This window comes from Rutidosis leptorrhynchoides, chromosome 4 (genome assembly GCF_046630445.1).
Source record: "Rutidosis leptorrhynchoides isolate AG116_Rl617_1_P2 chromosome 4, CSIRO_AGI_Rlap_v1, whole genome shotgun sequence".
NCBI classification, from domain to species: domain Eukaryota; kingdom Viridiplantae; phylum Streptophyta; class Magnoliopsida; order Asterales; family Asteraceae; genus Rutidosis; species Rutidosis leptorrhynchoides.
The window spans coordinates 582,832,354-582,904,442 of NC_092336.1; the positions used below are offsets into that span (position 1 = coordinate 582,832,354).

At 36.0% G+C, this 72,089-nt stretch overlaps 1 protein-coding gene and 1 long non-coding RNA gene across 4 annotated transcripts; one reads left to right on the plus strand and one right to left on the minus strand.

Annotated features, from left to right (window-relative positions):
• Window positions 1–15,487: 15,487 nt before the first annotated feature.
• LOC139845505 (uncharacterized) lies at window positions 15,488–22,080 on the minus strand. 3 transcript variants are annotated; one of them, XR_011758365.1, is made up of 7 exons: window positions 21,467–22,080; window positions 17,709–17,868; window positions 17,438–17,509; window positions 17,017–17,145; window positions 16,581–16,639; window positions 15,972–16,023; window positions 15,488–15,886 (listed from the first exon to the last, which is right to left on the minus strand). It is a non-coding gene; the product is annotated as an uncharacterized lncRNA (long non-coding RNA). The 3 variants fall into 3 exon arrangements; XR_011758364.1 differs by lacking the exon at window positions 21,467–22,080 and adding an exon at window positions 18,011–18,133; XR_011758363.1 differs by lacking the exon at window positions 21,467–22,080 and having other exon boundaries at window positions 17,709–18,127.
• A 7,189-nt stretch (window positions 22,081–29,269) lies between these two features.
• On the plus strand, window positions 29,270–32,782 carry LOC139845508 (uncharacterized). The gene is made up of 2 exons (XM_071835758.1): window positions 29,270–30,992; window positions 32,531–32,782. Exon 1 carries the CDS (start codon window positions 29,270–29,272, stop codon window positions 30,956–30,958), a length of 1,689 nt encoding a protein of 562 aa, XP_071691859.1. The 3' UTR covers window positions 30,959–30,992; window positions 32,531–32,782.
• Window positions 32,783–72,089: the final 39,307 nt, after the last annotated feature.

Here is a 72,089-nt window from a genome sequence, read left to right on the forward strand (position 1 = left end):
AGTATCAGTAATCAGAGAAAGAATGGACGGAGTTAGAAAAGGATCCAGATGCGAAGATAATAAGTTACAATTTGGTAAAGGAAAATCAAAATCCGCAGCGAAAAGAAGAGCACGACACCTAGAACGATGTCACAAATGCGGAAAATGGTCACATGGAGGTAAATGTTCAAATAATCAAACCTATTCAAATACCGAATTTGTTACTTTATGCAGAGACGGACCGTTCATATGTTTAGAAGAAAAGACAATGAATGCTCGAGGTTACGCCTATGCAGCCATGGAAAACCAATTAAACCGACTATCTTATGAATATAATAGATCATATAACTAAGAAATCTATTTCACAGGTAAGTCTGTACAGTTTTTATTTTTATTTTTAACCTTTTGATAATAAACGCTAATTTGTTCGCTAAAAAGTATTAAATTGGTATTAAATAAAATTAGGTTTGGCGACCGAAATTATTGATATCATTCAAAAATTTATTACATCACTGCGAAATTTAACGTTTATTCTTAAGATATAAATATCTTTAATCAATCAACCCAAAATATTTCAAAAATTCGTCATGAGTTAAATTAGGTCTTGGAACCGAAATTACTTTACCGAAAAGAGGGGCGCATATTTTTGATAATATTTGATTGATTAAAGTGGGATAAAAAGACAAAAAGATTTTTAATTTATTTTTTTACCATGTTTTTAAAATTAATATTTAAATCTTAAATTAATATTGTAAACTTTGTAAAAACAATATTTTTAAAATTGTAAATATTTGAAAAATTAAATTAAGTTTGGTGTGAATTTTTAATTTTTTAAAATATGAAATTTTAATTTTATGCATTTCAAATTTTAAGTTTGGTGTGAATTTTTAATTTTTAATTTTTAATTTTGAATTTTATATTTAAGTTGTGTGAATTTAAAAACAAAAATTTACTTTATCTCATTAAGTTAAGAATATGATTTTTAAAATTCGTCGTAAGTTGAAGACTAGGTCTTTGAACCGAAATTGCTTTACCCGAGGGAGGGACGAGAACTTTTATTATCATTATTTTTAATCTTATTAATTTAAAGTATGCCAAAAACATTGAAAAAAAAAACCCAAAAATCTTAGCTTTTAAAACAATCGCTACAAAAAGACAAATTTTAAAATTTTGTCGAAGGACGGACTAGGACATCGATCCGAAACGACCTCGTCCTAAATAACAAGGGAAACAAAATTTTAAAATTAATTTCTTAATTGTTTTATAAGTTAAAGATTATAAAAAAAAAAAAAAAAAAAAAAAAAAAAAAAAAGAGTAAACTCCGCGACTCGCGGAGTTTGCAGTGAAAAACCTCCGCGACTCGCGGAGGGACCAAAACCCAGAAAAAAAATAAAAATAGCTGAACGATCAGTATACTCCACAACACAAAAATACCCGAATTCTGCTGCGAAAACCCCCGAAAACCACCGAAAATCACCCCCAAAAATCTCAATTTTTAACCGTTAATCACCAAATTTTTTGCTAAAATCATGTTGAGAAGGATGATATCTAAGAATTACTCAAGAAAAACGGTAAATTTCTACACCTAAACACCATTTAATTCGAATTTTAGTGTTCTTGAGCTATTTTTTCCCCAATTTGATTTTGATGCTTTTTAGTGTAATTAGACTTAAATTGTTTATGTATTATGCTTGTATAACCTAGATTGATGCTGTTTAACATGATTAGAAGCCTTAAACTTCAAATTTTGAATAATCTAGGGTTTGTGTTCTTGAGCAATTTGGGGCTTTTTGATATAAACAGGTTATGGCCGATTTTTGTCATGAATTGTTGCTAAATTGAGTAGTGTAACATGTCTAGGTAGTTAAATGATCCAAACTTTGAGCCTAAACATGATTTTGAGAATTAAAGTGGACTTTTTCAAGTCCAAAATTCATGAACTTGATTTTTGAAAGATAATGCCATTTGAGACTTGTTTATTTGCTAGTAATGATTATTTTGACATGTTATTTGAGTTGAATGCTTATGAACTTGGCGAAAATTTTCGTATATGCTTATTTGAAAAAGTGTAGATTTGATAAAAATGTGAAAATAAGCTTAAGTTTGATATAAATTGATAATGTCATTGTAATTATTTTGATTGATGATTTTGCTGACACTAATGCATATTTGGATGCACAAAATTTGTGTTTGATGTGTTTTGCAGAATGAAAGGGGTGAATCTTCATCCCAAGCCCGCCATGCTCCTGCTGAGAACTTGGAACAACAGGAGGTAGATAACTACTACAAGCAGGATGTACCTCATCCAGTCATGACCTTTTCAGATATGCACTTGGAACAGTTGCACCCGAACCTGCGATTTGACAGACTTTGGATAGATTATCCAAAATATCAACGGGGTTTGCATACTCTTCATTCCAAGGTTGTTGAGGTACCGAGGGTCATAGAATGGGGACCCTTAGAAGCTGTAGAATTGGCCGGGCCAATTAGGGAATTACTTGTACAGAGGTATGGTAATTCTTCTTTTAATGACTGGATATGTTTATTCACCATACGCAGACCTGTATATAAAGTATGGTGTGAAGAGTTATTATGTAGTATAGAGTTGAATGATCGGGTAGCTAGTTTAACCGATCGTTCTTTTATTAGATTTTTGTTAGGCGGTTCGATGCGCCACATGTCTTTACTAGACATGGCTCAGGCTTTACGTATATATACGCCTGAGGAATTAGCGTCTGCCGATTGTAGAGGATTGATACTAAACGGTAGAAAGATAGATGAAAATTTTGATACACACGGTGTGTGGAGTCAAATGACAAGCCATCACCGTTTCAAAGGGGGAAACTACTCTTATTTGGATATAGATAGAGCCGAATTAAGAGTAATACATAGGTTTTTAGCTAATTCGATTACACAAAGGGGTAAAAACAAAGAAAAGGTAAATGAACAAGATTTGTTTTACCATATGTGTATTCGAGACCCACAGAGCGCTGTAAGTATACCATATTGTGTGGGTTATTATTTATCAGCTATGGTTCGGGGGATGCGTCCACATAGCATAATAGGAGGTGGTATTTTTATTACTTTGATTGGTGAATATCTCGGTGTGGATATAAGTCGGGGGGATTATTACTAGAAGAGCCGGAACCCCGCGACACTATAGGTTTAAATGTATACCATGGTGCGAAAGTTTTGAAGCGGCGAAATAACGCCGCAGTACGATACAATGGTAGACATCCACAGGTAGAGAGAAACCAGGAACAAGGTAATGTAGGAGGGGGGAATGAGATGCAAGAAATGCATAGGTTTATAGCTTCTCAGGAATACGAAAATGCTAGACAGAGAGCATTTGAAGATTGGCAAGTTCATCAGAACCAGATCATAGCGCATTGCCAACATATAGGTAGAAACTATATTCCTACACCGAAACCCGTCTTCCCTCCTTGGTCGATAGAGATGCAGCCACCATATCCTACGTATGACCCTGCCGAAGCATTCTATAGCACTTATGGTTATGCCTGGAACCCCTATTGGTACCAATATCATCCTTAGTATACTTACTTTTTATTTTTTTTTATTTTGTAATTTGTAATTATTGATATGTTTAATACTTTTGTAAATATTGTAATTATTTTTATAATTATCTAACTTTTATTCTTAGATTTTAATAATTTTTGAATGTGGGGTAATAAACCAAACTTCAAAAATATGTATATATGTTTGCAGTTTATCTTATGTACACAACAGGGTAAAACAACGCATTTTCAAAGACTGGCATTAAGTTCAGCAAAAGCAACTAATTTTGACGACAAGATGCAAAATATATGTGAAATAACAACAAGACGGAATGAACAAATGATGTGCACCATTTATCATTCAGCAAACAAACGCCAATATATTTGGAAACTTTGGTAAAAATTTAATCATTTTCACACAAATCACCCTCAATAATTTAAATTGTTACTGATTTCTTGCAAATGAGGGCATTGCAAGATCTTAAGTGTGGGAAGGGGTTAAATTCTTTCGGATTTTAAAATTTTTATATTAAACACTTGGTTACCATTAAAAATACTAGTAAAGCAGTAGTTGTATTAGAATCTAGTGCTCTCTGATAAAAAAGAACAGCCCTAGTCTTATATACTGACTACCCAATTCTAGTAAAATTTTTCAAAATTTTCAATTAAATGAATTAAAATCATGTTTATACATATTTATGAACGATAAAACTAGGTTTTAACACCGAAATTATTGTTACCTCGGAAAGGACATAAATTGAGAAACAAACTAAAATGTTAAAATTCATTTAAAATGGAATAGAGGACGATAAAAAGAAAAATAAAAAGCCAAGTGTGGGAAAATTTACCAAGTTATTTTAAACATATGTCACATATATCTGTAACAAATAACTGAAAATACTTTTGCTTTGGACTAAACTAAACTGTTTTACCCGATGAAAGAAAAGAAGAGATGGATCTACACGATGAATCAATTCCATCATTAAAAGGAAGTAAAGTCTTCCGAAAAAGAAACGCGCTTCTTGATTTAGGTCATGAAGTTGTCGTCCAGACCAGCTGTAGGTTGACGAAAAATCTAGAAAAGTCATCACTAAAATCAGCAGGAAATCCACGGACCTCAGCATTAAACAGGGTCGCCAAGTGGTCAGATTTATCCTAACCATGAGAAGGATTTATCTCGTACAATGGGGGGGCACCATGCAAATTAGCTGGATAAGACTAATGAATCAGATCCCCAGAAAGGATAATCTCCTTAAAGATTAAAAATCAGCTTTTAAGACTGATATTACTCAATCCTAGAGATTGACCTTAAAGATTGAGAATTACAAAACTCATGGAATTCAATGATATCTAAACTCGAGCTTGAACGAGAAAATATTTTGATCAAAATTACAAACCGATTTATTTTCTGAAAACCCTATTTTCAATGCGTTCATTACCATTGAACGTAAAATCCTAGGAATTCACCTGGAATTCATTAGGTCACCTGAACCAAATCGGGTGTCAACCGTAAGAACGGTGGTTGCATAGCATGGTCAAAGACAGGACCTTGTGCCAGACCGAAAAATTATAAGGGTGAACTCTACTATTGCTCCTACCAAGGATAGTAATTGCGTCCGACACGTTATAGACCATAATCAAAAGCATGTCACGGGACATTGCCTTAACAGTTGCTTGTTCAACGCTTTCCTTTACAACCGGACGGTAGTTTGCCGAAAGGTAATATACGGGACAAGTAAACTGGACGTGTTGCTTTCCAAATACAAGGTTAGCAAGTGGGTGACACAAAACCGCAAGTTTTGAGCTAAAATTTTCAAATCTGAAACCCACCAAACCCACAAAAATATTTTGCAAACACCGGTAAAGGGTTATCCAGGAAAACTTATCTAGGGTAAAAACTAGATTTTCAAAAGATCAAATGTTTTCATAAAGATCCAATTTCCTCAATGGATCTAAATTTTTATAGTCATGTGGGACTGTAAACCATATCGTTACTACCATTGTTTATACCGCCGTATAGAAATCACTGATGTACAAAGTGTGAAGAATAAAGAAGTGATTCTAGTATTCCAAGACAATATTGCTTGAGGACAAGCAACGCTCAAGTGTGGGAATATTTGATAATGCTAAAAACGAACATATATTTCATAGCATTATTTCTCAAGAAAGACAAGCTTTTAGTTGCAATTGTTCTATTTACAAGTGATATTCGTTTAAATAATAAAAGGTGAAGACAAAAGACAGATTCGACGAATTGAAGACGCAAACGACCAAAAAGCTCAAAAGAACAAAAGACAATCAAAAAGGTTCCAATTATTGATAAGAAACGTCTCGAAATTACAAAAGTACAAGATTCAAAACGCAAAGTACAAGATATTAAATTGTACGCGAGGACGTTCGAAAATCCGGAACCGGGACCAGAGTCAACTCTTAACGCTCGACGCAACGGACTAAAAATTACAAGTTAACTATGTATATAAATATAATATAATATATAATTAATTATATTAATTATATATATATTATATTTATATATATAAAACCGTCGGCAGAGAAACTCCAAGGGTGTGAGCTGTAATTTCTATCTCCGCGACTCGCGGATTTTTAAGGGCATTTTGCCGCGAGTCGCGGAGCCCCAAAAATCAACTCTGGCTATAAAGCCAACCGAATTCTGATCAAAATATCATCATCTTTTTTCTCTTCCTCTTCATACGTAAATATATTTATATTTATAATTTATATTTTAATTTTAATTATAATTCTAATAATAAGGGTATGTTAGCGAATGTTGTAAGGGTGTAAGTCGAAATTCTGTCCGTGTAACGCTACGCTATTTTTAATCATTGTAAGTTATGTTCAACCTTTTTACATTAATGTCTCGTAGCTAAGTTATTATTATGCTTATTTAAAACGAAGTAATCATGATGTTGGGTTAATTACTAAAATTGGGTAATTGGGCTTTGTACCATAATTGGGGTTTGGACAAAAGAACGACACTTGTGGAAATTAGACTATGGGCTATTAATGGGCTTTATATTTGTTTAACTAAATGAAAGTTTGTTAATGTTAATATAAAGATTTACAATTGGGTGTCCCTATAAATTACCATATACACTCGATCGGACACGATGGGCGGGGTATTTATATGTACGAATAATCGTTCATTTAACCGGACACGGGAATGGATTAATAGCCACTAGAATAATTAAAACAGGGGTGAAATTACATTCAAGGGTAATTGGTGTAATTGTTAACAAAGTAGTAAAACCTTGGTTTACACGCAGTCGATAACCTGGTGTATTCATTAAACAAAGTATTAAAACCTTGTTACAATTCGAATCCCCAATTAGTTGGAATATTTAACTTCGGGTATAATAATAATTTGATGAGGACACTCGCACTTTATATTTATGACTGATGGACTGTTATGGACAAAAACCAGACGGACATATTGAATAATCCAGGACAAAGGACAATTAACCCATGGGAATAAAACTAAAATCAACACGTCAAACATCATGATTACGGAAGTTTAAATAAGCATAATTCTTTTATTTCATATTTAATTTCCTTTATTTTATATTTAATTGCACTTCTAATTATCGCACTTTTATTTATTGTTATTTAATCGCACTTTTAATTATCGTACTTTTTAATTATCGCAATTTTATTATATCGCATTTTTATTATTCGCAATTTCATTATCGTTATTTACTTTACGCTTTAATTTAAGTCTTGTATTTATTTTATATTTTACATTAGGTTTTAACTGCGACTAAAGTCTTAAAATCGACAAACCGGTCATTAAACGGTAAAAACCCCCCTTTATAATAATAATATTACTTATATATATATTTGTATTTTTATAAAAGTAAACTAATATAGCGTTGAGCTTTGTTTAAAGATTTCCCTGTGGAACGAACCGGACTTACTAAAAACTACACTACTGTACGATTAGGTACACTGCCTATAAGTGTTGTAGCAAGGTTTAAGTATATCCATTCTATAAATAAATAAATATCTTGTGTAAAATTATATCGTATTTAATAGTATTTTTCTAGTAAAATATTAACTATTTTATATACACCTCGCTTTGACATCACATGTCGTGTTGTGTGATCTATCGGTTGTGTTATACACCGATGGTGGGGTCGTAAGGACCGTGTTGTGTGATCTATCGGTTGTTTTATACGCCGATGGTGGGGTCGTGAGGACCATGTTGTGAGATCAGTGATGCGATAGCTGTGTTTCGCTCACATGTTGTTACGGGTGCGACAATGGTCGATTTTGTATACCTTGGGTTTAGCGTTGCCTTAGTCGTTTCGGGCGCTATCAGTTTTAGTCGTTGTTATGATGTTACGGTAGTTGCATATTGGTCGTGTTGCGCACTACAAGGGATGTTTCGTGATTGGTGTTATCCTTAAGGATTCGTTTGGTTCGGTCTTCATCGTTTCGGGTTGTTGACCTTAGGTTGAGACTTGGTTGCTTTTAGCATTGTACTCGGTAAGGGTACGCTAAGGGATTGATATCTCGGTAAGAGATTGGTTGAGTTTTTCCCGATGTGAGGGAATGAGCAAGTTTTAGTGCTCGGATTTGCGGATTTGATAAATCGCGGGTGACGATTTTAGTTGATAAAGGCGATTTATTGGAAAGAATTGCTTAGGAAAGTCGGTTTGGGACTTAAGTTAAGGACCGTGGAGTGTAGCTCCATTTGGTTAGGTGACGAGGATCACGAGGACGTGATCGATTCTAAGTGGGGGAGAGTTGTAAGACCCGAATATTTATTGTACGGAAGTGTAATTATGCTACATAGAGTGCAGGAAGCATTGTGTAATTAAACAAAGGTCAGATTCTGCCCAGACATGGGTGCGCGCCGCGCACATGCCCAGCGACAGAATTCTGCCTTTTTCTATTTTAAGTTTAATGAAGGGCTTTTTAGTCTTTTCACTTGAGGCCGGTATCAGCTGGTTTGGATCCACTTTTGGATCATTTTCACATCCATTCATCACTCTCAAGTATCTTAGAGAGAGAGAGGGAGAATTCTAGTGAGAGAATTGGGGTTTTGGAGAGGAAGGAGCTTGAATTGATCAAAGTCTCGGGTTTTAAAGTTGTTCACCTCGTTCCTAGCTTCGTTTTGGTTGTTGTGGTAAGTTCTAACTCCGAATTTCATTGTTTGATTTTGATATTCAAGTTAGGGTTTGAACTTAAATTGTTGATAAACCCATTTAAACTCATGAAGTGAGTTTAGTGTTGCTTGTAATCGGGTTTATTGTTATTATTGGTGGATTTTGGGTTGGTGAACAAATTGGTTATGATTAGGACTTGTAATGGGGTTTAATCACTAGGTTTAGTGATTATGGAAGTATTAGAACCCTTTTTGTGTGTTTGAAAGACTAATTTTGGAATTGAGTCAAAATTAGGATTTTTGGGTGATTTTGAGATTGATAAGTGTTTAACACTTAAGATTGGGTTCATTGGCATATTAGAACCATGTTCACTTGTGATTAGTGATTATTGGTTAGTTTGGACGCGTTTTGTGTTTGTTAGTGCAATTGGTCGAATTTGCACTAAGTGTCGAATTGAGTTGGTTGTAAATCCACTCTAAGTGTGTTGTTGTAATTGTGATAATGGAATATGTACTTTCCATTGACGAGTTGCGGATTACTTGGAAGCATTCATCAAGACGACAAGGTGAGTGTTAATATCCTATGTGCATATGTATGTGTAGGATGGGTGCGGGTCGGGTGAAGTGGTTCTCGGTTATAGAGCTCACTTCACATATAGGTGGATTTGATGGACTTGTGTGTAGGTCCAATTGGCATGGTTGTGCGTTTTGGTTGATTACCTTTGGCGAGGTACACGTTGTGTGTACGTTATCACACGTGGTTGTGATTTGGATGTTATAACCCCAAAGGCGAAGGGTTGATATTGTTGTGATGTGAATAACCCCGATGTGGTGGATTTTATAATCCCGTGACCGTGGGTTTGATGTTGAGAAGTGAATCTCGGGTAGTGCGGATTCATGATGACTCGGGTTGTTCGGTCATCTTATTGATGAGGTAGTGAATCTCGGGTTGTGCGAATTCACTAAGGCTCGGGTAGTTCGGCCAACCTCGGTTGTTGAATTGATGAAGAAGTGAATATCGGGTTGTGCGAATTCACTAAGGCTCGGGTTGTTCGGTCAATCTTCATTGTGGTAATTGGTTCTCGGTATTGGGTTAAGGGGTTAACCTTGGACGTTTATATATATATATATATATATATATATATATATATATATATATATATATATATATATATATATATATATATATATATATATATATATTGATGTATTGTTGTGATGTAGCTAACCCTCCGGGTGTAGCTATTTGGCGTTGTTCACATCGTCGTTGATGAACTTATGTTTGTTGTTGTATCTTTAGCTCGTTGCTTAGTGATCGTACGGTATGCTTAGATTAGCTTGCCTTTATGCTTGGATGCTCCGGTATGCGGTATTTGATTATTTGTGTGGCGTGTCCATTTTATGCATATATATGTATGTAGTATATTTTCACTCACTAAGCGTTAGCTTACCCTCTCGTTGTTTACATTTTTATAGATTGCATGGATGCGGTGGCTCGGGTAAGCGGGAACTAGTGGACTCGCATAGTTGCTTCAGAAGATCTTGCTTTTGGATTTGATTAGATTGGGTAGCATATTCCCAATCGCCATGCTCGGCCTTTATTTTGTGTTAAAAACAATGTGGTTGAAAATTTGTATTTTGTACGGAAGTCGTAAAACGGCCGATGTGAGAGAGGGAGAATTCTAGTGAGAGAATTGGGGTTTTGGAGAGGAAGGAGCTTGAATTGATCAAAGTCTCGGGTTTTAAAGTTGTTCACCTCGTTCCTAGCTTCGTTTTGGTTGTTGTGGTAAGTTCTAACTCCGAATTTCATTGTTTGATTTTGATATTCAAGTTAGGGTTTGAACTTAAATTGTTGATAAACCCATTTAAACTCATGAAGTGAGTTTAGTGTTGCTTGTAATCGGGTTTATTGTTATTATTGGTGGATTTTGGGTTGGTGAACAAATTGGTTATGATTAGGACTTGTAATGGGGTTTAATCACTAGGTTTAGTGATTATGGAAGTATTTGAACCCTTTTTGTGTGTTTGAAAGACTAATTTTGGAATTGAGTCAAAATTAGGATTTTTGGGTGATTTTGAGATTGATAAGTGTTTAACACTTAAGATTGGGTTCATTGGCATATTAGAACCATGTTCACTTGTGATTAGTGATTATTGGTTAGTTTGGACGCGTTTTGTGTTTGTTAGTGCAATTGGTCGAATTTGCACTAAGTGTCGAATTGAGTTGGTTGTAAATCCACTATAAGTGTGTTGTTGTAATTGTGATAATGGAATATGTACTTTCCATTGACGAGTTGCGGATTACTTGGAAGCATTCATCAAGACGACAAGGTGAGTGTTAATATCCTATGTGCATATGTATGTGTAGGATGGGTGCGGGTCGGGTGAAGTGGTTCTCGGTTATAGAGCTCACTTCACATATAGGTGGATTTGATGGACTTGTGTGTAGGTCCAATTGGCATGGTTGTGCGTTTTGGTTGATTACCTTTGGCGAGGTACACGTTGTGTGTACGTTATCACACGTGGTTGTGATTTGGATGTTATAACCCCAAAGGCGAAGGGTTGATATTGTTGTGATGTGAATAACCCCGATGTGGTAGATTTTATAATCCCGTGACCGTGGGTTTGATGTTGAGAAGTGAATCTCGGGTAGTGCGGATTCATGATGACTCGGGTTGTTCGGTCATCTTATTGATGAGGTAGTGAATCTCGGGTTGTGCGAATTCACTAAGGCTCGGGTAGTTCGGCCAACCTCGGTTGTTGAATTGATGAAGAAGTGAATATCGGGTTGTGCGAATTCACTAAGGCTCGGGTTGTTCGGTCAATCTTCATTGTGGTAATTGGTTCTCGGTATTGGGTTAAGGGGTTAACCTTGGACGTTTATATATATATATATATATATATATATATATATATATATATATATATATATATATATATATATATATATACATATATATATATATATATATATATATATATATATTGATGTATTGTTGTGATGTAGCTAACCCTCCGGGTGTAGCTATTTGGCGTTGTTCACATCGTCGTTGATGAACTTATGTTTGTTGTTGTATCTTTAGCTCGTTGCTTAGTGATCGTACGGTATGCTTAGATTAGCTTGCCTTTATGCTTGGATGCTCCGGTATGCGGTATTTGATTATTTGTGTGGCGTGTCCATTTTATGCATATATATGTATGTAGTATATTTTCACTCACTAAGCGTTAGCTTACCCTCTCGTTGTTTACATTTTTATAGATTGCATGGATGCGGTGGCTCGGGTAAGCGGGAACTAGTGGACTCGCATAGTTGCTTCAGAAGATCTTGCTTTTGGATTTGATTAGATTGGGTAGCATATTCCCAATCGCCATGCTCGGCCTTTATTTTGTGTTAAAAACAATGTGGTTGAAAATTTGTATTTTGTACGGAAGTCGTAAAACGGCCGATGTGAGAGAGGGAGAATTCTAGTGAGAGAATTGGGGTTTTGGAGAGGAAGGAGCTTGAATTGATCAAAGTCTCGGGTTTTAAAGTTGTTCACCTCGTTCCTAGCTTCGTTTTGGTTGTTGTGGTAAGTTCTAACTCCGAATTTCATTGTTTGATTTTGATATTCAAGTTAGGGTTTGAACTTAAATTGTTGATAAACCCATTTAAACTCATGAAGTGAGTTTAGTGTTGCTTGTAATCGGGTTTATTGTTATTATTGGTGGATTTTGGGTTGGTGAACAAATTGGTTATGATTAGGACTTGTAATGGGGTTTAATCACTAGGTTTAGTGATTATGGAAGTATTGGAACCCTTTTTGTGTGTTTGAAAGACTAATTTTGGAATTGAGTCAAAATTAGGATTTTTGGGTGATTTTGAGATTGATAAGTGTTTAACACTTAAGATTGGGTTCATTGGCATATTAGAACCATGTTCACTTGTGATTAGTGATTATTGGTTAGTTTGGACGCGTTTTGTGTTTGTTAGTGCAATTGGTCGAATTTGCACTAAGTGTCGAATTGAGTTGGTTGTAAATCCACTATAAGTGTGTTGTTGTAATTGTGATAATGGAATATGTACTTTCCATTGACGAGTTGCGGATTACTTGGAAGCATTCATCAAGACGACAAGGTGAGTGTTAATATCCTATGTGCATATGTATGTGTAGGATGGGTGCGGGTCGGGTGAAGTGGTTCTCGGTTATAGAGCTCACTTCACATATAGGTGGATTTGATGGACTTGTGTGTAGGTCCAATTGGCATGGTTGTGCGTTTTGGTTGATTACCTTTGGCGAGGTACACGTTGTGTGTACGTTATCACACGTGGTTGTGATTTGGATGTTATAACCCCAAAGGCGAAGGGTTGATATTGTTGTGATGTGAATAACCCCGATGTGGTAGATTTTATAATCCCGTGACCGTGGGTTTGATGTTGAGAAGTGAATCTCGGGTAGTGCGGATTCATGATGACTCGGGTTGTTCGGTCATCTTATTGATGAGGTAGTGAATCTCGGGTTGTGCGAATTCACTAAGGCTCGGGTAGTTCGGCCAACCTCGGTTGTTGAATTGATGAAGAAGTGAATATCGGGTTGTGCGAATTCACTAAGGCTCGGGTTGTTCGGTCAATCTTCATTGTGGTAATTGGTTCTCGGTATTGGGTTAAGGGGTTAACCTTGGACGTTTATATATATATATATATATATATATATATATATATATATATATATATATATATATATATATATATATATATATATATATATATATATATATATATATATATATATATATATATATATATTGATGTATTGTTGTGATGTAGCTAACCCTCCGGGTGTAGCTATTTGGCGTTGTTCACATCGTCGTTGATGAACTTATGTTTGTTGTTGTATCTTTAGCTCGTTGCTTAGTGATCGTACGGTATGCTTAGATTAGCTTGCCTTTATGCTTGGATGCTCCGGTATGCGGTATTTGATTATTTGTGTGGCGTGTCCATTTTATGCATATATATGTATGTAGTATATTTTCACTCACTAAGCGTTAGCTTACCCTCTCGTTGTTTACATTTTTATAGATTGCATGGATGCGGTGGCTCGAGTAAGCGGGAACTAGTGGACTCGCATAGTTGCTTTAGAAGATCTTGCTTTTGGATTTGATTAGATTGGGTAACATATTCCCAATCGCCATGCTCGGCCTTTATTTTGTGTTAAAAACAATGTGGTTGAAAATTTGTATTTTGTACGGAAGTCGTAAAACGGCCGATGTGAGCCCGGTCTCGTAAAACTCATTTTATTATTGGAACGTGTTAGTTTTAACTAATATAAAATGTTGTGAAAAGCGTTTGGTCTAAAGGTGTCGGGAAGCAAGAGATCTTTTTACGAAAATTGGAAAAAGTGGACAGCGGGCTACCAGGCCCTGTGCGCGCCGCGCACCCCATCTGGACAGCTCTGTTTAATTTTTTTTTTTATTTCCGCGTTTTTGGTTGGTTAATGGGTTGGGTTGTTACAAACAAGTAGCGTTGAAGACCTTATATCGAAAGTCTACTCATCCGAAGTATGTGATGAGGTGCGTGTACTAAACGGTAATTGGAGGACCCAAATGGCGTTTGGCGGTATGTAAATGGTATTTAATGTTCTTGGTTAGATTAGGCGAGTTTATGAAGGATGAGTTTATTCAAAGTCTCCAAGTGGGAGATTTGTTGAGGTGTGGAGACATTTAAACAAAGTTGAAAATGTCGCCACAAAAGGTGTGCTAAGGTGTTGCACGGATTTTGCACATTTCGGGTTGCGTGAAACCTGAATTCAGAAAGTTCCAGGGATGCGGCGCATCCATGCAGCATTTTGGCCCGAAGATTTGTGATGCGGAGCTTTAAAGGGATACGGCGCATTTTTGGTGCACGATGCGGCGCATCAAGTGGAGATGCGGCGCATCTCCTGCTGGCAGCAAGTGGATCAACTTGCTCACATGAGATCCGATCTTGATTGACTCAAGTTGCACTTTAGGTGCATGTTGAGCTGCTTTACGCCATCAAAGGTGGCTGTGATCATGCCATTGTATGGGTGTAAAGGCTTGCAAGTTGTCCATGTTGATTCCTTTATGTGATCTTGAAGATCAAGTTGAAGAACACAAGTGTGTTCTTGGTTTCCTATAAATAGGCCTCATTGTAACTCATTGTAAACTCACCACCACGAAATTAATCAATATAGAACACTCTTTGATTGGCCGTGGACTAAAGCAATCATAAACGATTGCATATAACCACGTTAAATTCCCGTGTTTTTATCATTCTTGCTAGTTTTACGATTATCACTATATTTTTCGTTTGTTGGAAATGGGTTGATAACTTGGGGTTATCTAGTCTTGTTTGGGCTCACCTAGTCGGGTTTCCTAACATATTCTACTACTCGGGCATTACTTTTTGATCGAGAAAGCAAAGACATGTTGCACTTTCATTATGTGAATCGGAATTTACGGCTACTGTTACAGCAGCATGTCACGCATTTGTGGCTAAGAAATCTGCTTGTTGATCTAACATGATGAAAGGCTAAAGTGTGAATAGCAGGATGAGTTAGATATAAGCAAATCAAAATCAGAAAAGATGTAGTAGGACAGAATTACGATATCAAGAAAGCAACCCATCTACATCAAAAACTCACCTCAACCTTATAGCATAAACCGCAAGCTACAAGAAGTTTGAATAGTCTGGTGTATCAAAAAAAATTTATACGGTATGTTTCTTTAGCAACATATTTTATTTTAACTCTAATTCACCCCTGTACTAAGAAATAATTTTGTACAAACTTTCTACTAGCATATTCAAGAGTTGATTTTACTTCACCACAGACTAAAATGCCCATCAATTTAGAAACTATAGTTCAGAGACTATTTCCCACAATCTTGCACTTTTAACATTCATAAAAATTGAATAATAAATATTGCAAATGAATCTACAATAAGCATATTACGAGTAGGCAAATTGATGCATATTACGAGTAGGCAAATTTGATCGGAATACTAACGAACGGGTATGTCTGGGGTAATTTACCTAAAATTTGATCGAAATACCAATGAACGGGTATGTTTGGTCCAATCAATTTACCTAAAAAGTGAATGTCTGAACAGGGTGAATGTTCGCCCGAAGTGTATTTTTATATACACAACCCTCCCCAGTCACCTGCTATTAAAATTTTGGTTTATTCATGATCATATCAAAAACATTACCCTTTATAATGACTTTCTGGCAAGTGATTACAGCCTTACAGAGGTCAACCCATCCTAGATGGACCTGATTCAAAACATACAAGTTTTAATCAAACAGAGTTTTCACCCCGTTTCTAACCCAGCGCGAACTATAGATGCTAAAAGCATACCTTTCGCAAACAATGTGCATAAAAACACTCCGGAGATTGTTTAACTTGTATACTGTTCAACACAAATTAACTTTCTGAATTTTCCACTTAGACAGGTGATAAATTTCCAAAAGAAGAAAGCTTAAATACATTATGTGCAAATTCCCAAAGGACTGCAGCCAATCAAAGTTTATGGGAAATTAAAATGCCAAAGGAACAGTTGGGTGAAAAGATTAGAAACATGCCGAAGAACGGGTTGGGTTTTACCACAAATACTTTCTTAAACTTTTTTAGATTCAACAACTTTTAGTCTTACTTGTATATAAAAACGACATATATATGCTAGTTAAGTCATATATTTGTAATAACATGGTTTAGAAGATACTATCCATTAAAACATAACCCAAATTGACCAACTCACAAGTTTGATTATTAGATCAAACTTAGAAGATACAGAAGCAATAGTAACTTGGCAAAAGGTGTCAAGTGACTTAAAAAGTTTTTCAATTTTAGTGATATAGAACTACTTCCAATCAAAACCAACGGGGATCAATAAAAAAAGTGAAGAAAAACGAAAGATTATATCAAACAATCATCAATCAATTTTAAAAAATAATTGAACGATCGTACCTCAAGCAGGATGGCAAAAGACAGACACAAGTACACGGTAGCCAAGCTATAATATCACACTGAAAAAAACGTAACCGGTTTCAGGAAACCACGGAGTTGATGGACAGATAAAAAGATGCCGGATCCTTCGACAGAAGCATGAAAAAGTGAACATGTTGTTACACTAAGTGCAAGGCTTACTTAACAATACCAATAAGCAATTCTTAAATGATTCTTGGACATTGAAGGTGAATGGTGATCCAAAATATAAGATGTTACTGATGAGTATAGGCTAAAATTATAATAATATATCAAGACAAAAAACGCTACGGGTAATAACATGTGATAATAGCATAGCAGAGTACAGACAAATTCAAACTGCATACATTATTTTATGATAAGGATAATAGATATTTGAACGGAAATATAACTAAAAAGAAAGATATCATGTTCATACCTGTTGGTGTGTGCACCTAAGTTGGTTTTGTCAAGACTGTAACTTCCACCATAACAGCGAGATTAATTCATACTGATTAGCTGGTCGAACCACCCATGAGAAGAGCTAGTTACGTTCTTCGAACCGAATCTGGTAAAAAATAGTGAATTCCAACAATGATGGGCATGGTAAGTGATCTCTTTCGCGTTTCGGGTCCAGCCAAATTCTATTAAGACAGTTTGATGGTTCTTTGTAGGTTGACCTTTCTCTCGTATTATTTTTCAGAATTGTGACACTTTTGTGACTTTAATTTATATATACACGATTGCGGTAAGAAATGAATAATTTTAGGCTGCAACTTTACTTATATCGAACTTACAATCACGTATTCGAGTTACACAAACATTGAAAGGATAATCAACTCTAATCAAAATTGCATTACCTTTATAAATGTATACCATGTATATCCAATTTTTGATTAACCTTCAGCACACAAGAGCAGTCATCTTTGAACCTATATTAGGAGAAAAAATTTAAAAGAGGTTAAGAAAATCAACAATTTGAGCATAACATCATCAATTTCACCAAAATATCAAGATTTCGAACTCTAAATTTGATGATTTCATAATCACGCAATTCATAAAAAAGTCAAAAAAAAAAAAAAAAAAAAAAAAAAAAAAAAAAAAAAAAAATCAACTGATAAATAATACTACCTGTGATTGTTATTCCTTGTGTGTTTGGTGCAAAGCAAATTCCGTGAATCAAAAATAATAACCAATTATCCAAGTGAGACCTATAAACAACCACTCAGCTTATTCAAATTACTGCCCAATTACTCGGAAGCGCATAACCTTCGGTCATCAGATCAGCGATCTGCAATAAAAATAACAAGAAAGTAGATGAATAATAAAGGACAAATAAAACAAAAGGGAGTTGACAAAAAAAATTTATACATCAGCTCTACAAATCTATAACAAGATCATTGCCTTATATATCAAAAAATCACAATCACAACCTAATCTAGGAATGAAACACCAGATAATGATTTTAAAATCAAAATTGCAGCATCTAAATATCTTCACAAAACGTGTAGATCGGCAGGGACGCGTTGATCCTGTGTTGCCTTTGCTAACCCACCGCTAACCCACCCCCGAAGGGCTGATGGCAGGTATTACCTCAAACGGAAACCCAACCATGTGACATGCCCGAGATTCGAACCTGCGAGACGAGCCCCAAGTATCAATTGGTATTCACTGAAATATCGTAATCACACTAACACCATATTAATAAAAAAAAATCACGATTAACAATATGTATATAAAAGCGATGATGAACGAAACACATAACTGAATCTCTTATTACATCCTAAATTAAAACAATACAAAATCAATATAACCATAAAGAAATTGAACTTACCTATTTTATGATGGAGTGCAACCAAAATCCTAGCAACTGGTTAGGATTTTTCATTCAGAGAACCAGTGATTTTTGTCAAGGAAATAAAAATTTGAGAAAAAATTAATTTGGTTTTTGAAATTTTGAATTACCATTAGAATATGTTTGATGACTAATGAACGATAGCAACTCTATGTGTAACAAAAGTAAATTTTCAAGCCATATAAAAGAAAAAAATAATTCATAAAACTGGGGCATATATCATAATATCAGAGGCTGAAACTATAGAATCATAATAACATACAACTAAGTTAACATGAAGATAATTCAGTTTTGCATAGCAGAGAACCTCAAAACTATTAGAAATGTCATGGTTGAAATGGGGGTCAGATGTAATAGAGATGTGTTTGCAAGTTCTCGACAGTGGAGTATATTTTCATGATTAGGAAATAACGAGAGAAAAAAAAAGTAAAACTTCACGAATGTTAGTAAAAAACAGACAAAGTATAACATAAGCTACATTAGTATAGAAAGAAATCTCACTACTTTACCAGTTTAGATACACCCGATTAACGTCAATGTACAAGCCTAAAAGTACAAGAAATGTTGAAATGGGTGCTCAGATGCTAAATATAAGATTTCAGCTTCCCGAATTGAGATAAAAATCATAACTAAAAATTAAAATATAATAAAAAAGATATGAAGTATACATGTAAAAATATTATATACCAAGGGCAAGATATATGAGCCAAAAATAGTAAGAATCTGAATAAAAAACCAAACAAAAAAGAAAAGCTAATATCAACAAGAATGAAAAAACTTGAAAACAATTACAAATGCGATTAAAAACTAACATAAGCCAAAAATACTAAGAATCTGAATAAAAGCGAAATTAAAAAGAAAGCTAAAATCAACAAAAATGCAAAACCTTGAAAACAATTACAAATGTGATTAAAACCTAAAACATGCCAAAGATACTAAGAATCTGGATAAAAAAACAATTAAAAAAATAAAAGCTAATATCAACAAGAATGGAAAACCTTGAAAACAATTACAAATGTGATTAAAAACTAACACAATCAATAGATTGAAACAACCCCCAACTTCAACAGCCTATGTACACCCTGAATCAAATCTTAAAGTACAAGCCTCAAAGTACAAGAAGATTGAAACAAATGGTTAGGTGTAGTCGCTAATGGATTCCAACTTCTTGAAATGTGAGGTGAAAATTCGATATAATAAAGTATAAAATATGAAGCAGCCTCAAAGTACCTATAACAAACAAACATGAAACACCCACTACATAAACAACATACATACACCCATCAACTAGTAAGTGGGAACTCGAATGTGAGGTAAAAATCGATAATTAAAAAATCAGAAAAAGCAACAAAGTAAATAAGTGAGACAATACAATAAAATAGATTAAAACTGTGATACCCACTTCACGAGAAGGAATTCTGCTACTTTCACAGCCTACATACACCCGATCAGCATCCATGTACAAGCCTCAAAGCACATGGAGATTGAAACAGGTCGTTATAGGAGTTCTAGTTAGGGGATTCCAACTTACTGAATGTGAGGTGTGGATTATTAAATAAAATATAAAATAAAAAGAAGCCGGAGATACCCATATCAAACGAGCACCCACTACATAAACAACATACATACACCCAATCAACCTTAAAGTAAGTACGAGGTTGAGTGTTTATATGTGCTAGTAATGGAAACTTAGATTTGAGGTAAAGAGTTATATTTAAAAACTAAGTAAAAGTAGAAAAGTAAATAAGTGAATCGATAGACTAAAAAATTCCTCCACATATAAAATAACAGAAACAGAGATACCCACTTCACAAAAAGCAATACTGCTTACTTGCACAGCCTACATACACCCGATCAACATCCATGTACAAGCCTCAAAGTACAAAGAACATTGAAGTGGGTGTTGTCTGCTTAGGTGTAAAGTAAGAGATTTCAACTTCTCGGATGTAAGTCAAAATCACTATTAGAAATTAAGATATATTTTAGTATATAAAGAAAATACTTAAAAACTGACAATAAAAGGCAAATAGTTATGGAAGCTAATACCAACATGAACGGAAAACGTTGAAAACGATTAGAAAGTTAATCGAAAAGAAATAACAAAATCAATAAAGAGGAGAACATAAGAGATACCCCTATCAAGGAAGCAATTCCGCTACTTTAACAACCTACGCATATCCCTAATCAACCTTGAAGTACAAGCCTCAAAGCATGAAAAGGTTGAAATAGATGTTTAGGTGTTCTAGTCAGGGGATTTCAAGTCCTTGAATGTGAAGTAAAAAATCATTATTGGAAGGCAAAACAAATGAAGCCAAAATTCAGTAAATTGTGCTTAAAACTACCATTAAAAAGAGCAAAATGATTGCAAAGAAGCAAATCAAAATCAGAAAATAATGGAGTAAAAGAGGATTACAATATCAAGAAAACAACCCGACTACATCAAAAATTGATAACAACCAGATCAACCTTATAGCACAAACCACAAGCTACGAAAAGTTTGAATAGTCTAGATTATCAAACAACAAGGCTTTCAAAAAATATTCATTCCATTTAATTATTAAAAACTAAAAAGTACTCCTAATAGTTAACAATGTTTTCTTGAAAGAGTCCCCTGTTAAACAGCAATGTTTCCTACAAAATTCTCAGAATCCATAACTAAAGACAATATTCCTTGAAAAGTATTTTAAGAAAAATCCTAATGAAAAACAATGTTTTCTTGAAATATATTATTAGATTTGAAGTAATCAGAAACAATATTTATGGACTAAATATTCTCAAAAACCTTAATGAAAAACAATGTTTCTTGAAATTATCAGAATATAATAACAAGTTAAACTCAATGTTTCTTGAAAAAAATATTCAAGATTAACAAATTAACACTAGTAAATAAACACATTAAAGATGAATATGCAATACGTAGATACATAAAATTAAACAAAGAAGCAAAACCCTAAATTCGTGTGTATCAGCAACGTACCTATTGAAGCGATTGTAACGAAACAAAACCCTAAATTCGTGTGTATCAGCAGCGTACCTGATAAAATGGCTGTAATGATTCTTGCCTAAACATCACGATTATGATTATGAAGATGACGATTGATGATATGTAGCAACCGTGTATATCGAAGATGCTAAAACCGGCAATAAACCGCTCATCTCCTAGAATCGTATGCGAAAATCGATGAAAGGAGGAGAATTTAAGGCTTGAATTGATTATCAAAAGCAAAAGATTGAGATTTTGTAGCCGTTAAACAGAGGCGGTTGCGTTTATTTTATTTCATCTTTATTTTTTGGAATCAAAAACGTAATTTTATTTTTATAACTAACGAGTGGGTAAAGTTGTGATATGGACGAATTTAATCCCGTTTCAATAATTGCTTTACTTTATGTTTTTATTTATAAAGAAAAATGACTGCGTTCTCTTCATTTCTCTTAAAGTAATGTTAACCACCATAAACCAAGGATCTTGGTCATCTGACCAAGGAGCATCACGTTGGCTTTGAAGCAGCTGCATGGTACTGGCATTTTGTAGACGTGGTTCGGTTATTCTCATTTGTCTCTATCTATTGGTGGAGAGGTATATGAAGGAATGAATCAGTGGATTGAAGAATTCTGTTTGGCTCACATATTTTGAAGGATTCATGAAAGAATTGAAATTCAATTCCATTAAGAGTTGTGTTTGGTTGACATAATTTGAGAGAATCAAATTCTACAGAATTCTCACATTCCTTCAATTATAGAATCTTCATTCCTTAATAAAGATGATGGATTTTAATTCCACCACCCATTGAATCTTCAAAAGACCACAATATCCTCAATAATCCACATCTCCACTTACCACCACTGCACCACTAATCACCACCAGCACACCACCGTACCAGTCACAACCGCGACACCAGTCACCACCACGGAACCAACGCACCAGTCACTGCCACCGCACCACCGTCCGCATCTCAACCACCGTACGTCGTACCAGTCTCGATCACCGCACCACCGTACTGATCTCTACCATCGCACCACCGTACTGATCTCTACCACCGCACCACCGTACTAATCTCTACCACTGCACCACCTTACCGATCTCAACCACCGAAGCACAGTAGTGATCTCAAGCTAGCACAGCTATCGCTCCACCACCACCAGCGCCTAATACTTTCTGTTATTTGATATGGGAATTCTAAAGCTTTGTATTTACTTTTGGTTTTTCATTCATCTATTTATGGTTGATTGTGAACTGTGATGTTAATAATAGGGATTTGGTAGATCTCTTGAAAAATCGCATGGTATTGGTTGATAATTGAATAAGATGATAAGATCCCGTGATAATTTGATTTGATCTTTGAATGTAGTTGTATGGGTGTTTTGGTAATTTAATAGAAGTCCACATCAATACCTTTCAGAAAGTTGCCAATTGCACAAGAAAATACAAATCAATTTCATTACTTTGTTTTAGGATCAAATGTTCAACGAAATCTAATTCTCAAGAATTCAAATCTGTTGAATTCTAATTCCTTCCAGAAATTCCATTAATTTCAAAAAATTTCTTTGAGCTATGCGGGACCTAAATTTCTTCAATTGTATAGATTTACCATTTGAAAATTTCTTCAATTGTATAAATTTGCTATTGAAAATTTATTTTTTTAGTTCAACCACTATTTAACCTTATTACACTTATAAAGGGTAAGGGAAGGTTACACTTAAAAAGGGTAAGGGAAGGTTTCTTTGTCGTTTGATGGTTACAATAGAAAAATTGGTTGTCGTTTCTTACTGTAGCGATATGATACCTTAAATTATTTTTAAATACAAATGATTAGAACCTAATTTTAACCATTGGTATGGCACGTGACCTTTTGTCTATTATTTATCATGAATATTTTTTATTTTTTCAACACTACAGGATCACCCAAGAAAACTTAACCACAGAAGCATTCATCTCTTACAGTTGCATAACCCACCCCCAACTGCTGCCCAGGAGGAAACTCGGCCCAATCCGATGACATGGGCGCTAAAACCCCCCTCCCCACTGACCCGCAATGCGATATGCGAAAGGCACCATTGGGTGGAATTCAAGGGTAAAGGGGCAACCTTGTGTGCAATGTTGCACTCCACGGGAGTCGAACTCCTAACCTCTCGCTAAGAGAGACGTGTCACTACTACATGAGCTACAATACAATATATATATATATATATATATATATATATATATATATATATATATATATATATATATATATATATATATATATATATATATATATATATATATATATATATATATATATATATATATTGGGTTTATTTTTTATATTTCAGAAAAACATGTTACATGTGATTTAATTTGTAGCTTTTAATTTTTGACTTTTACAATTATATAATCTTTTTAATATTTCTAATGATAACCCTAAGATTTTTTTGATAAACAAAAATTTTTCCGCAATTTTTTAAGGATTTGGTTAGTTAAACTATAAAAAAAATTCAATTATATGAATTTGATAAGTTAAATCGGATTATTGTTATTCTATTTTGTTAAACTCAATACGGGTAAAATAATTTAGTTATAAATGAATAATTTTGTACAATGTTAATCATTCTGATCGCACCAACGTGCGTGCGGCTAACTGTATACTCGTTAGCAATAAAAGTTGGTGTTTTCATATATTCCTAATGTTGTATCTATTCCTTACCATGTTGATCTTGATTTTCGTTAAAGTTGAATGGTTAAAAATGATAAAAGATACTTATATGTGTTACTTCATGATCATGATATAAATTATAAAGTTCTGTATACTCTTTTGTCTATTTAATTGTGTTTGAATTTTGAAATTTTTAAAAATTTATCCTACGTATTAAAAGAGGTCCAAATTTTTGACGTTTGAACCTCCCCAACAACAACAAAAATATTACCAAACTCCTCCCCTAAATAATGTTAAACATGACAACTTACCAGGGGTAAAAACTGTAAAATTATTATTTAATTAAAAAACTTAGGCTGCGCTAGGTTCGTCTTAAGGAATGAGAATGTTAATGGCAATGGGAATATTAAAGTAATGGAATGAATATACTCCATTGCATTGTTATTGCTTGTTTTAATATGATATTATGAATTAATACATATTTTTGGATAAAAATGTTTGTGCTTTGAAAAAATGTTTTTGAAGAAAATCATACCTTCAGTCCGTGATTACGTATATGTATAACTCAAGCTAAGTATTTGAAACACCCTGCTTTTTTTTTTTTTTTTTTTTTTTTTAAATCACAGCGGAAGTCTTGATTCACATAAATACCCTTAGTTAATTACGAACATGATTATCACAAATCATTAGCTAGTTACTTATTACAAATAACCGGTGTTACGTTAAACAACTAGTTATATATTTATAAAAGTTAAGACATCAGAGTTCGTATTGTCAAACATATCGTCAACCCAACTCCCGTCCCTACCAGCACTAAGATCGAAAACCTGCAAGGGAGGAGGTGAGGGGGGTTAGCACGAGGCTAAGTGAATGGAATCATCTAACAGATCTAGCATACAGTACCAACTTGTACAACTACAGCAACTACAACAATCCATAACAGGCAACTGACAACTAATAACTAGCAACTATCTACTGGCAACAATCAACTAGCAACTATGCTCCAACTAGAGACTCGGCGGCTTGTACGAGCACACGACCACTTGCTGATCAGTCTAGCGTCTACCGAAAGTCCTTACTACTGAATCCCCAGTATAGTAAATCCACACGCAGGTGATGCGTCATTCAGCACTATACTCAACAAACAGTAGCCAACTGGACCCAACCACAACAAGGTTGACCTCTCTGAGCTGAACCTAACAACAATAGGTTCCAACAGGCAACTACAACTTGTGCACACAACTGTTAAGCAACTACCACTACGAACAACTGTTCCTACGACTAGCATGGCAACTCTACGATGATCATTATTACAACATATCTACTAAGCATAGCAACTATAACAGTATAACATAGTAGCACAACTTGCTACTGTATACTACACCCGGAGATAATCCCACTCACCGATTACCAGCAAATGAGAAGGTGTTCAGCTATCTAATCACTGAACCTTCTCTGTCTCCTTTTCTCCTGAGAAATACATATACACGAGTTAGTTTATGTCCATAAACACTAAATAACACAAATATAGAAATTTTGTCAGAAAATCTGTCCGCTAAAATTTTTCTCCTTAACACTTATGCACTTTTGAAATTTACATCAAAATCTCAAAATACAAACGGACAGCATAACGGCTAGAAATCAACACTTAGTAAAAATTTCACTGTCTAAGACCATCGGTCGATCGTCAGAGACTATCGGCCGATCGTCACTACTCCATCGGCCGGTGGACTACACCATCGGTCGATCGTTAAATTTTCAACCGTTCGTCGAAGGACTTCCACCATCGGTCGATCGACTAGTCCGTCGACCGATCGTCTCACTCCATCGGTCGATGGTCAGAGACCATCGGCCGAGGGTAGTTCATCTGCAGAAGCTGAAGCCAAAGTGACGGGTTTCACCCAAATTCATCCAATTCTTGCTCTAGAGCTCGATTTTTACCTCAAAACTGGCCAAATCTAAGACACTATACATCAAGAAACATAAACCCACAAGATTTGGACTCAACCAACATCAAATTTAACTCTTTTGACCCAAATTACCCACTTTGTAAAAACTATCACAAAAACCCAATTTTCTTGAAGATTAAATCATGAAAACTTGTGATTCTTACCTTGATAGAATCAGTAGATCATAAGGAACACGAAAATGTAAATGATTTGAGCTCAAGAACAAAGATTAGAAATTAGGGTTTGATAGGATGGAGAGGTGAGTGAACGGGTGGGTTTGGGGAATTTTCTAGAAAATGGAAGAATAACCCTCCCACCAAACACTTATGAGTCTTAAAACTCATACATCACAATACACGGGTATTTATCAGTTATCTGATATCTTTCGTACATCATTTGGCAACCCAAACGAAGTCCAAATTCAACAAACGAACCTGTTCTGTGACCCTTGTCACAAACTGGTCTCAACTAAATAACCAAATAATTATAAACATATAATTATTAAAATCACTAATTACACCATACCCTAAGGGTACAATGGTCATTTCATCTAGGCCCAAAACGCGGGTGTTACAGTATTAACATTAGAATATTAAACACATCTAATAAAATAAAAATATAATACTAACAAAGATCTTTGCTGTGGACATCTAATATTAAATTAACACAAATTGATACACCATAGGACGATATAGGACGATATTGAAGTAATCATACTCCGTAATATTTATGGTATGTGAGCATTGCATTTGAAAATTAGATACAAATTAAAATTAAAAGTGACGGTTCCTATGAGTAATATTCAAATGAAACCAACTTTTAAGTTGAGATTCAAGGAACCAATCAAAGTGCGACACGTGGCGCGATAATTACAAGTGATTGAAAAAAAAGATTTCAACAAAAAAAAAAAAAATTTGAAAATTTTTATTTCGAAAAAAAAAAAATTCGAAAATTTTTTTTTTTTCGAATTTTTTTTTCTCCAATCACATGTGATTGGATTTGACATTCAGTAAATCACATGTGATTCTGCAGGCCAATCACATGTGATTGTAAAATTCAATCACATGTGATTGAGATTTTTTTTTTTAGTAAAATGACGAATTTCAGTAAATTTGTGCTAAAACCTTTAAACACCAAGTTTTTGATCAAAACTTGATCAAATCACCCAATTAAAGTCTGAAATTTTGAAGATATGATCACGAAACGCTAACAAACTTGGTCAAATCACCAAATTAAAGTTTGTTCTTCCAGTTGAAATTTTTGAAATTTTTTTCAATCACACGTGATTGGATTTGACATACAGAATCACATGTGATTGTGTTTTACAATCACATGTGATTGGATTTGAAATGCAAAATTTTAAAAAAAAATTAAAAAAATTTTTTATTCAAAAAAAAAAGTTAAAACTTTTTTTTTTCAAAAAAAAAATTTTAAAATTTTTAATTTTTCTTTGAATTTTTTTTTCCAATCACATGTGATTGCGCGCCACATGTCACGCTCTGATTGGTCTGTTGAATTTCAAGCAAATTATTAGATTCAAGTGATTACAAATCCGGTTCCTATTTATTTGGTTGAAGAAGTTACAAATTCCCATTACCATCTTTCCATTACACCCAATTTAATGGGGAATGATCCATTAATCTAAACTCTATAATGATTCTTTCCATTGTAGCTAACCAACCACCATTAATTATTATCATTCTTATTCCTTAGTGCTTAATACCCCCAACCAAGCACACCCTTAAACAAAATCTCCCCAAACTTTTTAACGGGTCACATCTTCCCGCTCACTTCGAATTAAATTTTTTCAAACTCACCGTTCAACTCGAAATAATTTTACGAACACAACGTAACTAGCTATGCGCGAAACGAACTGTTTTTAAAAAATGTTAAATATTTCGGGATATTTTTTATACATTTATATACAGATATAATAAACAACCCAAACTAAGCACATCATATCGATGTTTCGGTTCCTTTTTTTATGTGGTTTTTTCGACGCTAAAAACGTGGAGTCCATTACGCACACTAGGTACTAATCACGTGTTTCCAACCATACCCGTAGCAACGTGTTTTTAATTCTGTAAATACATAACGCTATGTTAAATATGAATATGCAATCCGCAAAGTTCCGCCGCATTGCGCGGGCCGGAATTTTCCTAGTTTTTCATTAGGTCTGATTAGGAAAATGGATGTATGAAATTTACATGATTCTTTTTCTCATGCATATAAACCATTTGATGCATATAAACCATTTAATGAAATGCTTCCATAACACAAATTTTGTTAATATTGCATTTCGATATTGCACACATCTAAAAATCAAAGAGTTGAACCAAGAGAATGTTAGACAAGTGATTCTTGCACATCGTGTTATTGGTATATCATTCCCTTTATAAACCATAAATCAATTAATGATTCATTAATCACGCCCAAAATCTATTTCAACTATACCACCAAATTGGATCAATTCAAAGGGTTTATCACCAAAAAGCCCATTTTTTTTAACCTTTCTTGCATGAGAGCCCAAAATTTTTTTTTGTTGCCAATTTGCCCTCGCAAGGAGCAAGGTGTCTTGCTCCCTTGCGCCTTGCGACCTTGCTTCCACCTGGGAGCAAGGAGCAAGGCACCTTGCTTCCACCTGGGAGCAAGGACGCAAGGTGCTTCTTGCTCCCTTGCTCCTAGGTGGAAGCAAGGGAGCAAGATGCACCTTGCGTCCTTGCTTCCACCTGGGAGCAAAGGAGCAAGATGCACCTTGCGTCCTTGCTCCCAGGTGGAAGCAAGAGAGCAAGAGGCACTTTGCTCCCAGGTGGAAGCAAAGGAGCAAGAGGTACCTTGCGTCCTTCCTCCCAGGTGGAAGCAAGGGAGCAAGAGGCACCTTGCTCCTTGCTCCCAGGTGAAACCAAGGTCGCAAGGCGCAAGGGAGCAAGGCACCTTGCTCCTTGCGAGGACAAATTGGCAAATTTTTTTTTTTTGGGCTCTCATGCAAGAAAGGTCAAAAAAATGGACTTTTTGGTGATAATCTCCAATTCAAACCCAAGTTAAAAATCCCAATAAATGGAGCCCAAACCCAAGTTAAAAATCCCCAACACGAGCCCAATACATTTCTTACCCTTAGGTTTAACTCCCTTATCAACACGGTTACAGTCACATTTACTCATCTCTATGTCCTAATTTTGTCAATTAAAACCCCATTCTCCATTCTTCCCTTTCATTCCACCCCAATTCTCCCTTCAATTTATCAACATTTCCACAATGCAATCAACCGTCCAGGAACCATCACCAACCGAAGCCCTAGCTCAAACCACCGCCATTCTCTCCCACCTTCTCCCGGCTTCTCTCTCCATCCAATCCTTCACCGCTCGCTGGCAATCTCTCCGATCAAAACTCGTCACACTCAAATCACTCCTCTCTGAACTCACTCACTCAACTCACTGGTCTGAAAACCATCTCTTACAAACCTTACTTCCAAACCTCTTATCCACACTCCGCCGTATCCAAACGTTATGTGACCAATGCACAAAACCTAACCAATCCACCGGTAAGCTCCTAATGCAAAGCGATCTCGATATGGCCACCAATTGGCTCTCCAAACAGCTTCATGACTTCGATTTATTACTACGTTCTGGTGTTTTACGTCTATCTAACGCAATCGTATTATCTCAACCTGCACCTGGCTCCGATAAAGAAGAATTGAGTTTCTTCATTCGTGATTTATTTACTCGATTACAGATCGGAGGCGTTGAATTTAAACGAAAAGCGTTGGAATCGTTAATTCAGTTACTCGTTGACGACGAGAAAGCAGCGACGGTAGTTGCGAAAGAAGGTAATATCAGTTACTTGATTAATTTATTTGATGTGAATACTCATCGTGAACAATCGGTTTCCGCCATTTCGATACTTGCTTGTGCAAGTGATCAGTCGAGGAAAATAGTTTTCGAAGAAGGTGGATTAGGTCCGTTGTTACGTATTGTGGAATCTGGTTCGGTTCAGCTGAAGGAAAAAGCATGTATGGCGGTTGAAGCTATTACTTCTGATTTCGATCACACGTGGGCAGTTTCGGCCTACGGCGGTGTTCCGATACTGTTAGATGTGTGTAAATCTGGATCGTTAATTGCGCAATCTCACGCAATCGGTGCAATTAGGAACGTTGCGTTTGTTGAAGATATTCGTATCTCAATAATGGAAGAATCCGGCGTTCCGGTGATTGTTAATTTGCTTACGTCAGGTTCTTCTGTCGGAAAGGAGAAAGCGGCGAATTGTGTAGCTATACTTGCGTCATCGAGCGAGAATTTAAGGTCTATGATTATACAAGAGAGAGGTCTACATGGTTTATCACAATTACTTCATCAAGCATCGAATCCTAATACGTTAGAACACGTGCTGCGTGCAATTCATTCGCTATCGTCATCAGATTCCGTTTGTCGGTTATTGTCGTCATCGAATACGTGCATATCACACATTGCCGGTTTAATTAAGCAGGGAAACTTCACTCAACAGCAAATATCTGTATCAATTTTGGCTAATTTATCATTAAATGACGGTAACAAGCGTGTAGCTGCTGTATGTATGGGATCTCTAATGAAGCTAATTGAATTTACAAAACCGGTAGGGTTACAGGAATCGGCGTTGAATTTATTGGTTAATTTGTTGTGTTTGAAAGCTAATCGGAAGGATTTTGTGAAGGATGAGAAGAATATTATGAGATTGATCCAGATGTTGGATCCGGTAAATGAATCGGTGCCGAAGAAATATCCGTTGGCGATTGTGTATGCGTTATTGCATGGAGGAAGTAATGATTGCCGGAAAAGGTTGTTAGATGCCGGGGCTCAAGGTTACTTACAGAGATTAAATGAAATGGAAGTCGCCGGAGCTAAAAAAGCATTAAAGAGACTATCTGGTAACCGCTTGAAGAATATATTCATCCGGACTTGGAGGGAATAAAAATAGAAGTTTCTTAACCCCCGCCAAGAAAAAGGTGAATTCATTTTTAATATTTTAAGATTAAATTAAATTAAATACAGTGTTACATATAATTAGAGTACACATGTTAATGGGCTAACATTGCCACGTAAAAAGAAGTGGGGCCCTAGCCTATTGCAGGTTAACCTTTTGCTAGTTTAATAGTCATACGTAGGAGTATTAGTTTATCTAGAATGACAAATTTAGCCTTGATACCTGAAGAAGTTAAATAAGACCCAACCAAAAAGCCAACTACATCTTATCACATGTACGGGACCTGAAGTGGGTCCTCCTGGTCCGTAACGACTAAGGTGCTCAATCACTCATCTGTGTGTGTTCACATGACTTTTTTTCGTTATCTGAGTCCGTGAAAATTATGTTTTTCGTGATCCGAAATAATTTGCACCAAATTAGGGAGTAACAAGTCCACTATAGAAGGATAAATTGTAGTCACCGATGCATGTGTTTATCTAAGTTAGTGATCACATGGTTTCTTGGAAGCGGGAAATAAATAAATGTAGGCATTATACGTTGTCATAAATTATACTCCATCCGTCCCAATTAGATAGTCACGTTTTTCCATTTTGAAATGTCCTAAATTAATAGTCCACTTCCATAAATAGAAAGGAAAAGAGATATTTGATTGGTGGATCTGATGAGAGAAGATATTTTATGGGTGGAGAAATGAAGTTAGTGGGATTTCCTAAAACTGTATGCCCTTTTGTCTGGGGACTATTAAATTGGGACGGAGGGAGTAGTTTTATATTATATAATAATATATAATAATTCTTGATAATAAATTAAATTTTTTAATCGATGTAAAGTCCAAAGTATTGGCTTACATATTCTAAATTTCTAATATTGGCGATGTGAAGAAACTAAGATAACATCAAGTCATCATCAAGTAAAAAATATGGCTTTAAATAATGTATGAATAAAATAAGGGTAAATGGCCCGAAAAGGTAACCTATTTTGCCAAATTTGTCAATAAAGGTAATATGACTTTTCCAGATGCCCGAAAAGAATGTTTGTTTTAATTTGGAAGTCGAAAAGGATTATAATTTGAAAAAGTGTTAATTTGAGGTAATTTTTGCTGATGTGGCGTTTTTTTTTTTTTATTTTCCTTTGCAAATCTGGCAATACACGTTGATACACTTTTTCAGCAAAAATTGCCTCAATTTAACACTTTTTCAAATTATAATCCTTTTCGACTTCCAAATTAAAACAAACATTCTTTTCGGGCATCTGAAAAAGTCATATTACAGCAAAAATTACCTCAATTTAACACTTTTTCAAATTATAATCCTTTTCGACTTCCAAATTAAAACAAACATTCTTTTCGGGCATCTGGAAAAGTCATATTACCTTTATTGGTAAAATTGTCAAAATAGGTTATCTTTTCGGGCCATTTGCCCATAAAATAAAATGAAACATAATCATCATTTAAATTAAAATGTTGTAAAGAGTGGGTTTAAAGCTTACATTTGTTTTATGAATGAAGGTAATAATTCAGTTAGTTACTATGGAACTTTTTAATAAATATTCCGTGTGCAGGAAGCGTGGTTTGGACTCATCTAAGGTATTGCTAAAGAAGCCAAATTACCTAACACATCTTGGTAAGAAACCCTACTTTATTAGCTGTCTTATTACTAAAAAGAAGAAGATAAGAGATCCCTAAAAAAAATGATTTTAATTTTATACGAAAGCTACACAACGACGATTAGGATGCGGTTTTAGGGAGTATCCTCGTTTTATATTTTTATTTTTTTGTGCAGTTTTTTGTGTTTTTAATTATTAACAGTGATTATGGTTTGCTTTGTTCCTTTAATGTACATTAGATTATTAGATGAGGCTCCTTTTTTAGTTTAATGGCCAAATCTTTAGTTTAGAAAGTGTGAATGTCAAAACTTGTTCTTGACTCTTGAGTTTGTTATACATAATATACTGCGTACTTATTACTCTTATAATGATGTACCCTCTTTGTAATTTATCATATACTGTAAACTGTGAATTGTAATACCTTGTATGTGTACCAAAACCCATGAACTACAAGTGGATGTGGGTTGGGTCGGGTCATTTAAAGTCATGGGAGATTTTCGCAGAAGTAGGTGGAAATGACATAAATATGTAGGGGGCTGTTTTCAAGATTTTGATGGGTCGCTGACTCGCTGTTACAATTGTTGATGTAATATAAAAAATGCTGAAATCTTAGTTTGTGATCTATTTCTGGCTTATCCACTCATAATAATGAAAATGACCAACAAATGGTGATGATATATTGTATAGAGCCCTGGACCCCAACTTCTAATCTGTAACTTGAGGGTGTGTAAAATGTGTTTTCTAGTTGACTCTGATTTCATTCATTATCATATACATATGATCTGTCCTATAACTTCTAATCTACATGTATACTAATCATGAAAAAATATACTCCGTATACATGTATACTACACTGATCTTTGGTGGTCAGCTGGTGCGTTTGTGAATTAAAACCATCTGTTAGGTTCCCCACCAAAGCAGTCTGTGGGTGGCACCTTATTTGATACACCAAAAATACTAATAAAGGTGAGGTTTTTTTTATCATCAAAGGCAAATGGGTCCATATGGGTGCCATGTTTCCTGTGATATCACTTCAAAGCAACTGCCAATTGCATGCATATACTAGCTGTAAAGCTTCACAACCCCTTAATTATTTTTGGCCTAGCTCTGGCCCCTTGCTATTTGCTTCCTCATAATCCTTTCCGCCAACACTTCATATATACTTAACACCCCTTTATTTTTGATTATAAATAATAGTATAGTAAAGTAATTGTTCACAAACAACAGTACAACAATTGTACATTATGTGATTAAAGTTGTGTAGGTATTGAAATAATGAACTTTTTCCTTTTTGTTGTCTGTTTTCTACCCCATGTTTTTAATGGAAGATGTTTGTGTCAATGTAATAAATAGGAGTTTTGGTTTGTGGCTTGTTTGTTAGTAGTGTAATTAGTTAGGAAGGAATCACATAAACTATATTAAACACAATCCTATCTATAACTTCATCAACAGAGAACAAATGTATCGACTAGAACTAAAGGAATAAGATTCTCCATCTTAATTATTGAGTTCAAAGACATTTTGTCTGTATTTAATTTTTATTTTTTTTTAACGGCAAGAAAGTATATATTATATATATCAACATGAAACTTACAATAGTGTCAAAATTACAAAAACGAGACTACATCTAGGAAATTCAAAGCGACAGCCTTTATAAACGAGATGGTAATACTCCACTAGTATGCAGGAAAACGCCTTAGTCCGTTCATTATCATTAAGGCCAAGATTGGACTTGAGAAAAATTAACTAAACAAGCTGGAGTGGGAACGGAGCACAGTGTTGGCAATTCAACGACAAAGCACCCCGATCCACCCCAAATTCTCTCGACCAAAACGACTACTCCAGGAGCGGGGCAAAAAACCTGCGTGGATGACAACAAGTTAACCAATCCCAGTTCTCCTAGAAGATAAAGCTAACGAATCGTATACTCGTGGATTTGCTAGCCAGACATCCCATTCGATATTGATACCTTTAATCATATTAGAGAACCATTCAAGACATTTAAGTTGGATGTCTTTGAAGACCATTACACACGTCGGTTTTGTCTTTGTGAAAGTGAAAGCGTTTCTACTTTTCCAAATCATGTAACCCGTGACCCATTCCGTGGCTTGCCACAATAGTTTACCCAAGTCGGAGGTAAAGGTAAACCCGTTCCTAAGAAAGGACTCGTTTATGCTCAAGTTTGTAAAAGGGTCAAGCTTCCACCACTCATAAACACGATTCCAAATGTCAAGAGCGAACGTGCATAAGATGATGGAGTGCTCAACTGATTCTAAACCATTATCACAAACCGGACAACGTACAGTACCCAAGTCCAAGCCTCTCTTGTCAAGTTCAACCCTTGTAGGTAACCTTTTGTGTCGAGTACGCCAAATAAATAATTCAACTTTGAGGGGGACTAGATTGTTACGGATCTTCTTTATGCCCACAGATGAGATGTTTGGGCTGCTCCGAACCAGGATATCTGTAAGCTTATGAACCGAAAACGAGCCATCATTACTCCAAGACCATGACCATTCTTCTCGACCTGAGCTGCACGGGACAAAACTGGATAAAAGATTAGTGAGGGTGGTGAGGTCCCCGACCAATCTCCCTAAGATATTGCGGGACCAACACCAAGATGCAAGAAAATCCCCCCCCCCCCCCAACGGGCCCGATCAAGAACCAAGGCAAATTTGTTTGTCTCAAGCCTATAAAGTCTATTAAATCTGTCTTTAAGAGTCGTCTCCCCAAGCCAAATATCCTCCCAAAACGTGTAATAGACCCGTCAACAATTCTTTTTTTGAAAGAATTAGCGAAAGCGGCGTTGTTATTTGAAATATTTTTACCCACCTTAAGGATACCCGCTCATGTGGAAGAAGCACGTGAGGAAGGGGCAGAAAATGAAGCACTAAAACCCCCATCCCCGCCATAGATATTTTTAATAATTGACACCCAAAGCGAATCGCTTTCACGTTTGAAACGCCACCACCATTTTGCAAGTAGGGCACGATTTTTAAGAGCAAGAGGGGCAATATCTAACCCACCGTAATCACGAGGCTTAAGGCAAGTCTCCCATTTAACCCATGCCATTTTTGAGACTTCGGAGGACCCGCCCCAAAAAAACCGACGTCTCAAACCCTCAAGTTTTTCATTTACACAAGAAGGGGATACGTAAAGCGAAAAGAAATAGAGAGGTAGACTAGATAATACCGATTTAATTAATGTGAGTCTACCAGCATATGAGAGGGATCTAGCTTTCCAATCCGCCAGCCTTTTTCCAAACTTGTCGAACACCGGATCCCAAGACTTCGAAAGTTTCATCGACGACCCGAGAGGAAGCCAAAGGTAGGTAATAGGGAGTGTACCTGCTACGCACCCAAGCCAGACTGCCATATTTTCCGTTTCTACTTTTAAGACCCCAAGTCCATAAACGCAGCTTTTGTGAAAGTTAATTTTTAACCCCGATGTCGCTTCAAAGCACTTAAGAATTTTAGTAAGATTTTTCACGTTACGTCTATTCCATTCACCAAAAAATAACGTGTCATCCTCATATTGCAAGTGCGTGACCCGTAAATCCCCCCGCCCGATTGGGATCCCTGAAAATCGGTTGTGAAGTGCAGCTGATTTAGTTAGGTGGTTTAAACCTTCGGCGACCATGATAAAGAGGTAAGGGGAAAGGGGGTCCCCTTGCTGCACTCCTTTCTGAAGAGGAAATTCTTTAGTAGGGAAACCATTGACCAAAATCGAGATGTAAGCGGATGAGAGACATGCAAAAATCCATTTTCTCCATCGTTGACCAAAACCCATTAACTCCATAATTTTCATAAGAAAGTCCCAACTAATGCTGTTAAAAGTCTTCTCAAAGTCGACTTTAAATAAGAAGCCTTTTCTTTTGGTAACTTTTATATCATGAAGAACTTCATTAGCAATTAGCACACCGTCAAGAATGTATCGATTTTTAATGTATGCACTTTGTTTAAAACCGATGACCGAAGAAATAACCCTTTGTAGCCTTTTGGTTAAAACTTTTGATAGAATTTTATATAGGCTCCCAATTAAGCTGATAGGACGGTAGTCACCAAAACCTTGTGGATCATTTTTTTTCGGGATTAATGCAACAAAAGAAGAATTACAACCTTTAGAAATTTCGCCAACCTCCCAAAAACGAGTGAAAACCGCAAGAAGGTCTTCTTTAACAACATCCCAATATTTTGAAAAAAAAATTCATGTTAAAACCGTCAGGTCCCGGGGCCTTTTCACCACCACAGTCCAATATAGCATCGTGAATTTCGGTTAGAGTGAAGGGGATTTCGAGGCTCGACGGATCACGAGTACCTAGCCGTTTGTTCAATGATGTTTTCCCAATTAGAAATCTCTTTGTGAAGTGTGTCGATTTCGGCATTTAGACAGTTATAGTTAGGATTACATTTTTCCTTCAACACCCCTTTAACTTTCTTTAGCTTATCACAAAATAAACAGTCGACCCTAGGGTTCCGAATGGTAGTTTTCCACGCATCTTTAATCAATTCATCACTTTTTTCATCGTCGAACCAATTGTTGAAAATTCTAGTAGGTTTTGGCCCGAAGTCATTATTTGAATCCTTCAAAATAATTGGGCAATGGTCAGAATAATCCCTATCAAGAGTACATGCAGTAATTCCATTCCATGATGCATAGCACGATTCCGAGACCAAGAATCTATCGAGTTTACTATACTTCAATCCGTCATCACTAATCCTAGTAAACTTCATCCCCTTCCCAATGGAATTTCAATGAGATTTGCCTTGTCAATGAAATCTTTGAACATCTTTGCTCTACTTTCGATAAATTCGCAATTTTTCCTTTCCGATATTCGCCTAACTTCATTGAAATCGCCACAAATAACCCAATTTTCAATATCTACCTGCATAATATTTTCGAGACTTTCCTAAAATTTTTGTTTCAAGTGATCATTATGTGGACCATAGACATTAATTATAATAGAGTCAGCCGTTTTGCCCACCCACGACCGCGTATTCCCAAGAAAAATTCTCTTTCAACCGCCCCGGAAACACAAAATCTAGTAGGGTCCCATATTAAAATTGACCCGCCCGATAGCCTCACTGAAGGTTTAAAGATGTATTCAAAATTTTTATTAGTCATATATGAGGAATCATATATGAGCACATTAGTCAAATTTCATGTTAATCGGAGTTACGGTTAAGCGGAAAAGTTTTTATGAAGAACAAAACACAAATAAAAAAGTAACTAGGCAGATGCGCGGCGCGCGCAGGGTTGCGCGGTGCGCACTTCAACGTGACACGTTTTCTTTTAGATTCTTGAATAGCAAAAATGTCCGGATTATGAAAACGAATTAGTTTTTTAACCCAATTAAATTTTTATTTTTCAAGTATCCCGAGCCCACGTACATTTAACGATATTATCTTCATTTTAAATAATTATAAAATAAGAAAACGAATTAGAAAACAAAGTTACTTCCCTATCGGGGGCCCGATCCACTCAAGTCCAATATCCGAGCCAAATTCTTTTAAGCCCGAGCTACAATTTGATAGCGATTGCTCGTTGCTAGAAGTAGTATTGCTTGGAGCCTTGATTTTTGCAGCTTTACATTCCGTCTTTGAAATCTTTAAATCGGTTTTAATTGAGCACACATTCGCATTAACAGAATCGTTCGGCAAAGGCATAGCAGGTGGGAGAGTAGCATCGATTAGATGATTGGTGCCGCTAACTATATTGGTGGCGGTATCTACGTTATTATTGTTGCCTTCTTTGTTCCTATTTACCGGGAGCCAATTGTGAATTTCATGCGTAAAACGCGGAGTTGGTAAAAAGCCCGGAGGAACATCACCTTCATCTATATTACCCGTAGAATTATGAAGGAAAGAATCTTTTTATCACTGTAAGGCACATATGGTATATCCGGTGTGAATTTAGGGATGGGATGAGGCCCATCATGTCGATCTGGCTCATTTGGATCATTGGGCTGGACGGTACCACTTTTACCACTGCCATTTGGCTCAACAGTTGGCTCGACAATTATTTGCTCCAGCAGAAAAAAATTATTTTCAGTATCTTTTATAGGAAACGATTTGAACAGTCCACCGTCGGGGATCTCAGCAGCCGATTGGGTCAGTCCATTGGCGCTCTTTTTTTGGTCCACTTCAAAAATTTAATCATTATCAGAATCGTTCTCTTGTGATCCAGTTTTATTAAAGGAGGATGTACCTTTCAACTTTTCATTAGTATGAGCATCGAATGAACTCTCAGCCACCCAACATTTTGAGTTGTTGTCTCCCGGTATATCCCTATTAGTTTCTTGATTCAGATTAAGCCCGTAGAGATCATCAGAGAATTCGCTTTTGGCTTCATCATCAATATTTGCATATTCATCGTTACCCTGTAACTCAGATTCCGATATCCCATCACTACCATCACTATCCTCATGATCTGGTTTAACGTTAACTTCAAAAAACCCATTTGTTTCTTCCATTACATAAGCAAAGAAGAGGGAGTTATCAGATGTGACACGCACAATATCATGCACCAAGTGTGCATCACGTAGTTTAACCAACACTTTTCCTACCACAAGATTTTGATTACCTATTAAAGAGCAGTTTGAGAAGTCGAGAGGCTCACCCCACCAATTTGCAATAGACCTAAAAGTGTCTTCATTCCAAAACTGGACAGGAATACCAGTGATGTTTAGCCATGAAATTCGACCTTGGTATGAATGGTGCTCATCCCATTTGCGGATGTTGGACATCCATTTGTGAATACAGTGATGTTTCGCATTAAGAATAGATGAAACTTGATCTTCGGAATCAAAGATGAACATGACATCCATACCACCTAGATACTTTACCTGAACATTATCCAAATTCTCCATTTCACACAAAAATAATATATGTTCAAGGTATTCAAGTTTAAGGATGGTACCAATAATAGCTTTGTTAAGAAGTTCAATGTCGTTATGTTTATCCTTAACGGAGATTTCTCTGAATTTACCATTGCAATCCCAACGATTAAACCACCCAAAGCTAGTCAATTCTTTCGTGATATCGCTAGTATAACCTTCCATATTCCCGACTACTTTATTAAACGAGCGTCCATCAGTGTGTCCCTGATTCGGGATGTTATGGTGTGTAGGGAATGTCGATGCAGCAGGTTTAGTAACAGTGGGTTGTTTCGGTTTTACATTCGATTCAGATGCTTTGCGATCAAAAGCCTTATAAGCCTTAAGCCACCCATTACCAAGATAAATAGAATTTAATCGTTTAAGCAAGAAGTTAAGGTCGGTAACTTCAATGAATTTAACAAAGGCGAATTTGTTACCATTTCTAAGTCTTTTCGTAAAGGGTATGAATATGTCATGAACGGTTCCGTACCTGCTAATGAAGCAGCGAAGGTCAATCTTGTTCCATGAATCTGGAAAGCCGAATACCATAATAGATGTGATAGGGGCTGACACCGGGTCTGTTTTTGGGATGAAAGGTGTAACATCCCGCCTTTTTCCGTTTACTTTTCCTTATACTATTTTAAACTCCGTTATATGCTTATAACATCTCCCGTTAATACGCGTTTTAAATTATCTCGTTTAGGTAATTCACGCACCCGAACGAAAGTTGAGGGACTAAACTTGACAAGGGATCAAACCCTTGACTAGGTCAAAGGGTCAAACCCCTTTCATCCATTCATTTTCATCCTCATCTTTTACTACTTCCAAATCCTCCCAACATTCAATCCTTAATTCATCATCTAAATCCGATTTTGGAGGCTAACATCAAAACAAATTACATATTTAGAATCCTCTCTTCATTCTCTACGTTTTGATACTAATTTTATCTCGATTGGGTAACTTTCTAAAAACTCTAAATTTCATAATTTTAGTGTTCTTGACTTAAAGGTGTGTTAATTAGTGTCTATGGCTCATTGTGATGTCGTATATGTAATTTGTATGCTCGATCTTGTGAATTGACATAACTAGCATGAACTTGAAAAAGAGCTTGCTAAATCTTTGATTTTGGATGATGAAATATGTTTAGATGTTAATGGTTGTGTGTTCAAAGTGTTAGTTACTTCATTAGCTTCGTTTTGGTGTGTTGCTTGACATGAAAACCTTACATTAACATGATTATTGGTTTTGAGATTTTGGTTAGGGTTTGATAAGCTTTATATGAACTTTTGATGTATCAAATGCTATGAAATATTGTTGATAAGTGTTTTGTTGCAATGTGTGTTTGATTACCTTCGAAACAGCATATCATACATGTAAATTGGTTGCCCGAATCATGAAATGCGTTTTTAGAACTTGAACCTTTGATTATGAACGTTTAATGAGGTTTTGGGTTGTTGTAAGTGTTGAATTACTCGTTGAAATGTGTCTATTCGTTTTCCTCGTCAAAATACCTTTCCGATGATATAAGATACATGTTTTGGTTGTTTGCGGATCATAAAATGTGTTAGTTTGGTTTTTGGTTCGTGCACTTAGGAGTTTTCTGCATCAGACTTGAATACGGACCTGGACGCCGTCCAGATCCTTGGACGCCGTCCCAGTTTTCAAAGCTTTACGCCGTCCAGATCTTTGGACGCCGTCTCAGCCTTCAAAGCTGGACGCCGTCCAGACAATCTGGACGCCGTCCAGATACACTGGCAGGCTTCTGTCTTCGCTGGTCATTTTACGGAAAATGTTTGCTATACTATGGACCTCCGATTCACATGTAACTTGTTCTAACATGCTCATATATGATTAAAAACCTCAGAAAAATAGTTCGGGACTGTAACATCCTCAAGTGGGCCTAGATGTAAGATTACTAGAATGCCCTTAAGTTGGTGTAGTGTTATTATATGCTTTTATTTTTATTTAATATTTATTATTATTTAATGATGTGGTTAGGACCAGTTTGTGACAAGGGTCACAGAACAGGTTTGTTTATTTAATTTGGACTTCGTTTGGGTTGCCAAATGATGTACGAAAGATATCAGATAACTGGTAAATACCCGTGTGTCACACAGTGTGGGATTTTAACCCACTTTTGATGACTTGTGCAGTGCATTTCTTGCACTTTCCAGACCCTTCCCAAATATTACCCCGTACCTAAATTCTTCCCCTTTGAAACCCTAATTGCTAAAACTAGTTCTTGAGCTCAAATTGTTCTTGGAATCGTGTTCTTTGTTGTCTACTGATTCTAACAAGGTAAGAAACATGTGTTTTTGTGTTCAATTCGTGGTTAAATTCATAGTTTTGTGTAAGTTTTGTAAAAAGCTTGATTTTGTGTCAAAACCCATGAATTTGATGTTGTTATAGTCCAAACTTTGTGGGTTTATAGTCTATAACATGTAGTGATTGAGTTGTGGTAAGTTTTGGTGTCGAAAATGAGCTCTAGATCGAGTTTTGGCGATTTTAGCTTGAAGTCCGTAATTTGTGTTCAGCTTCTGAAGAAGATGAACACAGTCGGCCGACTGTCGGTCGACAGTCGAACGACCGAGGTGAACCGACCGATTGACGATGACAACCGATCGACTGAGGTTTACCTTCGGCCGATTGATGATATACCAAGTGAGACGACCGACTGAGAGGGTCAGTCGACCGATTGTGTAGACAGTCGACCGACTGAGTGTCCAGGGCAGAATATTTTACCAAAGTGTTGATTTCTAGCCGTTACGCTGCCCGTTTGTATTTTGAGATTTTGATGTAAATTTCAAAAGTGCATAAGTGTTAAGGAGAAAATTTTTAGCGGACAGTTTTCTGACAAAATTTTCTGTATTGTGTTATTTGGTGTTTATGGACATAAACTAACTCGTGTATATGTATTTCTCAGGAGAAAAGGAGAAAGAGAAGGTTCAGTGATTAGATAGCTGAACACCTTCTCGTTTGCTGGTAATCGGTGAGTGGGACTAACTGGAGTATATAGTATATAGTAGCATGTTATATTATGACTGCCATGCTTGTTAGATATACTTATTGTTGTGGATAGTTGGTACATTGTGATGACTGCATGTTGGTTGATGCTTGTCTGCTGGAGCCCAGTGCGTCCCTATTATGTGGTGGCCTCGGTAGGAGAGATCAACCTGCGGGTTGGGTTCCTCATGTGGTGGCCTAGACAGCCGTGGTGTATATATATGTGAATGACGCGTCCGTCACGTGTGGATTATGTATATACATACGGTGGTGGAGGAACTTCTGGTAAGCCCCAGTCCGATCAGCTGGTGGTTAATGGTTTGGCCGAGCCGCCAGAGTCTCTGTAGACGGCACTTGGGTGATGTTTGTGTGTTAGACTAAATGACATGATTAGTATAACACTTCTGTATGCTATGGCCTGTAGTTAGTCGTACTCACTTAGCTTCGTGCTAATTCCCCTCCATCTCCTCCCTGCAGGTTGTTAGCTTTTGTAGATAGTGCTTTTGGGAGAAGACGGGCATGATGATGTTATGTTTGACAGGAGTCAACTCTGATGTTGTCTTGCTTTATGAAAACAATAATCTTTTTGTAAATATGTCTTCTCTGTATAAACAAGTATTTTGTAATGACACATGACACAGGTTGTATTAACAATAGTTAATGTGGATATCGTATTAAATTAATATTATGCTTTCGCCACGTATTAAAAAAAAAAAAAATCAGCGGTGTCACAGGGACCCGACCCGAACGTGTTGACTTTTTCATTGACTTTGACCCGACCTAAGTTGACTTTTAATCAAACTTAACCAAATGTTTGTGCAATCGTTCTAACATGCTTTTATACTTGTACCTTACATGAAACATGACAATTTGATTAAAATGCTATTATGATCGAGTCTTAACGAGCCATAGGACTAATTGAACACTTTGACCTATCGTGTTTACCGATATTGATATAAACCTATTTGTTTAGGTCAAGACTAGCATTGTTCTTTGCACACATTACTTGTTGAAGTACTTATTACTCGTGCACACAAGGTGAGATCATAGTCCCACTTTTACTCTTTTGCACTTACATTTGGGATGAGAAAACATAAACGTTTCTTTTTACTAAGTGAACACAAGTACAGGAAAACAAACATTCTACATACGAGTTTGAACAAAAATCCTCAATTCGATTATCATTAGTTACACTTGTCGGGTGTAAGCGGGAACTTATGTTATATGGCCATATGGGTTTGACAAACCCTCATTCAAACAGTTCGCTACCGTTTACGAATGAAATATATTTTCGAGAAACAGTGTATGTTCTAACACTATTGTGATGGGGTTCTATGGAAGGAATGTTAAGCATTGATAATTGGGTGCTCGTGAAACAAACTTTTGGAATGTATTACTATTATATCATTGTTGCAAATCTTGTGGTTCACTTGTACTTACTTACTTAAACCTATGATTTCACCAACGTTTTCGTTGACAGATTTCTATGTTTTTCTCAGGTCCTTGAATGTTTTGTGTGATACATGCTTCCGCTAATTACTTTTGATACTTGCTTGGATGTCGAGTAAACATGCATACGTGGAGCGTCTTTTGGCTACTTTCATTTGTGTCGCATATGTTTAAATTGTACTTTAAACTTTGTTATGTAACTAGTTGTCGAACTACCTTGTAAACCTTGAAAAATCTTTACTTTTGAAATGAATGTGACATACTTTTGGTCAAACGTTGTTTTAAAGACTTACGACCACGTAACGGGACCTAAGTAGACGGCGCCGTCAATGACGATTTTGTCGGGTCGCTACAGATGGTATCAGAGCGTTGGTTGTAGGGATTTAGAATTCATTGGTGTCAACCCCGAGTCATAGGGTACATTAGTGAGTCTAGACTACAACCGGCATATAGACTTGAAGTAGGAATTACTTGACTACTTGTGCATTATACTCGAACGTTTCTACTCATATCTACTCTTGTTTCATCTTAACCTCACGTTGTTTAATTTGATTGACGCGCCACCTTGACTATATGAAATGATGTCGAATGCACATATGAATCAGGGTAATATAATTTCCTGGATTATATTACGGTGACTCATGAACGTTCCGATATTGTGGCATAAAGAATTTAAGGCGAGTCAAGGAAATTTTTTTTCTCTCTATCCTATTTCCATATCATGATTAGTATTATTGAAAATACTAATCAATTTTTTTTCTCTCTATCCTATTTCCTATTTCCATATTGAAGGAACAATGCCTCCTCGTCGTGTGCCACGCCATGAGACTCCCGAACAAGCTCTACAACGAATGATAGCCACCGCCGTGGAAGCGGCCATGGCCGATCACTCCTCCAACAATAACAACAACCACAACAACAACAATCAAGGGGCCGGTAACTCAAGCGAGGGATGCTCCGATAAAGCTTTCATGGGGTGCAAACCTCATACTTTTGATGGGACCGGGGGACCGGTTACTCTCACTCGGTGGTTCGAACAAACGAAGGCCGTCTTTAGCATAACCGGTTGTCGGGACCAAGATAAGGTCAAATACTCCACTCACACTTTCGCCGGTGTCGCCCTCACATGGTGGAACACATATGTACAATCGGTGGGTACCGATGAAGCTCACGCCCTCTCTTGGGCCGACTTAAGGGAAAAGATGATTGTCGAATATTTCCCTCGTGAAGAAACCCGAAGGCTCGAACAAGAGTTAAGAACTTTAAAGGCGGTCGGAGATGATCTCAAGGCTTATAATCAACGATTTTCCGAACTAGCCTTGATGTGCCCAAATCTTGTGAACCCCGAAGCTTTAAGGGTTGAACTTTACATGGATGGTCTTCCAAAGAGCATCAAACACGTAGTAATGTCATCCAAACCCACTAATCATCAAGAAGCTTTGAACATGGCCTGCAAATTGATAGAAACGGTGGACGAAATTGTAGTGCCGGCACCTAAAGCCGAGGATAAGTCGGGTAACAACAAAAGAAAGTGGGAAGCCCCCCAAACAAGCAACAACAACTTTGCTAAGAAGCCTTACACTTCCGACGGCAAGAAGGGTTATGCCGGAAACCTACCTCTTTGCAACAAATGCAACAAGCATCACTTTGGTGAATGTGGCAAGTTAATTTGCCATCGGTGCCAAGGAGTTGGTCATAAGGCCAACGAATGTAAAAGTGTCGCCCCCATCGCTCGAAAGGGGCCCAATGCACCAAAAACAGGCACTTGTTATGAATGTGGCCAAACGGGCCATTATAGAAATGCATGCCCGAAGAGGAAAGATAACCCCAAGACGCGCGGCCGAGCTTTCAACATCAACACCGAGGAAGCCCGAGATGACAATGAATTAGTCACGGGTACGTTTCTTCTCAACAAAACTTATGTTACTTGTTTATTCTATTCGGGTGCCGATAAATGCTTTGTATCCAAGACTTTGATTCATTCTTTTAGCACTCCACCACTCCCACTAGATACCACTTATACCATTGAAGTGGCCAACGGGAAACTATTGAGTGCCGACACATATTACCGGGGGTGCATATTAAACATTTTGGGTAATGAGTTTGAAATTGACTTGATACCCATGGAACTAGGAAGCTTTGATGTAATAATCGGTATGAATTGGTTAGCCAAAAAGAAATCTCACATCCTTTGTGATCTTAACGCAATCCGAATTCCTATCGAGAATGGTGAACCTTTGATTGTTTATGGCGATAAGAGTTGCACCGGACTCAACCTCGTTTCGTGCCTTAAAGTTAGAAAACTACTCCGTAAGGGTTGTTTTGCGATCCTTGCTCACGTTAAGAAAGTCGAGTCCGATGAGAAGCACATCGATGATGTGCCAATTGTTAGTGACTATTCCGATGTATTTCCCGACGAATTGCCGGGTCTTCCACCTCATCGACCAGTTGAATTCCAAATCGATCTTATTCCGGGAGCCACACCCGTAGCACGTGCACCATATAGACTCGCTCCATCCGAAATGCAAGAATTGCAAAGTCAAATCCAAGAACTACTCGATCGTGGTTTCATCCAACCTAGCCATTCACCGTGGGGCGCTCCGATTTTATTCGTTAAGAAGAAAGATGGATCCCTACGAATGTGCATTGATTATCGTGAACTAAATAAATTGACGGTTAAGAACCGATATCCTCTTCCTCGCATCGATGACCTCTTTGATCAATTACAAGGGTCTTGTGTATATTCAAAAATCGATCTCCGTTCGGGTTATCATCAACTAAGGGTTAAGGAGGAAGACGTCTCCAAAACCGCTTTCCGGACTCGTTATGGTAGTTATGAATTCCTTGTCATGCCATTTGGTCTCACTAATGCACCGGCAGTGTTCATGGATCTTATGAACCGCGTGTGCAAACCGTACCTTGACAAATTCGTTATTGTGTTCATCGATGATATTTTGGTCTATTCTAAAAACGAAGAAGAACACGAGGAACATCTCCGACTTGTGCTTGAACTTTTAAGACAAGAACGACTCTATGCCAAATTCTCCAAGTGTGAATTTTGGTTGACGGAAGTTCAGTTTCTTGGTCATGTTGTAAGTGATCAAGGTATTAAAGTCAATCTATCAAAAATCGAAGCCATTAGTAAATGGGAGACTCCTACTACTCCTACTCACATTCGTCAATTTTTGGGTCTCGCCGGATACTATCGTAGATTCATCAAGGATTTCTCTTTGGTTGCTCTTCCTCTAACCGCGTTAACTCACATGGGAAAGAAATTCATTTGGACAACCGAACAAGAATCCGCATTTCAAATCTTGAAAACGAAGCTAACCACCGCTCCTATCTTGTCACTTCCCGAAGGCAACGATGATTTTGTTGTGTATTGCGACGCCTCGAAACATGGTTTTGGGTGTGTGTTGATGCAACGAACGAAAGTCATTGCTTACGCTTCTCGACAACTCAAAATTCATGAACGAAACTATACGACACATGATCTCGAACTCGGAGCCGTTGTCTTCACACTTAAAATGTGGAGACACTATCTTTATGGAACCAAAAGTACCATCTTCACCGATCACAAAAGCCTTCAACAAATCTTCGATCAAAAACAACTAAACATGAGACAACGACTGTGGATTGAAACTTTAAACAATTATGATTGTGAGCTTCGTTACCATCCCGGAAAGGCAAATGTAGTAGCCGATGCCTTAAGTCGAAAAGAAAGAGCGGTGCCTCTTCGTGTCCGAGCTTTAAACATCACCATCCACACCAACCTTAATAACCAAATTCGAGTAGCCCAAGACGAGGCTCTCAAGGATGAAAACATCTCTTTCGAACACTTAAACGTCCTCACCTCTTGATTCGAAGTTAAAGAAACCGGACTCCGATATTTCGTCGGGAGGATTTGGGTGCCTAGTTATGGAGACCTAAGAAGCCTTATTTTAGATGAAGCACATAAGTCATGATACTTGATTCACCCCGGTGCCAATAAGATGTACCACGACCTTAAACAACAATATTGGTGGCCGAACATCAAAAGGGATGTAGCTACTTATGTTGCCAAGTGTTTGACATGTTTCAAAGTCAAAGCCGAACATCAAAGACCGTCCGAACTACTTCAACTACCCGAAATCCCGCAATGGAAGTGGGAAAGGATAACGATGGATTTTATCACCAAACTACCAAAGACGGTTGGCGGTTATGATACTATTTGGGTTATTGTTGACCGTCTCACCAAATCCGCGCACATCCTAGCCATGAAGGAAACCGACAACATGGAGAAACTAGCACAACTTTACATTAAAGAAATCGTAGCCCGACACGGTGTACCCTTATCGATTATCTCCGACCGAGATGGCTGTTTTGTTTCTAGGTTTTGGCGTACCTTGCAAGAAGCGTTGGGAACACGTTTAGACATGAGCACCGCATATCATCCCCAAACCGATGGACAAAGCGAACGCACCATTCAAACCTTGGAGGACATGTTACGAGCTTGCGTGGTTGATTTTGGAAAAGCTTGGGACAAGCACTTACCTCTCGCCGAGTTCTCTTACAACAATAGTTATCACGCGAGTATTAAAGCCACACCTGTTGAAGCGCTATATGGCCGAAAATGTCGTTCACCTCTTTGTTAGGCCAAGGTAGGCGACGTGCAAATCACCGGACCCGAACTCATTCACGAAACCACCGAAAAGATCGTACAAATTCGAGATAGGCTTCAGACGGCCCGGAGTCGTCAAAAGAACTATACCGACAAACGACGCAACGACCTCGAATTTCAAGTCAGCGATCGAGTAATGTTAAAAGTCGCACCTTGGAAAGGTGTAATTCGTTTTGGAAAACGGGGGAAATTAAATCCGCGGTATATTGGTCCTTTCGAAATCTTGGAGCGTGTTGGAACCGTTGCTTATCGTTTAGATCTTCCACCTCAATTGAGCTCCGTTCATCCTACTTTCCATGTATCCAACTTGAAAAAGTGCCTTGCCGAACCCGATATCGTCATTCCTCTCGATGAGCTTACCATTGATGACAAACTTCATTTCGTGGAGGAACCGGTTGAAATTGTGGACACCTCCGTCAAAACGTTAAAACAAAGCCGAATTCCAATTGTCAAAGTCCGTTGGAACGCCAAAAGGGGACCCGAGTTTACTTGGGAAAGACAAGATCAAATACAAAGGAAATATCCTCATCTATTCGCAAACTCGGAAATGCAAAATCCCGAGGAAGAAACAACGACTACTACACCTACTTAAATTTCGGGACGAAATTTCTTTTAAGGAGTAGGTAATGTAACATCCCGCCTTTTTCCGTTTACTTTTCCGTTATACTATTTTAAACTCCGTTATATGCTTATAACATCTCCCGTTAATACGCGTTTTAAATTATCTCGTTTAGGTAATTCACGCACCCGAACGAAAGTTGAGGGACTAAAATTGACAAGGGATCAAACCCTTGACAAGGTCAAAGGGTCAAACTCCTTTCATCCATTCATTTTTGAAATGTCCCGTTCTTATTGATTAAAAACGTTCCATATTAATTGATTTCGTTGCGAGGTTTTGACCTCTATATGAGACGTTTTTGAAAGACTGCATTCATTTTAAAACAAACCATAACCTTTATTTTATCAATAAAGGTTTAAAAAGCTTTACGTAGATTATCAAATAATGATAATCTAAAATATCCTGTTTACACACGACCATTACATAATGGTTTACAATACAAATATGTTACAACAAAATAAGTTTCTTGAATGCAGTTTTTACACAATATCATACAAGCATGGACTCCAAATCTCGTCCTTATTTAAGTATGCGACAGCGGAAGCTCTTAATAATCACCTGAGAATAAACATGCTTAAAACGTCAACAAAAATGTTGGTGAGTTATAGGTTTAACCTATATATATCAAATCATAATAATAGACCACAAGATTTCATATTTCAATACACATCCCATACATAGAGATAAAAATCATTCATATGGTGAACACCTGGTAACCGACATTAACAAGATGCATATATAAGAATATCCCCATCATTCCGGGACACCCTTCGGATATGATATAAATTTCGAAGTACTAAAGCATCCGGTACTTTGGATGGGGTTTGTTAGGCCCAATAGATCTATCTTTAGGATTCGCGTCAATTAGGGTGTCTGTTCCCTAATTCTTAGATTACCAGACTTAATAAAAAGGGGCATATTCGATTTTGATAATTCAACCATAGAATGTAGTTTCACGTACTTGTGTCTATTTTGTAAATCATTTATAAAACCTGCATGTATTCTCATCCCAAAAATATTAGATTTTAAAAGTGGGACTATAACTCACTTTCACAGATTTTTACTTCGTCGGGAAGTAAGACTTGGCCACTGGTTGATTCACGAACCTATAACAATATATACATATATATCAAAGTATGTTCAAAATATATTTACAACACTTTTAATATATTTTGATGTTTTAAGTTTCTTAAGTCAGCTGTCCTCGTTAGTAACCTACAACTAGTTGTCCACAGTTAGATGTATAGAAATAAATCGATAAATATTATCTTGAATCAATCCACGACCCAGTGTATACGTATCTCAGTATTGATCACAACTCAAACTATATATATTTTGGAATCAACCTCAACCCTGTATAGCTAACTCCAACATTCACATATAGAGTGTCTATGGTTGTTCCGAAATATATATAGATGTGTCGACATGATAGGTCGAAACATTGTATACGTGTCTATGGTATCTCAAGATTACATAATATACAATACAAGTTGATTAAGTTATGGTTGGAATAGATTTGTTACCAATTTTCACGTAGCTAAAATGAGAAAAATTATCCAATCTTGTTTTACCCATAACTTCTTCATTTTAAATCCGTTTTGAGTGAATCAAATTGCTATGGTTTCATATTGAACTCTATTTTATGAATCTAAACAGAAAAAGTATAGGTTTATAGTCGGAAAAATAAGTTACAAGTCGTTTTTTTAAAGGTAGTCATTTCAGTCGAAAGAACGACGTCTAGATGACCATTTTAGAAAACATACTTCCACTTTGAGTTTAACCATAATTTTTGGATATAGTTTCATGTTCATAATAAAAATCATTTTCTCAGAATAACAACTTTTAAATCAAAGTTTATCATAGTTTTTAATTAACTAACCCAAAACAGCCCGCGGTGTTACTACGACGGCGTAAATCCGATTTTACGGTGTTTTTCGTGTTTCCAGGTTTTAAATTATTAAGTTAGCATATCATATAGATATAGAACATGTGTTTAGTTGATTTTAAAATTCAAGTTAGAAGGATTAACTTTTGTTTGCGAACAAGTTTAGAATTAACTAAACTATGTTCTAGTGATTACAAGTTTAAACCTTCGAATAAGATAGCTTTATACGTATGAATCGAATGATGTTATGAACATCATTACTACCTTAATTTCCTTGGATAAACCTACTGGAAAAGAGAAAAATGGATCTAGCTTCAACGGATCCTTGGATGGCTCGAAGTTCTTGAAGCAGAATCATGACACGAAAACAAGTTCAAGTAAGATCATCACTTGAAATAAGATTGTTATAGTTATAGAAATTGAACCAAAGTTTGAATATGATTATTACCTTGTATTAGAATGATAACCTACTATAAGAAACAAAGATTTCTTGAGGTTGGATGATCACCTTACAAGATTGGAAGTGAGCTAGCAAACTTGAAAGTATTCTTGATTTTATGTAACTAGAACTTGTAGAATATATGAAGAACACTTAGAACTTGAAGATAGAACTTGAGAGAGATCAATTAGATGAAGAAAATTGAAGAATGAAAGTGTTTGTAGGTGTTTTTGGTCGTTGGTGTATGGATTAGATATAAAGGATATGTAATTTTGTTTTCATGTAAATAAGTCATGAATGATTACTCATATTTTTGTAATTTTATGAGATATTTCATGCTAGTTGCCAAATGATGATTCCCACATGTGTTAGGTGACTCACATGGGCTGCTAAGAGCTGATCATTGGAGTGTATATACCAATAGTACATACATCTAAAAGCTGTGTGTTGTACGAGTACGAATACGGGTGCATATGAGTAGAATTGTTGATGAAACTGAACGAGGATGTAATTGTAAGCATTTTTGTTAAGTAGAAGTATTTTGATTAGTGTATTGAAGTCTTTCAAAAGTGTATAAATACATATTAAAACACTACATGTATATACATTTTAACTGAGTCGTTAAGTCATCGTTAGTCGTTACATGTAAGTGTTGTTTTTAAACCTTTAGGTTAACGGTCTTGTTAAATGTTGTTAACCCAATGTTTATAATATCAAATGAGATTTTAAATTATTATATTATCATGATATTATCATGTATGAATATCTCTTAATATGATATATATATACATTAAATGTCTTTACAACGATAATCGTTACATATATGTCTCGTTTAAAAATCATTAAGTTAGTAGTCTTGTTTTTACATATGTAGTTCATTGTTAATATACTTAATGATATGTTTACTTATCATAGTATCATGTTAACTATATATATATCCATATATATGTCATCATATAGTTTTTACAAGTTTTAACGTTCGTGAATCACCGGTCAACTTGGGTGGTCAATTGTCTATATGAAACATATTTCAATTAATCAAGTCTTAACAAGTTTGATTGCTTAACATGTTGGAAACATTTAATCATGTAAATATCAATCTCAATTAATATATATAAACATGAAAAAGTTCGGGTCACTACAATTTTCATCCTCATCTTTTACTACTTCCAAATCCTCCCAACATTCAATCCTTAATTCATCATCTAAATCCGATTTTGGAGGCTAACATCAAAACAAATTACATATTTGGAATCCTCTCTTCATTCTCTACGTTTTGATACTAATTTCATCTCGATTGGGTAACTTTATAAAAACTCTAAATTTCATAATTTTAGTGTTCTTGACTTAAATGTGTGTTAATTAGTGTCTATGGCTCATTGTGATGTCGTATATGTAATTTGTATGCTCGATCTTGTGAATTGACATAACTTGCATGAACTTGAAAAAGAGCTTGCTAAATCTTTGATTTTGGATGATGAAATGTGTTTAGATGTTAATGGTTGTGTGTTCAAAGTGTTAGTTACTTCATTAGCTTCGTTTTGGTGTGTTGCTTGACATGAAAACCTTACATTAACATGATTATTGGTTTTGAGATTTTGGTTAGGGTTTGATAAGCTTTATATGAAATTTTGATGTATCAAATGCTATGAAATATTGTTGATAAGTGTTTTGTTGCAATGAGTGTTTGATTACCTTCGAAACGGCATATCATACATGTAAATTGGTTGCCCGAATCATGAAATGCATTTTTAGAACTTGAACCTTTGATTATGAACGTTTAATGCGGGTTGGGGTTGTTGTAAGTGTTGAATTACTCGTTGAAATGTGTCTATTCGTTTTCCTCGTCAAAATACCTTTCCGATGATATAAGATACATGTTTTGGTTGTTTGCGGATCATAAAATATGTTAGTTTGGTTTTTGGTTCATGCACTTAGGAGTTTTCTGCATCAGACTTGAATACGGACCTGGACGCCGTCCAGATCCTTGGACGCCGTCCCAGTTTTCAAAGCTAGACACCGTCCAGATCTTTGGACGCCGTCTCAGCCTTCAAAGATGGACGCCGTCCAGACAATCTGGACGCCGTCCAGATACACTGGCAGGCTTCTGTCTTCGCTGGTCATTTTACGGAAAATGTTTGCTATACTATGGACCTCCGATTCACATGTAACTTGTTCTAACATGCTCATATATGATTAAAAACCTCAGAAAAATAGTTCGGGGCCCGACCCGAACCTGTTGACTTTTTCGTTGACTTTGACCCGACCTAAGTTGACTTTTAATCAAACTTAACCAAATGTTTGTGCAATCGTTCTAACATGATTTTATACTTGTACCTTGCATGAAACATGACAATTTGATTCACATGCTATTATGATCGAGTCATAACGAGCCATAGAACTAATTGAACACTTTGACCTATCGTGATTACCGATATTGATATAAACCTATTTGTTTAGGTCAAGACTAGCATTGTTCTTTGCACACATTACTTGTTGAAGTACTTATTACTCGTGCACACAAGGTGAGATCATAGTCCCACTTTTACTCTTTTGCACTTACATTTGGGATGAGAAAACATAAACGTTTCTTTTTACTAAGTGAACACAAGTACAGGAAAACAAACATTCTACATACGAGTTTGAACAAAAATCCTCAATTCGATTATCATTAGTTACACTTGCCGGGTGTAAGCGAGAACTTATGTTATATGGCCATATGGGTTTGACAAACCCTCATTCAAACAGTTCGCTACCGTTTACGAATGAAATATATTTTCGAGAAACAGTGTATGTTCTAACACTATTGTGATGGGGTTCTATGGAAGGAATGTTAAGCATTGATAATTGGGTGCTCGTGAAACAAACTTTTGGAATGTATTACTATTATATCATTGTTGCAAATCTTGTGGTTCACTTGTACTTACTTACTTAAACCTATGATTTCACCAACGTTTTCGTTGACAGATTTCTATGTTTTTCTCAGGTCCTTGAATGTTTTGTGTGATACATGCTTCCGCTCATTACTTTTGATACTTGCTTGGATGTCGAGTAAACATGCATACGTGGAGCGTCTTTTGGCAACTTTCATTTGTGTCGCATATGTTTAAATTGTACTTTAAACTTTGTTATGTAACTAGTTGTCGAACTACCTTGTAAACCTTGAAACATCTTTACTTTTGAAATGAATGCGACATACTTTTGGTCAAACGTTGTTTTAAAGACTTATGACCACGTAACGGGACCTAAGTAGACGGCGCCGTCAATGACGATTTTGTCGAGTCGCTACAAAAGGTACATGATCACGAGGTCATTGGTTAATAGGGATGTTGTTGGGAAAGGTGGCTGCACTTACAGTGTTTGTAGATTTGGTTGCACTTATAGTATTCGATGGCACCCATATTTGTTTGTGAACCGGTTGATGTGCGACAGAATTACCAAAACGATGAATAAGATTTCTAGCATACGATTGAAATTGAGTAGGTTTAGAATTGCCTTTTCGTCTCCTTTCGACCAGATTCCACCCATCGTCAACCCTAGGTTTAGGGAAAGTTTACTGGGGATTATGGTTGTTGTGGTACTGGTGTTGGCGAGACGACTGGGCTGGTGGTGGATATGGGCGACGACGGCGGCCATTGGTGGCCGGAGTGAAAGGTGAGGTTGGAAGATCAAACGACATGGTGGAAGGATATGAATGAATTGAGGAAAAAGATTTTGATAATAGAAAAATTGTTACCGATGAAAAGAAATAACGTGGGATTGATTGAAAATTAAAAAGGTTTTGGATTAATTGATAAGGGTTACTGGAGATTTAGCGGAGTCTTCATTGGAATTCGCCGGAAATCGCCGTCATACGTTTCTCTCTTTTTTAACTCCTATAAAGTTATTTGCATTCTATGCTTTTTATATGTCCCATCTATTTTTCAAGAAAATATTAGAAAGCAAGTATCAACCTTTTCAAAAGCACACAATATCATGCATTTGGAGTTTAATTCAATTCATTTTAGGGGGTGTTATTTGTGCTAGAAACTTGTTAATCATATAAACTATTATCATGTAAACACCATCATAAACCTACAAAACATATGATTACCGAAAAGTACGCACAATCTGGTGATCCAAAACCGCACTTTGTTTCTATGACAGTTGAAGAATAAATGTGAAAATGGGACTAAAGAGGGTACATTTTAGTAGAGAAAAAGAAATGCTTTTTTCTTTATTCGTATGAGAAAAGATGGGGAAAGGAAGGAAGTTAAAACCCTTGAAAGGGGGAACTTGTTACAAGTAAACTGATTTATTTCAACCCATTTAGTTTTTTTTTTTTTTTTTTTGGCAAAAATATTAATATGTATATATATATATATATAAAAGAACCGAGGTTCCGGTGGTACAACATTTAAACAGATCGTAACGATCTCTAGAGAAACGATGTTCATTCTAAACAATATGAACGACACATAAGCACTACAAGTATTACAACTGAAAAATTACACAAACACAACCCACCAAACCTAAGCCTAAAACACACACACATAAACCCGATCCCGTATTTAACCCCGCAACAGCACTTCTCAGAATCGCAAATCCAATCCATTCACCGGGCAACCCAAGAACACCTAACCCGATACCTATTTACCGAAGTCAACTAAGTCAACAACGTCGGCAACAACATCGAACCCCAAAAAGACCCGACGACGAGAAAAATGGAATGAGTGAACCAAACCCGCAACTACCGATCAGAACCAAGAGCCGAATCAAACCATGAAGGAACCAGTCATCTTTGCCCATTTTCTAAACGACATTTACAAACCCTCGGTCCCAAAAGGACGACAAACAGTTGCCGATTACAACAAGCAAACCCTAGCACCACCTAGAGTATACCAACCGCAACCCACCACCATAAGCCACCGCCCGCGGCCACCTGGAAACCAGCCGCTACCGTGACAACTACCTAAAGTCACCAACAGTAGCCACCACCACCTATCACCGCCGGCGGCAGAAGACCACCGGAAACCACCGAATTTCACACATAACACACGTACCACCGTCACCACCTCCAACAACCTCCAAACCCCCTCCAAACACAACGTCCAACCAAACAAAAAGGGAAGTAGAGTTCCATCAAAACTCGTCGCCTACCACCCCAACAGAGGAGACACCACGACGGCGAGGGAAGGAGGGAGTACCAGACGATGTAAGCAACACCATCCAACCTAAACACACCAGAAACACCCAGAACCCGAGCAAGAAAAGCTCAGATTCGTCGCCTGGATGTCGAAGATGTAGCCTGAGAAGACAGTGTCACCCACAAAACGTTGAAAAAGGAAGAAGGACCGAGAGTACCTTATTAAGAACGGAAAGCAAGAAAAATCCAAACCACTGGCGAGATTCCGGTGGTCGGAGAGAGTAGCAGCAGAGGACTACAAACCTGCGTCACTGATCGAAGAAGAAAAGAGGCGACGGCAGAGAGGAGATCTTGTTGTGTGGTTGGTTAGCAAAGAACTACAAAAATTAAATTGTAAGCAAACAAGAAATTGGAGAAGAGAAACAGTAGATCTAGATCTGAAATTCAAAAAGGCACGGATGAGGGAACCGATGGTGTTGTACGGAGAGGGTTTTTAAAGAAGTCGGAATTAAATAAAAAATATTAAAAAGAGAATTTCAACCCATTTAGTCACTACTTTTAATTTTGCTTTCATTTCATTACATTTGTGTAGGATTAATGTGCAAGGAAGAACATATAACTATATGGCCAACTTCATTTGAGCCTTCGGGGTCACACACATATATACACCGAGACGTCAAATAAAATATATATATGATGTATATATATTACTCAAGTAACAAAATAGTAAATCAAAATTAATTCATTTACTATTCATATGAATAGTAAATGAAACAAAATTAATTAATTTACTATTCACATGAAAGCGATATGATAGAAATTATTAATTATAAGTTACATAATATACCCCTAATGTATTTGAGAAATACGACTTTGAAAAAGAAAATTACAAAAGTGGTTTACCTCAATCATGTTTACGCGTTTTAAAATCAAGTGGTTTACTTTTGCATACATACACATATATATATATATATATATATATATATATATATATATATATATATATATATATATATATATATATATATATATATATATATGATCAGACTTTTGAGTGAGATGAACTAACATAAGAAAAATATAGCCACACCCAAAAGATTCATTTTTGATCTGCATTACGAATACAGAGAAAACCCAAAATTCCCTTTTGTTAATTATGGCACAAAACCAAACTAACTCATAGTTATTTTTGGTCTCTCTTGAAACCATATACGGAGTGTTGATTATTAATAATTATTAATATAATTTGATTATATTAATACGTTACTCGAGCTTTGGACTAGCATCCATTGACGGTTGTTTGAAGTGTAGTGTGGACTATCCAAAGAGACGGTCATACTTTTGATCGTAAGTTTCTCTTCATCTCATCAGTTTCTTCAAGAAAGGTATATCGTTAACTCCTCTTTTGTTTTATATTCATGACAATTATTATGGTGTAACTGGATCTTTGGGATCGTTAATCATGTGCATGTTTTATTAAATTTAAATATATAAATATTTAATTTTATAAATGGTTTATAAAATAATAATTGATTATTATTTTAACTATCCGCTGCGTTAATCTGATTTAAAAGTACACACGATTTTCCAACAGTGGTATCCAAGCCGCTTTTACACCATCTTAATTGTCGCGTGATTTTCTTTAGATTTAGCTTTGTGGTGAATTGGTAAAAGTCGAAACCTTTTTGGTTTTTAAAGTCAACACGGTTGATTTAGACTTAACCTTATGACGCACAAATATGATTGAAAGAATATCACTATTTTAAATTGTAGATTTAATTGTTATGGCTTGAATATTTATTATAATTGTTGATTGTTACATTCCATGGTTGTACACATGCATTGTAACCATGGACAAGCCATATGTAGATTTTAATAATGTAGTTATTAAAATTGTGATTGCACACATAGCTCATAATACCCCGACCTATGTATGATTTTTGTGATTGTTGATTACGACAATATTATGTCACGTTGATTATTTATATTATTAGAAAGGCCATTTTGAAGCCAAAGTTGTATTATATTTATTTTTTATTTTCATAGTATTGTATTTAAGTTTATTCTAAATTGTAAAAGTATTAGGTTAGTTATATTTTTCAATTGTAAATAAATGTGATAAGATGAAGATTAAAGATAAAGATGCAACGTGGAGTTTGACTTAGAAGATGACGAACAGGTCAAGTTGACAACGATGGCGTTTGTCAAGTTTTCACTTGATTCTTGAATTAAGTGGGAGCTACGATATTACCCTTAGTTTGACCTCTTGATCCCATGTCGGCTCATGGGATCAAGCATAAGATATTTGGGCTAGGCTATGTGTGTGTGATGCATGGTTGTGTTTTAATTTTGCATTTATATATAATTGTTGATTAGAATATATATGCTAAATGTTTTTGATGAAAACATTAAATAAAACCGGTAACGAGTTTCAAGAATTAAAATTGATGATTTTAAAAGGTTAAACTCTAACGAGTTTAAAGTTAAATAATTTGAGACTCAAGTTATATATGTTTTTTGATGGAAACATTAAATAAAACTCTAAACGAGTTTCAAAGATTAAAATTGATGATTTTAAAATAAGTTAAACTCTAACGAGTTTAATGTTAAATGATTTTGAAAGTCAAATAATATATATATGGGCGACATCTTTTAAAACTGTTTTAAAACGATACACAATGTGTATTTGTTATTTTTATATATAAAATAAAATAACAAACTAGACGCATAAACACGATCGACATATATACATTTGGTTAAAATGACTTTTAACAAATAGTGTAGCGAATCTTGTGTGCATGCATTATTCGTTAACACAAACATTTTCAAAATACCCGTCAAATTAAAGTCATGTCATCCAATGAGCTTGCAAACACTCCTCGTTATTTTTTTATTACGGTGAGACCTAATCGAATTATAGCCACGAGGTGGATTTTCAGTTACGAGTGAGACTAGACTGAATTTTCACTGTTTCCAAATTGGACGACTTAATCGTATTCACGGTGAGACCTGAGTTCGAGGCAAGGATGGGACAAACACGCCAGTAGATAATAGTAGTTTGTTGGACTACTCATATCTCTAGGTCCCATAAAGAACTAAGAGTTGCACTTGTGATGCAATTAGTACTCGCTACCTACCAATAGACTCCATAACTGCTAGCTGATCAACAGATGTGGCTATGGAACCTCTATGTGGATCTTAGGCTTTCGTAAATTAATTGTTTTTAAAAATTATAAAAACTTGGATAGTTAATTTATTAAAGCTCAATATCGAAAATACTAAATTGAATCTTATTTCTGTTGTAGATGTTAAATAATCAAAACGTAAACCAAACACACTTCCTTATTTGTTGGAGAAGGATAAACTCAATTGTTCAAACTTCCCAGACTGGCACTGTAATCTGAGAACTGTTCTCAAACATAAATGGAAGTTAAACAAAATTTAGAACCATATTCGTTCTTCCTGCTGTGGCAGTTGCTGCTGCTCAGAAAAATGCTTATCGAAAGTTGTTTGATGAGCTGGAGAAGTAGGATGAAAGGGTGAAAAATAATAAGCTGAATACTTTGTGGAAGGAAAATGACAAATAGTTTGCTAGGAAAAATACTCCACCTTCCAAGAAGAAAAGCCCAACAAAAGACGCCGAATGTTTCCATTGTAGAAAGGTTGGCAATTGGAGAAGAAAGTTGTCCTATCTACCAATCTGAGCTGAGAAAAGGCAACGCTGGTGAGACTAGCAAATCAGGTACATTCCATATAAAGTTATATACTTCTTCTAGTGATTCCTGGATCTTTGTTAACTGGTTGTGGCCTTCACACCTGTAACAATATGAAGGGAATGAGAAGAAGTAATAGACTGAAGAAAGACACACTGGATTTACGAGTAGGCAATGGGGATCAAGCTTTTGTTAAAGCTATTGGTACCTCTGAATTTACTTCTCTAAGTGGTCTTATTGTTTTGTTGGAACAATAGCATTATGCTCTTAATATTGCGAGCGACATAGTTTGAAAGATGCTAGTTTTGAACTTGCATTTACACACTTAGGTATTTCATTTTCTAAGGATAATATATTTATCGTAATACCTATTCACGTGATGGTATTTTTGAAATTAATATTCATAGTGTAATTTCAAATGAGAATTCTATGTATACCTACATCGCCAAAGTCTTCAAGCAAGACTTGAATAAGACCTATCTATGACATTGTCATATTGTTCATATAAACAAACAATGCATTTCAAAACTCCAATCTAATGGACTTTTGGAATCAATTGACTCTGAGTCATTTGATGTATGCGAGTCATGTTTATGTGAAAAGATGACGAATGCTTCTTTCTCCGATTTAGGTAAAAGAGCTAAAGATCTTTTAGGACTAATACATACTGTTGTATGTAGCCCTTTAAGAACAATTTATAGATTTAGTTAATTTTACTTCATTACATTTACTGATGAGTACAGTAGCTATGATTATGTTCACTTGCTGAAACATAAACATAAAGCTATTTTAACATTCAAAAGTATTCCAAAATGAAGTAGATAATCAGCTTGGAAAGACCATTAAAGCACTTCGCTCCGATAGAGTAAGTAAGTTTATGAGTCAAGAGTTTTTTGGACCACCTAAAGAATTGTGGGATTGTCTCATAGTTCACTCTACCTTACACACCACAACACGATGGTGTGTCTGAGTAAGAGGAATCGAACTTTACTTGATATAGTTTGATTTATGATGAGTCTGATTTCTCTACTACCATCTTTTAGGGATATGCATGAGAGTCTGCTGCAGGCATACTCACTGTGATTCCAACTATGAAGGTAGAAAATGAAATGTCCCGTTCTTATTGATTAAAAACGTTCCATATTAATTGATTTCGTTGCGAGGTTTTGACCTCTATATGAGACGTTTTTCAAAGACTGCATTCATTTTTAAAACAAACCATAACCTTTATTTCATAAATAAAGGTTTAAAAAGCTTTACGTAGATTATCAAATAATGATAATCTAAAATATCCTGTTTACACACGACCATTACATAATGGTTTACAATACAAATATGTTACATCGAAATCAGTTTCTTGAATGCAGTTTTTACACAATATCATACAAACATGGACTCCAAATCTTGTCCTTATTTTAGTATGCAACAGCGGAAGCTCTTAATATTCACCTGAGAATAAACATGCTTTAAACGTCAACAAAAATGTTGGTGAGTTATAGGTTTAACCTATATATATCAAATCGTAACAATAGACCACAAGATTTCATATTTCAATACACATCCCATACATAGAGATAAAAATCATTCATATGGTGAACACCTGGTAACCGACAATAACAAGATGCATATATAAGAATATCCCCATCATTCCGGGACACCCTTCGGATATGATATAAATTTCGAAGTACTAAAGCATCCGGTACTTTGGATGGGGTTTGTTAGGCCCAATAGATCTATCTTTAGGATTCGCGTCAATTAGGGTGTCTGTTCCCTAATTCTTAGATTACCAGACTTAATAAAAAGGGGCATATTCGATTTCGATAATTCAACCATAGAATGTAGTTTCACGTACTTGTGTCTATTTTGTAAATCATTTATAAAACCTGCATGTATTCTCATCCCAAAAATATTAGATTTTAAAAGTGGGACTATAACTCACTTTCACAGATTTTTACTTCGTCGGGAAGTAAGACTTGGCCACTGTTGATTCACGAACCTATAACAATATATACATATATATTAAAGTATGTTCAAAATATATTTACAACACTTTTAATATATTTTGATGTTTTAAGTTTATTAAGTCAGCTGTCCTCGTTAGTAACCTATAACTAGTTGTCCACAGTTAGATGTACAGAAATAAATCGATAAATATTATCTTGAATCAATCCACGACCCAGTGTATACGTATCTCAGTATTGATCACAACTCAAACTATATATATTTTGGAATCAACCTCAACCCTGTATAGCTAACTCCAACATTCACATATAGAGTGTCTATGGTTGTTCCGAAATATATATAGATGTGTCGACATCATAGGTCGAAACATTGTATACGTGTCTATGGTATCTCAAGATTACATAATATACAATACAAGTTGATTAAGTTATGGTTGGAATAGATTTGTTACCAATTTTCACGTAGCTAAAATGAGAAAAATTATTCAATCTTGTTTTACCCATAACTTCTTCATTTTAAATCCGTTTTGAGTGAATCAAATTGCTATGATTTCATATTGAACTCTATTTTATGAATCTAAACAGAAAAAGTATAGGTTTATAGTCAGAAAAATAAGTTACAAGTCGTTTTTGTAAAGGTAGTCATTTCAGTCGAAAGAACGACGTCTAGATGACCATTTTAGAAAACATACTTCCACTTTGAGTTTAACCATAATTTTTGGATATAGTTTCATGTTCATAATAAAAATCATTTTCTCAGAATAACAACTTTTAAATCAAAGTTTATCATAGTTTTTAATTAACTAACCCAAAACAGCCCGCGGTGTTACTACGACGGCGTAAATCCGGTTTTACGGTGTTTTTCGTGTTTCCAGGTTTTAAATCATTAAGTTAGCATATCATATAGATATAGAACATGTGTTTAGTTGATTTTAAAAGTCAAGTTAGAAGGATTAACTTTTGTTTGCGAACAAGTTTAGAATTAACTAAACTATGTTCTAGTGATTACAAGTTTAAACCTTCGAATAAGATAGCTTTATATGTATGAATCGAATGATGTTATGAACATCATTACTACCTTAATTTCCTTGGATAAACCTACTGGAAAAGAGAAAAATGGATCTAGCTTCAATGGATCCTTGGATGGCTCGAAGTTCTTGAAGCAGAATCATGACACGAAAACAAGTTCAAGTAAGATCATCACTTGAAATAAGATTGTTATAGTTATAGAAATTGAACCAAAGTTTGAATATGATTATTACCTTGTATTAGAATGATAACCTACTGTAAGAAACAAAGATTTCTTGAGGTTGGATGATCACCTTACAAGATTGGAAGTGAGCTAGCAAACTTGAAAGTATTCTTGATTTTATGAAACTAGAACTTTTGGAATTTATGAAGAACACTTAGAACTTGAAGATAGAACTTGAGAGAGATCAATTAGATGAAGAAAATTGAAGAATGAAAGTGTTTGTAGGTGTTTTTGTTCGTTGGTGTATGGATTAGATATAAAGGATATGTAATTTTGTTTTCATGTAAATAAGTCATGAATGATTACTCATATTTTTGTAATTTTATGAGATATTTCATGCTAGTTGCCAAATGATGGTTCCCACATGTGTTAGGTGACTCACATGGGCTGCTAAGAGCTGATCATTGGAGTGTATATACCAATAGTACATACATCTAAAAGCTGTGTATTGTACGAGTACGAATACGGGTGCATACGAGTAGAATTGTTGATGAAACTGAACGAGGATGTAATTGTAAGCATTTTTGTTAAGTAGAAGTATTTTGATAAGTGTATTGAAGTCTTTCAAAAGTGTATAAATACATATTAAAACACTACATGTATATACATTTTAACTGAGTCGTTAAGTCATCGTTAGTCGTTACATGTAAGTGTTGTTTTGAAACCTTTAGGTTAACGATCTTGTTAAATGTTGTTAACCCAATGTTTATAATATCAAATGAGATTTTAAATTATTATATTATCATGATATTATCATGTATGAATATCTCTTAATATGATATATATACATTAAATGTCTTTACAACGATAATCGTTACATATATGTCTCGTTTAAAAATCATTAAGTTAGTAGTCTTGTTTTTACATATGTAGTTCATTGTTAATATACTTTATGATATGTTTTCTTATCATAGTATCATGTTAACTATATATATATATATATCCATATATATGTCATCATATAGTTTTTACAAGTTTTAACGTTCGTGAATCACCGATCAACTTGGGTGGTCAATTGTCTATATGAAACATATTTCAATTAATCAAGTCTTAACAAGTTTGATTGCTTAACATGTTGGAAACATTTAATCATGTAAATATCAATCTCAATTAATATATATAAACATGGAAAAGTTCGGGTCACTACAGTACCTACCCGTTAAATAAATTTCGTCCCGAAATTTTAAGCTATTGAAGGTGTTGACGAATCTTCTGGAAATAGATGCGGGTATTTCTTCTTCATCTGATCTTCATGCTCCCAGGTGAACTCGGGTCCTCTACGAGCATTCCATCGAACCTTAACAATTGGTATCTTGTTTTGCTTAAGTCTTTTAACCTCACGATCCATTATTTCGACGGGTTCTTCGATGAATTGAAGTTTTTCGTTGATTTGGATTTCATCTAATGGAATAGTGAGATCTTCTTTAGCAAAACATTTCTTTAAATTCGAGACGTGGAAAGTGTTATGTACAGCCGCGAGTTGTTGAGGTAACTCTAGTCGGTAAGCTACTGGTCCGACACGATCAATCATCTTGAATGGTCCAATATACCTTGGATTTAATTTCCCTCGTTTACCAAATTGAACAACGCCTTTCCAAGGTGCAACTTTAAGCATGACCATCTCTCCAATTTCAAATTCTATATCTTTTCTTTTAATGTCAGCGTAGCTCTTTTGTCGACTTTGGGCGGTTTTCAACCGTTGTTGAATTTGGATGATCTTCTCGGTAGTTTCTTGTATAATCTCCGGACCCGTAATCTGTCTATCCCCCACTTCACTCCAACAAATCGGAGACCTGCACTTTCTACCATAAAGTGCTTCAAACGGCGCCATCTCAATGCTTGAATGGTAGCTGTTGTTGTAGGAAAATTCTGCTAACGGTAGATGTCGATCCCAACTGTTTCCGAAATCAATAACACATGCTCGTAGCATGTCTTCAAGCGTTTGTATCGTCCTTTCGCTCTGCCCATCAGTTTGTGGATGATAGGCAGTACTCATGTCTAGACGAGTTCCTAATGCTTGCTGTAATGTCTGCCAGAATCTTGAAATAAATCTGCCATCCCTATCAGAGATAATAGAGATTGGTATTCCATGTCTGGAGACGACTTCCTTCAAATACAGTCGTGCTAACTTCTCCATCTTGTCATCTTCTCTTATTGGTAGGAAGTGTGCTGATTTGGTGAGACGATCAACTATTACCCAAATAGTATCAAAACCACTTGCAGTCCTTGGCAATTTAGTGATGAAATCCATGGTAATGTTTTCCCATTTCCATTCCGGGATTTCAGGTTGTTGAAGTAGACCTGATGGTTTCTGATGCTCAGCTTTGACCTTAGAACACATCAAACATTCTCCTACGTATTTAGCAACATCGGCTTTCATACCCGGCCACCAAAAATGTTTCTTGAGATCCTTGTACATCTTCCCCGTTCCAGGATGTATTGAGTATCTGGTTTTATGAGCTTCTCTAAGTACCATTTCTCTCATATCTCCAAATTTTGGTACCCAAATCCTTTCAGCCCTATACCGGGTTCCGTCTTCCCGAATATTAAGATGCTTCTCCGATCCTTTGGGTATTTCATCCTTTAAATTTCCCTCTTTTAAAACTCCTTGTTGCGCCTCCTTTATTTGAGTAGTAATGTTATTATGAATCATTATATTCATAAATTTTACTCGAATGGGTTCTCTGTCCTTCCTGCTCAAGGCATCGGCTACCACATTTGCCTTCCCCGGGTGGTAACGAATCTCAAAGTCGTAATCATTTAATAATTCAATCCACCTACGCTGCCTCATATTCAGTTGTTTCTGATTAAATATGTGTTGAAGACTTTTGTGGTCGGTATATATAATACTTTTGACCCCATATAAGTAGTGCCTCCAAGTCTTTAATGCAAAAACAACCGAGCCTAATTCCAAATCATGCGTCGTATAATTTTGTTCGTGAATCTTCAATTGTCTAGACGCATAAGCAATCACCTTCGTTCGTTGCATTAATACACAACCGAGACCTTGCTTTGATGCATCACAATAAATCACAAAATCATCATTCCCTTCAGGCAATGACAATATAGGTGCCGTAGTTAGCTTTTTCTTTAATAACTGAAACGCTTTCTCTTGTTCATCATTCCATTCAAATTTCTTCCCTTTATGCGTTAATGCAGTCAAGGGTTTTGCTATTCTGGAAAAGTCTTGGATGAACCTTCTGTAGTAACCAGCTAGTCCTAAAAACTGGCGTATGTGTTTCGGAGTTTTCGGGGTTTCCCACTTTTCAACAGTTTCTATCTTTGCCGGATCCACCTTAATACCTTCTTTGTTCACTATGTGACCGAGGAATTGAACTTCTTCCAACCAAAATGCACACTTTGAAAACTTAGCGTACAATTCTTCCTTCCTCAATACTTCTAACACCTTTCTCAAATGTTCACCGTGTTCTTGGTCATTCTTTGAGTAAATAAGTATGTCATCAATGAAAACAATGACAAACTTGTCAAGGTATGGTCCACACACTCGGTTCATAAGGTCCATGAACACAGCTGGTGCATTAGTTAAACCAAACGGCATGACCATAAACTCGTAATGACCGTAACGTGTTCTGAAAGCAGTCTTTGGAATATCATCTTCTTTCACCCGCATTTGATGATACCCGGAACGTAAGTCAATCTTTGAATAAACAGACGAGCCTTGTAGTTGATCAAATAAGTCGTCAATTCTCGGTAGTGGGTAGCGGTTCTTGATGGTAAGTTTGTTCAACTCTCGGTAGTCGATACACAACCTGAATGTACCATCTTTCTTCTTGACAAACAAAACAGGAGCTCCCCACGGTGATGTGCTTGGTCGAATGAAACCACGCTCTAAAAGTTCTTGTAATTGGCTTTGCAGTTCTTTCATCTCGCTGGGTGCGAGTCTGTAAGGAGCACGAGCTATTGGTGCAGCTCCTGGTACAAGATCTATTTGAAATTCAACGGATCGATGTGGGGGTAATCCCGGTAATTCTTTTGGAAATACATCGGGAAATTCTTTTGCAATGGGAACATCATTGATGCTCTTTTCTTCAGTTTGTACTTTCTCGACGTGTGCTAGAACAGCATAGCAACCTTTTCTTATTAGTTTTTGTGCCTTCAAATTACTAATAAGATGTAGCTTCGTGTTGCCCTTTTCTCCGTACACCATTAAGGGTTTTCCTTTTTCTCGTATAATGCGAATTGCATTTTTGTAACAAACGATCTCCGCTTTCACTTCTTTCAACCAGTCCATACCGATTATCACATCAAAACTCCCTAACTCTACTGGTATCAAATCAATCTTAAATGTTTCGCTAACCAGTTTAATTTCTCGATTCCGACATATATTATCTGCTGAAATTAATTTACCATTTGCTAATTCGAGTAAAAATTTACTATCCAAAGGCGTCAATGGACAACTTAATTTAGCACAAAAATCTCTACTCATATAGCTTCTATCCGCACCCGAATCAAATAAAACGTAAGCAGATTTATTGTCAATAAGAAACGTACCCGTAACAAGCTCCGGGTCTTCCTGTGCCTCTACCGCATTAATATTGAAAACTCTTCCACGGCCTTGTCCATTCGTGTTCTCCTGGTTCGGGCAATTTCTAATAATGTGGCCTGGTTTTCCACATTTATAACAAACTACATTGGCATAACTTGCTCCGACACTACTTGCTCCGCCATTACTCGTTCCGACACCATTTGTTCCTTTCGTTCTATTAACCCCTGGTCCGTAGACCTCACACTTCGCCGCGCTATGACCATTTCTTTTACACTTGTTGCAAAATTTGGTGCAGAACCCCGAGTGATTCTTTTCACACCTTTGGCATAGCTGCTTCTGATTGTTGTTGTTGTTGTTGCGGTTATTATTGTTGTTAGGATGATTGTTGTAGTTGTTGTTGTTGTTGTTGTTGTTGGGCCGTTTGTTGTAGTTGTGATTGATGTTGCGATTGTTGGGATAATTGTTGCGATTATTGTTGTAATTGCTGTTGTTGTTGTATTGGTGATTCTTATCACCGTTTTCCTCCCACTTTCTTTTGACTTGCTTCACATTGGCCTCTTCAGCAGTCTGTTCTTTAATTCTTTCTTCAATCTGGTTCACTAGTTTGTGAGCCATTCTACATGCCTGTTGTATGGAGGCGGGCTCGTGTGAACTTATATCTTCTTGGATTCTTTCCGGTAATCCTTTCACAAAAGCGTCGATCTTCTCTTCCTCATCTTCGAATGCTCCCGGACACAATAGGCACAATTCTGTGAATCGTCTTTCGTACGTGGTAATATCAAATCCTTGGGTTCGTAACCCTCTAAGTTCTGTCTTGAGCTTATTGACCTCGGTTCTGGGACGGTACTTCTCGTTCATCAAGTGCTTGAATGCTGACCACGGTAGTGCGTACGCATCATCTTGTCCCACTTGCTCTAGATAGGTATTCCACCATGTTAACGCAGAACCTGTGAAGGTATGCGTAGCGTACTTCACTTTGTCCTCTTCAGTACACTTACTTATGGCAAACACCGATTCAACCTTCTCGGTCCACCGTTTCAATCCGATCGGTCCTTCGGTTCCATCAAATTCCAAAGGTTTGCAGGCAGTGAATTCTTTGTAGGTGCATCCTACACGATTTCCTGTATGAAAGGACCCGTCCTAAACCATCCGGACGAAGTCCATATCGATTATAAACGATTCACAACAGTTGATTACATCGCGAGGTACTTGACCTCTATAGGATACATTTTACAAACATTGCATTCGTTTTTGAAAAGACAATCTTTCATTAGAACGAAAGTTGACGTCATGCATACCATTTCATAATATATCTAACTATAATTAACTTAATAATAATCTTGATGAACTCAACGACTCGAATGCAACGTCTTTTGAAATATGCCATTAATGACTCCAAGTAATATCCCTAAAATGAACAAATGCACAGCGAAAGATTTCTTTCATACCTGAGAATAAACATGCTTTCAAGTGTCAACCAAAAGGTTGGTGAGTTCATTAGTTTAACATAAATAAACATTTCCATCAATTTAATAGACCACAAGATTTTCATTTCTCGTAAACATACGTCCCATGCATAGAGACAAAAATAATCATTCATATGGATTGAACACCTGGTAACCGACATTCACAATATGCATATAAGAATATCCCCATCATTCCGGGATCCTCCTTCGGACATGATATAAATTTCGAAGTACTAAAGCAACCGGTACTTTGGATGGGGCTTGTTGGGCCCGATAGATCTATCTTTAGGATTCGCGTCAATTAGGGTGTCTGTTCCCTAATTCTTAGATTACCAGACTAAAAAGGGGCATATTCGGTTTAATAATCCATCCATAGAATGTAGTTTCATTTACTCGTGTCTATTTCGTAAAACAGTTATAAAAGCAGCGCATGTATTCTCAGCCCAAAAAATATAAAGGGTAAAAAAGCAAATGAAACTCACGCATATAAATATTGTAAAACAGTTAATAAAGCATTTGCATGTATTCTCAGCCCAAAAATATAATGAGTAAAAAGGGAGCAAATGAAACTCACCTATTGTATTTTGTAGTAAAAATACATATAACGACATTGAACAACTGAACAATGTAGGGTTGGCCTCGGATTCACGAACCTATATCATTCATATATGTATTAAAACATATAACAAGTTCATATTTTAACAATATTAATATACTTGTTATATTTACTTATTCGTATGTCTTGTTTAATAAATGATTTAAATATATTTATATTACATATCTTAAATAATTAATTAATACTTATTAAAATATAATAGTAGAGTTAAGTTATCTGTTTTAAATATGGTTTTATATACCTACTAGTTATGTTAATAGTAATAATGATACTAATAATAATAATAAAAATGATAATAATAATAATAATAATAATGATAAGAAAACTACCTCACAAGAAGTAGCCCTTAAAAATAACAAGGATGTCCAAGTCCGGGTTTGAACCCGCAACGTCCCGCTAACCCAATAATAACCTAAACCATTCCTCTGTTCTTGTTTTTCTGTTGTATAATCATACTTACTTTTATTTAACCCATAATATTCTGTTTTCTCTATTTCTTCACCTTCTTTTTCTAAAAATAGTGTCACAGCCAGAGATCGAACCCGAGACCTCTCACTTAACAGATAACACGCTCAACCACTGCTCCACTAGTTCGTTTTGATTGATTCCTTAGCGTTTAATTTTATTAACTCTTATGTTTGTTGTTTTCTCATCATCATCAACCCATAACATTATCATCTATCATCTCCTAATCTCATCATCACCATGATCAAATCATCATTAATCCATATCATCATCGAACATTTTATGATCATCACTCCACGATATCATATAGATACCATCATCATCCTTAAATCTTTTGATCGAAAAAAAAAAAAAATATCATCATCTCATGGTCATCGTTAATCATCACCTCGATCATTCATGTTTCACTTGTCTTTCATCATCAATAAAAAGAATAATGACGACCACTTTCTGCCTTTCATATTCAAGTCTATCCATAAACAAATTTAAAAAAAAAAAAAAACGGGTCCCGTAGCAACAAAAAAAAATGAAACGCTTCTTCTATATGTTTCCCACTTTAAAAGCATATCAACCCATGTGTCTTTATCATTCATTTCATATCTACAACTCAATATATAGAAACATATTACGTGGCATGAGAAGTCTCGACCATCAAGTATCATTCGGTTGGTTATCATAATGGGATGGTTTAAAAAAATATATATATGTGTACGTACCAAATTCCTTGAATGTTCTAGTAACCGAACCTCATTTGGCAAGTGGAGAAAAAATATTTCGGCCAACAAAAGAGGATAGGTGTCGACCACCAAGGAAAGAAAAAAAATATAATAGTTGCAAAAACGATCCACTTGCTTGCTCTTCTTTTTGACTCTCTTTTGTGACCCAAGACCCGCCATATTTATATCTTTTATTAATCAATAGCAACTTTAATGGAGTGTGGGTTGTTGAAGTATTAGTGCTCGACAGAAAGAGAGAAAAGAAATAATAGAACTCGTGATATATATATATATATATATATATATATATATATATATATATATATATATATATATATATATAGGATTGGTTTGGTTCGAACAGGAAGGCAGAAACAGCGGTGCAAATAACAAAAAAAGTGAAGATGGTTATCGTTTGATTTCGATAGAGTGATGAAGGTGGTGGAATGGTTGCAACAGTCAGAACATAAATAAGGAAACTGTATTCAGCAGCTTGATCAATGGTTGTTGTCGTTTTTCCAAGAGGTGGTGTTGGAGATTGAAAAGGGTGATCAAATAATAAAAGTGGTGGTAACTCTTATTTATGTTGGTTTTTTCTTCGGTTAATAGCAGAGTGTCGAGCAGTTGGTTGGGTGGTTCACTAATGAAAGAAGAACAGACGCAATGGCTTAAGTTTAAAGATGGTGATGATGAATGTAATTTCTATAACTCTCTCTATCTCTCTGTGTGATTTGTGTATGTAACTATTTGTGTATATAGTG

What these genes read in the sequence shown, in the direction of transcription:
- LOC139845508 (XM_071835758.1), top strand. Translation starts at nt 29,270, where the DNA reads ATGCAATCAACCGTCCAGGAACCATCACCAACCGAAGCCCTAGCTCAA.